This window comes from Juglans microcarpa x Juglans regia, chromosome 4D (assembly GCF_004785595.1).
Source record: "Juglans microcarpa x Juglans regia isolate MS1-56 chromosome 4D, Jm3101_v1.0, whole genome shotgun sequence".
In the NCBI taxonomy this organism is placed as follows: Eukaryota; Viridiplantae; Streptophyta; class Magnoliopsida; order Fagales; family Juglandaceae; genus Juglans; species Juglans microcarpa x Juglans regia.
Genome location: NC_054600.1, coordinates 9,069,019 through 9,141,107, shown reverse-complemented (window position 1 = coordinate 9,141,107; position 72,089 = coordinate 9,069,019). Strand labels below are relative to the sequence as shown.

General features: G+C 36.6%; 3 protein-coding genes, 1 long non-coding RNA gene, 1 other non-coding gene and 1 pseudogene across 5 annotated transcripts; 2 read left to right on the top strand and 4 right to left on the bottom strand.

The window, feature by feature from the left end:
• The first annotated feature begins 11,901 nt into the window (after positions 1–11,901).
• On the top strand, positions 11,902–16,728 carry LOC121259346 (annotated as a pseudogene).
• A 309-nt stretch (positions 16,729–17,037) lies between these two features.
• On the bottom strand, positions 17,038–29,754 carry LOC121259349. The gene is made up of 3 exons (XR_005939573.1): positions 29,574–29,754; positions 27,252–27,257; positions 17,038–17,047 (listed from the first exon to the last, which is right to left on the bottom strand). It is a non-coding gene; the product is annotated as an uncharacterized LOC121259349 (long non-coding RNA).
• A 1,235-nt stretch (positions 29,755–30,989) lies between these two features.
• LOC121259775 (pre-rRNA-processing protein esf1) lies at positions 30,990–43,710 on the bottom strand. The gene is made up of 7 exons (XM_041161515.1): positions 43,035–43,710; positions 42,792–42,863; positions 40,559–40,770; positions 39,254–39,416; positions 36,283–36,411; positions 31,935–32,635; positions 30,990–31,589 (listed from the first exon to the last, which is right to left on the bottom strand). The coding sequence occupies exons 1-7, from the start codon at positions 43,590–43,592 to the stop codon at positions 31,220–31,222; spliced, it is 2,205 nt and encodes a 734-aa protein (XP_041017449.1). The 5' UTR covers positions 43,593–43,710; the 3' UTR covers positions 30,990–31,219.
• Positions 37,881–38,008, bottom strand: LOC121261791. The gene has a single exon (XR_005940011.1). It is a non-coding gene; the product is annotated as a U6atac minor spliceosomal RNA (small nuclear RNA).
• Positions 43,711–57,938: 14,228 nt separating the features above from the next.
• LOC121260813 (peroxidase 64-like) lies at positions 57,939–59,634 on the top strand. Its single transcript, XM_041162845.1, has 4 exons — positions 57,939–58,188; positions 58,263–58,451; positions 58,789–58,951; positions 59,044–59,634. Exons 1-4 carry the CDS (start codon positions 57,973–57,975, stop codon positions 59,436–59,438), a joined length of 963 nt encoding a protein of 320 aa, XP_041018779.1. The 5' UTR covers positions 57,939–57,972; the 3' UTR covers positions 59,439–59,634.
• A 311-nt stretch (positions 59,635–59,945) lies between these two features.
• On the bottom strand, positions 59,946–62,586 carry LOC121260814 (methyltransferase-like protein 23). Its single transcript, XM_041162846.1, has 7 exons — positions 62,306–62,586; positions 62,095–62,199; positions 61,879–61,965; positions 61,020–61,070; positions 60,674–60,767; positions 60,501–60,585; positions 59,946–60,393 (listed from the first exon to the last, which is right to left on the bottom strand). The coding sequence occupies exons 1-7, from the start codon at positions 62,576–62,578 to the stop codon at positions 60,240–60,242; spliced, it is 849 nt and encodes a 282-aa protein (XP_041018780.1). The 5' UTR covers positions 62,579–62,586; the 3' UTR covers positions 59,946–60,239.
• Between the last annotated feature and the right edge of the window lie 9,503 nt (positions 62,587–72,089).

Genomic DNA, 72,089 nt, shown 5'->3' with positions numbered 1-72,089 from the left:
CAAGAACTTGTTTTCAGAATCAACTTGTCTGGCTGATCTAACTTCTCCATTTGTGCAAAGTTGTGCACTAACTTCCCCTGCTGCAGTAAAGGAAGCTGATTGTATGGTACTCTGGCGTACTACGATGGACCATGCTTGAGTCTGTGACTTGCACGCCCACCTTGAAATTGCATTGGTACCATGCCTCTGAATGACCATTTGATGAGCTGTTATGAGCTTATCTTACACTTGATCTTATAAAAACTTATGTGTCTTATGCAACGTGAGATGCATAAAATGCATAATGCATACATAACTATGATATGCAGAATGAAACATGATGAATGTCGTGTATGCAAATATCATGACATGCATGGTACATAAACACTAGCTTCCAAAGAACTGTCTTTAATAATAATATATATATTTGTCTAACGTATGTTAATCCTAATTTATGACAAAGCTACTTATCTTGTAGTGTTGCTTCTTATAATTTTCAACACAAAATCGATTATGGTTCTAGAGGAGATTTATGGTTTTTTTCCAAATAATACGCGGAAATGAGATATTTATAGAGAGATTTAAGATAAGGTGACGACCAGTTTGAGTTGGATTCGGTTAATACATTTAGTGACACTAATCTACTGAACACTCAGTCGTGATCATTTAAGAAACAAATTTGAATTTAAAAACACGATTTAGTAGTTCATTCAATATAAGATTGGCAATGAATGAGACTGCGTAGGATACTTCAACCAATAATGATTTTAAATTGAAATAAATTTCTAATAATCGATCTTTAAATTCTAAAAGTAGTCTAACTCATTCAATAAATAATAAATGGGATGTAACCTAGTTATTGAGCCTAATTAAAACTCCTAATCAACCACAATGATTTATCGCTCGTGGGCTTATCCAATATGACCAATTAAATACAATTTAGGTCCAATAAAATTATTAATATCTCAACATTAGAATTATTGGGCCGGGTCGTTACACTGCCCTTGTCTCCCCCAACCCTTGAACCACAAACTTCACATAGACTAAATTCGAACCCATAGCCAAAAAGCCACACAGCAAGAAATATCCCAACAAGAGCAATTGCGACACTAAACTGGAAGAAAAAAAACAATAACAAATCACATAAGGTCAGTAAAGAGCAATAAATAATATAATTCCTTCCTCCATTTCTTTCTCTATTTTGGGACAAGTGTAAATCATCGAAGACCACAAACTGGGTGCAGTAAGGGATCTGAGACCACAATGTTATTTGTGTAATCGAGGCATCAGATAAGGATTTCGACGAATAATTTAAATCTCTTATTGGTGACATGGGTGATCGAGGACACATAATGATGAAGTGTCTTTTTGGAATTTTGAAAAAAAAAAAAAGAGAGAAAATTTTAAGGATTTGAGATAAACTGTAGTACTCACGAGGCTTGAATGTATGGCTCTGAGGAGATTTTGTTTACTATTGTGCAGGGAATAACTATAGTCAATTAAGCAGATTTCAAAGACGAAATCTTTACTTAAAGGGGAGGATGTAACACTCGATTGAAATTACTAACGATTTAGTGAGGTTAATTTAATTGGACCTAAATTAGGTTTAATAAGCAATGTTGAGTGAGCCTAGGATTAATATTTATTGAGAAAGGCTTGGAATTTTAGTTAGGCCCATAGACCCAAAATTTTGTATTCAACCTGTTAAGATGAAACGTCACTAACGATTTTAGAAGACGTGTCGTAATATTCTACTTAATTAATTACCTATCATGAAGAATAATTAAATTAATATTCTATTACATAAAATTCAATAAATACTAATTAATTAAATAGTAATAACATATTTTCATTTTCAAATTATAATTTAGTAAAATAATTAGGTATTTATTCTACTCTGTTAAAATAAGTCATGAAAATTTTAATTCTTAAAATATGTTTACTTTTCTTATGATTAATATAATTATTCAATTTTACAAAAATCTAATAAATACTAATATTATTTAAATATTCTTAACATATTGGGTTAATTACACTTTACCCTCTCGAACTTTTACTCAATTCACAATGTGCCTCCGAAACTAATAATTGCATCAAAGTGGACCTTCAAACTTTCAAAACTTCCCAATCTCCTCTTCCTTTTTTACCAGCAACGTTAAATCTAACGAAAATTCAATGCACATGCTACTCATGTACATAACATTCACTGTAAAGATGTAATTTTCATCTGATATATTATCATTGACCATATAAAATATAAAATAATATATGCTATCAATTAATAATAAATCAAAATTTATTAAATAAATTTTTTTTATTAATTTATATATGGTTAATGAAAATCAAATAATTTCATTGTATATATAGATTATTCATACTTGTTTGTAACTTAGGTATAAAATAATTGTAGATATGGTTAATGATTAATTATTTATTATTAATTGATAGTATATATTATTTTATATTTTATATGGTCAATGATAATAAATTAGATGAAAATTATATTTTTACAGTGAATTTTCGTTAGATTTGACTCTACACGTAGATGGAAAGGGGGATTAGAAAGTTTTAAAAGTTCGAGGGTCCACTTTGATGCAATTATTAGTTTCGGAGGTACATTGTAAATTGAGTGAAAGTTCGAGAGGCATAGTGTAATTAACCCTAACATATTCCTTTATTTTCAATTTACAACTTTAATAGCATAATTATATCAAAATCTAATACAGTAAGCAATAGAAATTCATTTCATACAATAGACATTGCACTTAAAGTGTTTAAAATAAAAATTAATCACTTCCTATTTACTACTGAAATCTAATTGTAAAATTGATACTAAATAATATAATTTAAATCCTTACTTATTTTTTGTAGGGAAAAATAAAGTTTCTATAAAATAAAGGTTCTAAGCTAAAAAGCTCCAGAGGTTCATCAGAGTCAGAAGAAGTAGTTGGTGTTTGAATCTTAAACTTCCTCTCCAGCTCCGTGATGAGTTCTTCCCATCTCTCTAGTGAATCTAATCCTTCCTGAACTGAGTCTTATAAACTTATCCGATTAGCTTAAAATTTACCATCTTTTCTAGCATTAATTGTTTTACCAACATTAACGCATCCCTTCCATCCTACATTAACTCACCGCCCTAAACCTGTATTAACTCATCGCCATTTTTTTCCTCTTTCCTCAAAAGTTGTCCAAATTTAGAATCCAATGCTCCCGACCCTATTTTCAAATGAAAATACCATGTGTTGATGTCGTGTTGCAGCCCAAGCACTTCCGTGATAACCAAGCTCATGCCATCTGCAAGCAAGGAGAAAGGGCTCTGGTGACGTCCGGGGTCACTCCGATGCCAAAGTCAGTGAACGATCCTACCGCCACAGTGTGTCAGCCCATGGCTCTGGCTGCTCAAGGAGATTGTGGCGTGTCAGCCGTGCTAGGCGTATCCTGTTGGGAGGTCGTGGCGTGTTAGGTGTCACACCTACTACCACTCATTTCCTGCAGCCACAGGGTGTCAGTCAGCGGCTCTGGCGGCTAAAGGAGATCATGGCGTGTCAACTGTGCTAGGCCTGTCCTGCTGCTTTTTGCTAAAGTTGGGTGTCAGGTCATGGGCAAGCCGTCCTTCGTACGTGGGGTGCGCCGTTGTGTGTCAGGTTTCCTGACACATGCATTTGAATGCAGCATCCCTTGAGTCTGATGAGTCTGTGACCGGGCACGTTTAGCCATCTGCGTGCAGCTGGGCGTCTTGCCCAGTGTCCTACGGTAGGTCCCGATAGGCTCCCGAGCCCCAAGACAACCTCATTGGCACATCGAGCTTGGCGTTAAAAAGCCTTCCCGAATAGGTTTGCAGTTACGGGCTTAGCACATGATTCTTCGGCCTGGACTCTTAACTCACAGAAGGGTTTTGTCCTTGGGCCTGGAGTTCCTAGGCTTGGCCTCTTCGAGCCTGGGCCCTTCAGGGATGGGCCCCTCCCTCACACCATGAAACCCTCACTTCTGCTTAAGGAAAACATGGCTAGAGCTTCGACTGAGAGTGTTATCGCTGTAAATTGTAATGATCTTAACCTTTTTCCTGAAACAGATGAAGCATCACAGCTATCAGTGCATGTTCTCATAGGCAGAGTAATGTCATCTCGTCCCCTTAATAAGCATGCTCTCCATGCAACTATTGAAGCAGCATGGGGTTTTTCAGTGGGACTCAAAATAGAGGATCGATGTTAACATGTTTTTGTTCACATTCTCAAATGAGAATGAAAAGTGGAGGGTTCTAGATCAAAGGCCATGGAACATTAAAGGTTTTCATATGGTAATCTGCAGCTGGCCACCTGGGCTAAGTCTTCTGGAAGTTGATATGAAGGTGTCTGTATTTTGGGTGCAGATTCTTGGGCTTCCTTTGGAATTTATGACTAATGTAAATGCTGAGAAGATAGCTGCAAAGCTCGAAAATTTCATCCAAGTTGAAAAAACTGTAGGCCCAGGTATACTCTTACGATGATACATGCGAATACAAGTTGAAATAAACGTAGAAAAACCGTTGCCTGAAGGATTTCCTTTGGTCTGAAAGCGTAAACCAACCACATAGATCAATTTTAAGTATGAACGTCTATCGAAGTTCTTTTATTGTTATGGGTGTTTGGGTCATCTTCAACAAGTTTGTCTGTTGCTCCATACTAAAATTGAGGTATCAATCTACGGGTCATGGATGCATGCAGAAACACAAACCAGTAGAAGGACCTCTTACTATGATTCTCAGTCATTTCCTTTTGACCCAAAACATGTGGATGTTCAGCAGCAATAAGAGGAGTTATTTTCATCAAATGAAACAAGGAATTTTTTTTCCATTGGTGTCGAGTAAAGGAAAGGAAGTTATGTATCAGCAAGAAGATCAATGCAAGGAAGACTCTCAAGTGGTTTAGTTCCTGTCAGGTGGTCATAACAGTAATTCTCTAGATTTTCATGGAAGCTTGGCATGCATGATATTAGGAGGGATGAAGAAAGGGACAGGTGGCAATGTCTCAGCTATGGAGACAAAGCAGACAGGATCAATTAAGGAAAGTACAACTACTCATTTCCTACCTTCATCTATTGGAAAGTCGATCTCAAATGCTGAAGGAATACTGACCGTTGATCAATGTAATCTTGAAATGACGGCAGTCCATACATCCTCTTCATTTATAAGTAGCCAAGACTCTTCATTACACTTCAGCTCAAGTAATAGTGAGGCTTCGCCAGACCTTGACAAAAATCTTTTCCAACAAATACTGGCTTAGTTCAAAAATTTGCAGAGCCCAAATGCAAATCACTTAGTGTCAATTTTAGTGAGCTCATCAGGAAAGTCCATTTTGGCAATCCGTCCCAACTTAAATGAAGCCCAACTCAAGAGTCCAATGATAGGAAGCATACCATCTCAACCATACAGTCCATTTGCTCTATATAATGTTATCAAAGCTAGCCTAACCCACCTGAACAGTAATCCATCGGATACCCTCCCTTCCTTTAGTTTGACTGGCCCTTTCCAAGAAGCTCATCCTTCAACCCAGTTATCTAAGCCTGGCCATTACCCACCCTTATTTACCTCAGGAATCCCAGGAAGTGCATCATTCCCTCCCTCTCACACCATACCTTTTGTTGAAACTGTCCAAACCCTAATCCCTCTTGGCCAAGTTTCGATTAAGTCAGGGAAGACTCAGTTCAGTTTAGATTTTTCTCAAATAGGAGATGGGGGAAGCTCTAAAGCAGGAGAAGATTGTCACCAATTTTCACAAGTTGAAAGTGCCCCTCGTACTACAGTGAATCAGAATCCAAACAAGACGAAAAGGAATGAGGTGGTCTGCAGAAGGTCAAAGAGACTCAGGTTTACTCCAAATTTGAGCTCACAACTAGTAACGATTCTTGTACCCAGCTTTTCAAATCCCTAACTATAGATGATGAGGCTGTCGTGGCAGAGCCGATACTGCCACCAGGGCAGAAATGAAAATAATCTCTTGGAATTACAGGGGTCTAGCCCAACCCCGTGCAATCAGATGCTTAAGGGTTATAAACAGGAACCATAAACCTGATTTAGTCTTATTGATGGAGACTATTTTGCTTAATTCAAATATGTTTAATATTATACATAGGCTAGGTTTTTCTACTATAAATTTTGTGTATGCCCCTTCAAATGACAACTGGGGGGGAGGGGGGTGGGTTTGGTTTTATGGTTAGATGGTCTAGAGGTAGAACTTGTAAATGTTCATTGTAATATAATCACTATGTTTATGTATTCGGATCATGTGCACACCCCTTGGTTGCTTAATTTAGTTTATTGCCCTGCACCAACAAAAAAGAATTTTTTTGGAAAACTTTAATGTAAAGTGGAACCAATTTTGAAGGACCAAGACTTGATATAGAAGACTTTAATTATATCTGTAGCCAGAATGAAAATTTTGGAGGAAGGCCTATGCTAGCTCTTCTAACTCAAATAGTCTGAATTTCTACATGAATAGGAGTGGAATGATCGACCTAGGCTACCATGGACCCAAATACACTTGGACTAACAATCGACATGGTATGGCTCATATTAGAGAGATCCTTGACAGTGGTATAGCAAATCAATCTTGGATGGACTTGTTTCCAAGTTCCTCCCTTCAACATCTTCCCATAAGTGCTTTTGACCATTCACCCATTGTGCTTGATACTGTGGGAAGAAGAAAACATTTTGTTAGTTTCAAATTTGAAGAATTTTAGACTAAAGACCACAATAGTCAAATGGTTGTTCAAAATGTCTGGAATAGTCACTTTATTGGTAATTTGAGCTATATCCTTCAAAGAAAACTTAAAAAGGTTCAGAGTGCACTGGAAAATTGGAATATGTCTCACTTTGGGCATATTCAATCATGCATAAGAGACACCACCAAAGCTCTCTTGAATATTCAAACCAATGACCCCAGTCACGAATCTAGGATCAAGGAGGAAGATCTCAAGTCTGATTTGAAGGAATTGTTAAGGAGAGAGGAGATTCTCTGGAAACAAAGATCAAGAGTTCAATGGTTAACCACAACAGATTTGAACACGAAGTTCTTCCACCTCTCTACCACTGTGAGGAGACGTCAAAATACAATTGATAGTCTTAAAGTGAACAACAATTGGACTGAGGAACAACATGTCATTCAAAACTCTTTCTTGAATCATTTTAGAGAAGTCTATACTTCCTCAAATCCTAGTATAGACCTTGATTTAAAGCCCCTCTTTCCTGAAAATGTTATTGGCTAAGAGAATAACATTCTTTGCGAAATCCCTTCTGAGGAAGAGATTATTCAGACTCTTAGGCAAACCCTCTCTAGAAAAGCTCTAGGGCCAGATGGATTTACTGGGCTCTTCTATAAGCACTATTGGGACATTGTCAAAGATGATTTCATAAAGGCTGTTTGCAATTTTTTCTCAAGTGGTAAACTCCTTAAAGAATTAAATCATACTCACATTGCTCTAATTTCAAAGACTAGTAATCCTAATACTGTTCATTAGTTTAGGCCTATTAGTCTTTCAAATGTCTACTACAAAATGATTTCAAAAATTCTGGCGAACAAACTCAAGAAAATCCTCCCAAAAATCATCTCCCCATACCAAACATCTTTCATTCTTGGTAGAACTATTCAGCAAAATACTATACTGGTCCAAGAACTCTTTCATTTTTTGAAAAGGAAGAAAGGAAATAATGGTATCATGGCAATCAAGATTGATATGGAGAAGGCATTTGATTTCATGGAATGGGGGTTTATTCTGAGAATCATGGAAAGCTTGGGTTTTAATAGAAAATGGGTTAATTGGATCAAATAGTGTATCACAACAGTCTCGTATTCTATTCTTATAATTGATACTCCGAGAGGGTTTGTTAAGCCTAGTAGAGGCCCGAAACAAAGGGATCCCCTTTTACCTTTTCTCTTTATTCTGGTTACAGAAGTTCTCACTAGGCTCATCACTTATGAGGAAAACTTGGGAAACATTCATAGAGTTTCTACTAGTAGAAATAATCTCCCAATCTCGCATCTTCTTTTTGTTGATGATTTTATTCTTTTTGGGAAGGCAAATAGTACCACTACAAACAGCTTCAATAATTGTTTGGAGAAGTATTCCTCATGGTCAGGACAAAAAGTACATGTAAGAAAGTCCTCTATAAAGTTTAGTGAAACCACTCAACTAAGACAAAAGCAAAGAGTCAAGGAAGTTTTTGACTTAAAGAATGCTTCACCCACCATAAAGTACTTAGGCATTTCTTTGTATTTTAATGGTTCATAGAAAATTCAGTTTTAGGAAATTCAGCAAAAAATCTCTCAAAAGTTGGCAGGGTGGAAAGCAAAACTGCTTTCCCAAGCAGGGCGCACTACCCTCATTAGAACGGTTGCTAGTATAATGCCTTCCTATATAATGTCCTTTGTTTCAATTCCAAAAAGTGTTGCTAGTAGCCTTGACTGTACATTCATGAAATTCTAGGGGGTTTCCCGGAAGAAAAATCTCATAATCTAACTCTCAAATCCTAGAATTCTATTTGTAAACCAAAGTATATGGGAGGTTTGGGAGTTAGATTAGTTTCTAACTTTAATCAAGCTTTTCTTTCAAAAATTGGTTGGCAAATGATTATTGGTGTTGATGCCATTTGGAGAAGAGTTCTTGTTGGAAAGTACTTGAAAAGTTCTTCCTTTTTGAATACCAATCAAAAAATTACTGACTCTTGGATATAGAAAGGAATTCTCAAGCAAAAAGAATTTTTGAAGAAGGGATTATGCTTTCAAATCAACAATGGGGTGGACATTAGAGTTTGGATTGATCATTGGATTTCCAATAACCCAAACTTCACACCTATTCCAAAAGACACAAATACTCCAATTGATCCCTTTCTTTGTGTTTTGGAATTGATGATGGAGGAACCTAGGAGATGGAACACCATCCTACTTCAAGCCCTTTTCAATCAAAGTTCTGTGAATGAGAGAAAAAATCCCTCTTACTCAGCAAAGTTTTCATAATCTCATTGATAAACTTGTTTGGACTCACCATAATCTAGTTCCTTTAGTGCTAAATCAACATACGTTGCTTTAACGCTATCTCATGCTCAGTATATGATGGATAATAACAATATTCAAGCTCAAATATGGAAGCAACTTCGGAAGCTTAAGGTACAAGATAGGCTGAAGTTCTTTTGCTGGAAAATTCTCAATAACATCATTCCAACTTGTTCTCGTATTAAGAATTTTGTCCAGATTGATTTTGATAGCTTTAATTGTCCAATCTGTAACACTGGTGAAGAAACTCAATCTCATCTTTTCTTAAATTGCAGCTTCACCAAAATATTGTGGCTTCATTCCCCATGGCCTCTAACCATTTCCTCTTGTGCTCAGAATGATACTAGATTGTGGGTCAAATGCATTCTTGATCTATCCAAAACTTTAGGAATTCCCATAGAGGAAGAGTATCACTTTCAAATTTTTGCAATTGTGACTATGGATAGTATTCGGTTCCTTAGAAATAAAGTCCTTCATGAAGATATTAAACCTGATTTATTTGCTTATATATCTTCCACTAAAAAAAATTTCAAAGATCAGTTGATGCATGGGACAATTTACAAATAAATTCTAGCAAACCTTAGGGAGTCATGCCTTTTGATGTTGTGGTCAGACAAAGTGGAAGTGCAGCAACAATAGTAGGTTGGACATCTTGTGGATCCATCATATTTGTAGTTACAAAGCACATCATCAGCAGTCAAAATCCAAATCAAGGGGAAGCTACAACAATGCTTTTGGAAGTGAAAGAAGCCAAAGAAGTTAACATTGGAAAAATTGTGATTGCATGAGACTCTCTTAATACCTTTTAAGTACTAAAGAACTCAAATTTTATTGCTAATTGGACAGTGCAACCAATTATTCATGATATCAAGCTTGCTCTTAAAGGTTTTGACAGATGGGAACTTTGGAAAATACATCGAGATGAGAATCGATGCGCGCATTCCGTTGCACAGTGAGTTGCCTCCAAAAATATTTTTAGAAATATTCCACTTATTGTCATTCCACCTTCTTTACTAAACTTCCACAGTGGGAAAGACCCACCTACTATTTTGTAATTTGTCTTTTGCCTTTGCCTTTGCCTTTGTCTTTATCTTTGTTTGTCTTAGTTTTGCTTACCTTCTTTTTAATATTAGATGCTTTCTTGGGGAAAAAAAAGAAGTTCTAAGTTGACAAGAAGTAAACTGGGCCCTAACGTAAGATCAAGTTGCTCTAATACATAGAAGCTTTTAAGATCAAGTATAAGATAAGATCTTATCAGTTTAATTAAGATGATCATTCAGATACGTAATACCAATACGATTTATAGGTGGATGTGTAAGCCATAGACCTAATTGTGGTCCACCATGCTAGAATACTATCAACAGCTTCTCTTGGCTACAAGATGTGGGGCCAGGTGCACAACCTTGTACATAGAGTTAAGTGTATTGGCCAGTAAAATAATTTAAGACAAGTCAGCATATTATTAGCATATATATTAATGATCATGGTTTTAAATTCTCAATATGAAATATTTTATGAAAAACTTTATGTTTATTACGTTTACGTTGTAATGTGCTTATTAATGAGTCTTCAACTCATTTTAATTTTATATCATGTTTCTAAACACCCATGTGAGGATGATGAGGAGTATGAGCAAACGGACCATGTTTAGATAAAACAGTTTGATTTAGTTCCATGCTTCTTAAATTAATTAATTTTTATGACAGACATTTTATTCAATTATTTACAGACTTTGATTTAATTTTATTTGATATATGATTTATTTAATACTCTTTTATGAATTCAACATATATTTTATTAAATTATGAAATTTCTTGCTTGACTATATTTATGAAAATATGTGACATCCCAACCTACGGAAATGAGGTGTTACATCTAGATTCGACTCAGATTTAATGGGAGTTCGATTCTGAACTTCGATTAAACCAGAATTCGATCTGACTCCGACTCAGACTAGAAAAGTAAAAAAACTCTAACTCCAACTCCGACACTGCGGAGTCAATATTAGAGTCGAATTTTCAAAATTTTGCACAACTTTATTCAAACCAGTAAGTCTTTTTGCCAAATCACATAAATGTTGGTCTTATTTATTACTATCAATTTATTATTAAGCAAACTACGAATAAATAACTCTAACAATTATGTAAGATAAGAGTCATTCGACCATACCCTTCAAGCCAGAAACTATTTCAGCAAGGACAAAGTTACTACATTTTCTAATTTATATCATTCATTTTGCTCATCAAAGTGGCACCACAACTACAATATGTTGCCAGATGGCATATTAAAAAAATTAAAAACACAAAAATAAATAAGTAAAAGGAATTTAGAATTTTAATCTTCATTTTTACGGCTTCCAATAATATCTCATCGATTTCTCCTTATTTGTCCAAGAATTTCGAAACAATGCATTTTGGTTGTAAAAATGGAGGCACTTTTTCTTACAAATGGATGGGCGACTGTCGTCGGTGGTGCGGTAGAACTAGTTGGCGATCGGAGACTCGGAGTGGGTGGGAATTATACCAAAAAGGACTTTTGTTTGAATGAAATCGTCAATCTAACGAGTTATCTAGCGGAATGACATACATAATCCTTAAAAATATATATATATATTTTTTAAATTAATATATAAAAAATTAATCTTTTGATAATAAATTTCAAAAAATTGTAAGCATTTACGACTGCAATACATAACATTCTTCATATATCTTCGTGCGAGAGAAAAGCAGAGCTTGTGAATGCGAGTCCACAAAAAGTTCTTCGTTTCCCCAACCCAACCCCTACGTCTCTCGCAGCGAGAGACGACTTTTAACTCTTGGAGTGTCAACCACGGTCTTCGTTTTCGCTGCGAGAGACGACTTTTAACTCTTGGAGTGTCAACCACGGTCTTCGTTTTCGCTGCGAGAGACGACTTTTAACTCTTGGAGTGTCAACAACGGTCTTCGTTTTCCCAACCCACCCCCTACGTCTCTCGCTTTCTCTCAGTCTTCTCATGGACGAGTTTTCGTAGTATTCTTCTGGCAACGACTGAGAGAGCGTCAAAGTTCCGCAGTTGCTTCCCAGTTTCCAGCTATTATGGACATTAAAAATGTTCACTTTGGTTCCCCTTCTTCATGCTATATATGTGTACAGATTCGCTTTTCCAGAGAGAGACTTCTGCAGCGGCATCAACTACGAAACCATGGCTTGGGCTCCCTTTACATCTCCTCGTTTATGCTTACTATCCATTTTCTTTTTCGGTTTGGGTTCCCGGATCTGTTATGGGTTCGGCTTCGGCTTCGACATCCACCACCGCTTCTCCGATCCCGTTAAGGGAGTTCTCGGCCTCGATGACCTCCCCGAGAAGGGAAGCTTAGACTACTACGTTGCCATGGCCCACCGTGACCTCTTAATTCGCGCCCGTCACCTCGCCGCCAGCTACGGCCAGTCCTCGCCACTCACTTTCGCCAATGGAAACGACACTTTATTTATCAGCTCTTTGGGATTGTACGATCCTTAATTAACTCCTAGTGTGTGTGTGTATTATTAGTTTAAAAAAAAAAAAACCTTTTGTGGCCTTTTGAAGAATTTGGATACGATTTCTTGGTTACCCTAAGAAACTGGAGGAGAAGAGGAGATAGGGAGTTTTTTCTTCGCTGTTGATGGATTATAACTGGTCTTTTAACATGCTATAATATTCGAACGCCCGCCGGGGGGGGGGGGGGGGGGGGGGGGGGGGGGGGGGTGGGGGGGGGGGGGGGGGGGGGGGGGGGGGGTTTGGGGTTTATGTATTATTAGCTCAAATGGTTATTAGGATGGAAGGACCTATTTGGTAGCACATTTTTTTGTCTCCAATAAATTAAAATTTTTCTTTTGTGGTTTCTCAGGCGATATTTTTTTTTTTTTTCTTATTGATTGATGGATATGGAAGATAAGTTCTTAAAGCGTAACGCTCGTTGAGAAAGTTTCGGATTTGTTTGTTTGGTTTGAAATTTCCATCGATTTTCTTGTTGACCAAACAAGGAATGAAAGTTTTAAGGGATTCTCTTCGTGTCACTTTTCTAATAACTAACCATTGCTTTCTATCTTCGTGGTGTTTCAGTTTGCATTATGCCAATGTTTCTGTGGGGACACCAAGTTTATCCTTTTTGGTGGCATTAGACACAGGCAGTAATTTGTTCTGGCTACCATGCGATTGTAAGAAAGGTGGCTGCGTTACTGGCTTGCAGACATCATCTGGAGAGGTATGTTGTACTACTTTGAATTTTTATTTATTTGCTTGGAATCACGATCTGTTATAAATATTGTTTCAACTGCTATCTGGATATGGTTATTATTTATCATAACAATGATTTTTTCTTCAGCCTGTGTCAATCTCTTGCTGCAGTCATGCTTACAAGTTACAACTATCATCTGGACTTTCCCGCTACTTTGTTGAATTTACTATAATCATGCACCTTTGTAAAATGAGAGCTTTTGAATGAAGGGGAAAGCAACTTAAATTTCCAAATCGTTAACAAATACTTGCGAAACTGTTTTAGTCTTTACTCAATATATGTCAAATTTTCTTTGCCACACCCTGAAAATTCTACCAAATGTATGACTATAGGACAAGCTTTAATTATTCATTAGCTCTGTGGTCTTATGTTTTCCACGTATTTGGTTATTTTGTGAATGGGTGGTGATAGAAGCTTTCTTCGAGTCCTGAATTCTTTTATAATTACTCTTTTATCAAGCAGGAAATAAAACTCAACATCTACAGCCCTAATAATTCATCAACAAGTGAAAAATTATCCAGCAACAGCACCCTGTGCAGACCAAGTGATCAATGCTCTTCAGAAAGTAGTAATTGTTGTTATAAAACTGTGAATTCTAGGAATACTTCATCTACTGGGATCTTGGTAGAGGATATTTTGCGCTTAGTTACAGATGATGATCAATCAAAAGCTGTTGACGCTCGGATTACATTTGGGTACGCTATTTTTCCTTCACTTACTACCAAAAAATTTGGGGAGGAATATTTGATAACTCTTTGTTTTTTTTTGGTATCAAAATAACTCCCTACATACAGATGAGCAGCTTTTCAAATGAATAAATCGTCAGTAATATTTAATTTAGAAACTGGACTATAATCAATTAATTGTCAGTTGAAATGACAAAAAACTGGAGAATGGGAGATTTTTTTTTTTTTTTTTGTCTCTCTATCGGCTGTAGAATGGAGATTTTGAAAATGTAGATCATGTGGGTGATGAATCTAGAGTTTGGTGTGGCTTTGTTCTCCTCAAGTAGGAATGATTATCATGAGGACTCTCAAGTTGTTGTATTGCCATCACTGGGGGCAGTAGGTGATCACCAAATATCCATTTATATAAGAAAATAGTAGGTGAAAAATTTCCTGTGGTGGTCAGATTTCTTCAGCAAAGTTTTGTTTATTTCTGGCCCCCCTTGTCTAATGTGTGCTTTGCTGCAGTTGTGGTCAAATTCAGACTGGTACTTTTTTGATGGGTGCAGCACCAAACGGTCTGTTTGGCTTGGCATGCAAGATATATCTGTACCTAGCATCTTAGCAAAAAATGGGCTAGCTTCAAATTCCTTTGCGTTGTGTTTTGGACTTGATGGGGTTGGGAGAATCAATTTTGGATTTAATGGCAGCTCAGACCAAAGTGAAACACCATTCAATGTTCGGCAGTCACAGTAAGTCTTTTTGTTTTTTTTAGTTAATGGGGATGGTGGGATTCAGACCCCGTATCTCACCCTTGAAATACCTGGGCCGATGCCGATTGGTCCAAAGGTCACTGGCACTTCTTGATATTTCAAATAAATTTATGTTTGATCAGAATCGCATGCTACTTGTAATGATTTTTCCTTTGGGGACTTGTTGTCAGTCCAACTTATAACATCAGCATCACTGGAATAACTGTGGGAAGCAATTCTTCTGAGCTGGAGTTCAGTGCCATCTTTGACACTAGTACAGCTTTCACAGTCCTAAGCGACCCGGCTTATACTTTTATTTCCGAGAGTGTAAGTTCTTTAAATAACGCTATTCCATGTTATCTATTGGGAATTTTTATTTTATAAGATCTGAGTATCTATGATTTATGTTGCCATTCAGTTCAATTCCAAGGTCGTAGAAAAGCGGCATTTACCTGATTCCAAGATCCCCTTTGAATACTGTTATGAATTACGGTAATTTATATTATTTTTTGAATTATTTTCACCCTTTCAACTGATCCGAGGCACTGAATCCACTTTATATGCAGTGCAAACCAAAGCACCTTTAAAATCCCTAGTATGAATCTGACAATGAAAGGTGGAGAGGACTATTTTCTCAAACATCCAACTGCATTGATCCCAACTCCGGTATGATCTCACTTCTACAACTTTTAATTTCCTTTTTCTAGTTGAGTTATTCTAAAGTTTGATATTATGGTCTCCAGGAGGGTGGATATTTGTATTGTCTGGCTCTTCTCAAAAGTGAAGATATAAACATCATAGGACGTGAGTATCTATTTATCGAAAACTTGCTTATTTGTAGATCAAGAAGAGTTTTGTTTGTTTTAAACCTCTGTGTTAATGACTACGCATTTTCATGTTTTTCTGTCATTTTGGAATTTAGAATTTGTGCATATATCTCTTTAGGTGATTTAACTACATTGTTGTGGAAATTCTACATATCCTTCTACTGTCTGAAACTCAAGGATAATGAACTCTGAAGTGATAAAAAAAAGCACAGAAGTATGTGAGCGGTTTATTTTCCTTTAACTGTGTGAGTGTAGTTCCAGCTTTTGGGTGAGTCAGATAGATCTGCAAAGTCAATCATTGTGTCTACTATTACTTTAATGCATAGACAATTAGAATTTTAAAAACCATGACTATATTCACCCTCCTGGTCCAGTTCTCCTTCCTTTTTAGACTTGTATTGCCACTCCATGATGGTTAAAAATCATTATACCTTATACAGCAAGATATTATTAATGTGAGTTTGAATTATGGGAGGCTTGTCGGTGTAGGCTGTTCAGTCTTTAAACCAGTAGTTAATGTTTGCACAAGAAAAATATATATTTTTTTTCATCATTGCCTCCTTGAATAAGCCTCATATATAACGCAAAACCATCATGCATCCTTGTGTGTTTGAATTGACAAGTTGCCACTTACGTTGTGAATTTATTTATTTTCATGCAGAAAACTTCATGAGTGGTTATCGTATAGTTTTTGATCGTGAGAAGATGATATTAGGTTGGAAGGACTCAAACTGTGAGTGTGGTTCCTTTTTTTCTACTGTGCAGATTTCTATTCTCTTGGTGAGTTCTTTTAAGTTGCTATAATGAGACTTGCTGTCCCCAGGTTACAATGATGAGAGTTCTAACCCTCTACCCGTCAGCCCATCACCATCTCCTGCGGTTTCCCCTGTTCGTCCTGTTATCCCAGTAACCACAGAACGCAATGGAAACTATTCTCATACACCTGCAGCAGCACCATCCAGTTATTCACCCAAGTTGAAGTCTTTTACTTGCACAGTCACAGTGCTTCTTGTTTCTTTTTTTGCTATTGTTTGATCACCCAAGTTGGGAAGCATTGTTTTCTTTTTAATTAATTTGAGCATTGGGTTGCAAGTAACATAATAAAGATATTTATAATTAGTATAAGCAGAAACAAATTCAGGCTGAGATATTGGAAATGTCGGCAGTCTATACCCTATGATAAGCAATAAAACTGTGATTCTGCTCATGTACATTATTTTTCTTGTAATGCTGCTCAATCTTTTTAATTAGCCTATATTTTGCTTTTAGCCATTGAATGGCGTTTTTGCGCCCATTAGTTGTCATGCTCAGTTTGCTGGTTGGTTGTTCAGTCATTTTGTTTGGATTTTAAGATCTGAACAGAGTACTTGAAGGATTTCAAGTTACACAGTGGTTACTTTTGGTCATCGAATGACAGGTTTACATTTGGTGTGCCCGTGTGTACTTCAGCTGCTACTCTGCTTTTCTGTCATTTACTTTTTCAGAAATGATGTCTGATGTGGCAATGCCAAGTGGCACTACCATGGCCGTGCCTGACGTGGCCTGCCACATCAGCACTGTCAATGATACGCTAATGTGGCAGTGGCATTGCCATGCTAGCCCGTGCACATTGTCCTTGCATGGATCCATGCCTAAAATCTGAGATATGCAGAGCTTCCATGGAGGCTCTCCTCTGCTGACCGCCCAATCGACTGTTGAGACTGAGTTTTTTTTTTTGTCATTGAAAAAGGAGATGTGCTACGTTTTCAGGGTGTACTGTGAAGCATGCTCCCATTTGCTCTGTGTGGTGGTCATGGACCAAAGTTGACGAAGCAATTGAACAATATTGACTAGAAAAGCAGGAAGGTCAGTGTGTTCTAGATCTATAGGAAATATTCATCTCAGGTGCATAGAGTCTTCTCTGGATTTTTTTTTTTTTTTTTTTATATTTTTTGTGGGTTTGGTTTTTATAGTCTTGGCTCAAATTTGAGATTACTTTTATTTTATGGTTACTTGATTTGTTCGGTTCGTAATTTGGGGTTTTGGTGCTTAACCAGTTGTTCCTCCTGCAGGGATTCTTCCTCAGCATCTCTTTGTTGTTCAATCCTCTTGTAGAATACACAAAAGGTTCTTTCTTGCTTTGACAGAGGACTGAGAGACAGCAAAGAGAGAGGTAGGTTAAAGTTCTGTCTTCGAGTTCTAGTGGTTGAAACCTAAAAGCTAAAATGACTTAGCTCAAGCTTTCTAGCACTCTGGTGAAACTGAAGGTAGTACAAAAATATAACCTCTTTCCATTTCCTTTATAGATAGTTCACACAAGCTTCTCTATGCCAAATTTAGATAAGTTTACTTGAGGTTTGAACTGGGTTTCCTTAAATTCTCTGAAAATGATTTAGGGCTGGTTTAGATAGCCCGACGAGATGAAAATTTTTAATATGCTTTCGTATGGATAAAACGCACTTTGTATCCAAACGTTTTAAATGTTGCATTTGGGTAGTGAGGTGATCTTAGATATTTTGTGAATAGTAGTGAAAAAGTAATGATAGAATATTGAATAGTAGTGAAAAGTAATAATAAAATAATGAATAGTACTTGAGTATTCTCAAACTAGTTAACGTCTTAAGATACTCATCCCAGTTGTTCTCTTCATTTCTCAACACTATTTATTGACCGCACATCATACATAAAGCAGAAAAGACCATGTACTACACATCATCCTGGATGTTTGTAGCCCCATTGGGCTGAACAAAAATCCTAAAATTGGACTCTGACTCTACTCCAATTTCAATAATTCAAAGTCGGATTTTCTTTTAGTCTAAAAGTTGAAGTTGAAGTCGGAGTTGGATGTAGCGTTAGGCCAACTCCGACTTCGTTCTGGTCTGACTTTGACTCCGATATTGTATATATATTATAAAAATCATCCTATACGTTTGTAGTCCATAGGGTTAATTAAAAATCCGGCTCACTCAAAGTCAGAGTCAGATTTCTTTTTAGTTTGAAAGTTGGAGTCGGATGTGGCGTTGGACTGACTCTGATATTGTACATATGTTATAAAAATATGTATTTTTCTAACTTATAAAAAAAATATGTATTTTTCTATATTTTTTTATAGGTAATCAAGTAGTTATATTCATAGAAATAGGCAAAGACCAAGTACATAGAAAGTATACATGAGAAACACCTAGCTAGAGGTTACAATAGAAAGTAGAAGGTCATGGACCCTTAGCCCGTTACAATCTATGGCCCCCACCCATAAAAACAATGATTGAAGAAAGAAAAATTTTAGCTCATCCACAATTCTCTCTTGATCTTCGAAACTTTTGGCATTTCTCTCTCTCCAAATACACCAACACATACATATTGAGACCATTCTCCAAATTGCCGTTACCTTTGAATTGCTATGGAATCCTTTCCAGTTTGCTAGAAAATTCACCAATCTAAGAGGCATGAGATCCAAGACAATCCGATTCTTGAGAAAAAATCATCCCATATGAACCTGGCCACCTTGCAGTATAGAACCAGATGATCTACTGATTTCTCATGCTTCTTACACATACAACACCAATCCAGCACAATTACCCGACGTTTCCTCAGATTATATGTAATAAGGATCTTATTCAAGGATATTGTCCAAACAAAAAAAGCTGCTTTTGAATGAGCTTTCGTCTGCCATATGCTCTTCCCTTGGAACTTAGTCCTTTCAAGGCTCGATAGCGCTTGATAAAATGAACTAATAGAGAAAATATCTTTCTTGGAATGGCTCCAGTGCATCGTGTCTCCTGTACCTCCTGAAATACTTACTGAATACAATGCCGCAAATAACTTTGTAATAGACTCCAATTTCCAATCTTGGGCTACCCTATTGAAATCAATATTCCATTGAGGGGAACCATTTAAAAAGGCTAAAAGATTGGCAATTGCTGCATCATTTTCCCTAACAAGCTCAAAGATAGTAGGGAAGGTGTCTCAGAGACAATGGTTACCACATCGTTTGTCAAACCAAAAACTGACACGAGAGTCATCGCCCACAATAAAATGTTCATGTCCTTGAAAGGTCTCCCAAAGACTCTTAATGTATTTTCACAACCACATTCCATGCGTACCTCGTACCTCATTCGAGCACCATCCTCCCCAAGCCTCCCCGAATTGTGAATCCATAACCAACTTCCATAAGGCCTCCATTTCACGTTGGTACCTCCACAACCATTTACTCAAAAGAGCTTGATTGAATTTCGTCAAGTGGTGAATCCCCAAACTTCCCCCAAAAATTAGGGTACAAACCGTTGACCAATTAACCAGGTGGGGTTTGATCTCTTCCCCCAATCCACTCCATAAGAAATCCCTTTGTAACTTCTCAATGCGATTAGCCACCTTTGTGGGAAGCGGGAACAAGACAAAAAATAGGTGGATAAGTTTGAAAGAGTATTTTTAATCAAAGTCAACCTACCACCTTTCGACAAGCATAGCCTTTTCCAAGCAGCCAATCTACGCTCCACCTTTTCGATCACATCATTCAAAATCCTTTCAGATTTAAAGGAGGTACCCAAAGGTAAGTCAAGATACTTCATAGGTAGAGAAGATATCTTGCACCCTAAGATTGTAGCTAAATTCTCCGCTTCGTGGACAACCCCCACTGACACTAATTTGGACTTTGCAAGGTTGATACTTAGGCCTGAACAGTTGTAAAACCAAGGAGTAGCGCCCTTAAGGCTTGAACATGTCCAAGGTGTGCTCTACAAAAGATGAGAGTGTCATCGGCAAATAACAGATGCGAAATGTTGAGCTCGCCATTCCCCACCGGAAATCCATAGAGTAACCTTTCGTCCACCAGACCCTCAATCATCTTACTGAGAGTTTCCATGAAAAATAAAAAAGAAAGAAAGAGAGAAAGCGGATCTCCCTGCCTCAAGCCGCGAAAGGAGTTGAAGAAACCCACCGGTGAACCATTTACCAAGATAGAGAAACGAACTGAAGAGATGCAAAATTCTACCTATTTATGCCATTTTCCCTCAAAACCACATCTGTCAAGTAAAGTAAGAACTGCCAGTTGACATGGTCATAAGTTTTCTCCATGTCTAGCTTACAAAGTAACTTGGGTACTCTAGACTTCAGTTGACTGTTCAAAACCTCATTTGCAATAAGTATCAAATCAAGGATTTGTTTACCTTTGACAAACACATTTTGCGGCTTCAAGATTAGTTTTTCTACCACCGAGTTCAATCTATTTGCTAGCACTTTGGATAGAATCTTATACACTCTATTCACAAGACTAATGAGGCGATAGCCTTTCACATCCCTAGACCCCAACTTTTGGGAATGAGGGTTAGGAAGGTGGCGTTAATACTCTTTTCAAATCTAGCATCAGTATGAAATTCATGAAAAACTTGCATAAGATCCTCCTTGACCACCTCCCAACAAGCTTGAAAGAAGCCCAAAGTAAAGCCGTTTGGACCGGGAGCCTTATCACTTGCCATTTCTTTGATTACGCTACACACTTCCTCTTCTACAGATGGCCTTTCTAGCCACCCTGCACTTTGCAGGTCTAATGTAGAAAAAGACAAATCATCCACTTTAGATTGCCAATTGTGCTCTTCCAATAGGAGTTGTTGATAATATTATTCAATGTGGTTGTTGATTACCATCTGATCCGAAGAAACTGCCCCATCTACCATTAGTGTATCAATAACATTGTTCCTCCTATGGAAATTAGCCATCCTATGAAGAATTTCATGCACTTATCCCCCTCCTTAAGCCAAAGCGCCCTTGATTTCTGTCTCCATGAAATCTCCCCCATCAAAGTTACTCTTTTAAGTTTCGCTACTACCTGGCTCTTGTGAGTTTTTTCAGGTTCAGAAAGAATTTTGGCCAACTCCAGGCCCTATAATTCCTCCATAAGAGTGCGTCTCTGCTGAAACACATTACCAAAAACTTGTTCATTCCATTACTTCAAATCCTGTTTCAGCACTTTCAACTTCTTTGCCATAATGAAACTTAGGGAGTAGTAGAATCTGTAAGAAGTCCACCATAGTCTGACCCTGTCTACAAAATCTTCAGTTTTGAGCCACATATGCTCAAATTTAAAATACCTTCATCCCCTTGGATGCCTCCACAGTCTAAAATGATAGGGAAATGATCAGAGCATAACCAGGGTAACCTTATTTGAACTACATCCGAGAAGTGAGACTCACGATTAGGAGTTATAAAAAATCTATCAATCCTCGACCAAGATGGAAATTCTCAGTTGTTGGACTAGGTAAACGTGCCTCTTGATGGTGGAATGTCCACAAGCTGCTGTTTTGAGATGAAATCAGAAAAATCTCTCATGGCTGGAGTAATGCGGGATACACCCGACCTTTCGCTTGGAAAGCGAGATGTGTTAAAGTTCCCCAATGCAACTTGGTAGCTCCCACCAACTAAGAACTCCCGCCAATTCTTCCTACAAAAACCTTCTCTCCGAATCAATATTTGGGCCATAAACACCAACAAATGCCCATTTGAAACCATCTTCTAGATTAACAAAAGAGCACGCAACAGTAAAATCAGCCACACTCCTCCACCCTTTCCACCACCCTTTTGTCAAACATAATTAGAACTTCCCTAGATGCTCCTTTTGATGGTAAGTAAGACCACCCAACATGTTGCCCTCTCTATAAACTGTGAACGATTTGTCTAGTAATAGATTCCAACTGAGTCTCTTGTAAACATATGATATCCCCCTTCCATTGGCGAACTTAATTTCTGACTTGGAGCCGCTTATTAAGATCATGCAGCCCCCTCACGTTCCAAGATAATATTTTTGGCTTCATGGGACAACCATTTTACCCCTCCCCTTGCAACGCTCCCGATTGGAGCTCCTCGCCCTCGTCCTCTTTCATTGCCCAAGTTAGCCTTTTGAGTTCTCTTTCCTTCTTTTTGGCCAGATTCAAGGATTGGTCGGATTTGGATTGAGCATTCAGTCTCTACGGTTGTAAGTAAGGCCATAAATTCAGCTTCAAAACCCCTATAAGAAATCCCTACCATGTGCTTAATATCTATCGCTTTCTTGATTACCCAATTTGTATGTCAATTGACTTTGTATGTCAATTGACTCAAAAGGCAAATCAAGCTTTGGCCTCCAATAAGTCAGTTCCGTGAGCAAGTTCTCATAGTAATTCACAATATGATCCTCTAGTTCAATAAGGGAAGAGAGAACTTGATTACCTGTCTTAAGTGTCTCAATAGTGTTGTTGTGCCTATGTGAATTAGACATTCTATGGAAGAACTTCGTACATTTATCCCCTTCTTTTAACCAAGGAGCCCTGGATTTTTGTCGCCACAAGGTCTCCTCCATCAACAACACCCTCTCCAGTTCAGTCTCCACCACATTCTTCCTCAATAGTACCTCTTCAGAAGTATCTCCCATCAATACTTGCCCCTCCAACTCCTGTAACTCCTCTGTAAGGGTTGTCTTCTAGTTGTCAATACTGTCAAAGACTTCTATGCTCCACCTCTTTAAATCTTGCTTTAAAGCCTTAAGCTTACATGCAAGAATGAAGCTAGGAGTACCTGTGAGCTGATAAGAAGACCACCAAGAACGAACTTTCTCAACAAATCCTTCCACTGTTAACCATATATTTTCAAACTTAAAATACTGGTGGCCCCTATGAACTCCACCACAATCTAACAAGATAGGGAAATGATTCGAACAAACCCGAGCCAGCTGCTTCTGCCTCAGCTCCAGAAAGTGGTCTTCCCAAGAATGAGAAATAATAAACCTGTCAAGTCTCGACCATCCCCGCTCTGCCTATGTGGGGGCGAGATCCCCCACCCGCATGGAGAGGGTGGGGATTGCATTGGCCTCCTAGGCCAAGATAATTCAAAATCTAACTCTAATGAGTTTAAGTTCTTTTTATATTTATAAAATTTAATTTATTATTTAAATTATATTATAATTTGGGTCTAAAAAAATTGTTTTGGATCAAAAAAAAATTTTTAGGCGGGGCCGGGGCGGATGGAGTTTTTTCCCCCACCCCCCGGCATTGGGGCGGGGAAAAACCCCAACCCCCGCATGGTGCAAGGCAGGGTGTTGGGGAGGGTACCCCTTGCCTCACACCATGCAGGTATCACCCCTAACCAGCACCTCCATGGCCTTCGGCAAGGTCGTCTAGGTCTTTGCTGGTGACGGTGGCTCGAGTCTGTACTCCGATGGGCCCTCATCATGCTGGGTCTATAATAAAATGTAATACTGATTTATAATAACATGTAACATATAATACTAATGTATGTATAATAACATATAATACTAAGTCTAGTATGTAATTATGTTAGAAATAAGTAAGAAACTAATATAATAACATGTAATTAAATACTATAGTACAGGTCTATAATATGAATAAGTTAAAATATTATAATAAGTTAATAATATGTAATTAGACACGAGTTAAATAGTAATTGTTAATAATCAATACTAACAATTAAACTTAGTGATAAAAAATTATAAAAACCATAAATAAATAAACTTATGGCTAAAAGAAATATTAAAATTGGTTTAGAGTTTCGTTTAGGGTTTGATTTAGGGTTTAGAAAAAATAAAGGTCCAAAACAAGGTTTAAGGAAAAAAAAAAAGGGTTTAGAAGCCTAAAACCCTCACAGCCTAGCCCAAAAGGCCAAAACAGAGTCAAAACGCATACCTCAACAAAGCCACACTTGTATGTAAAACTGCGTTGTTTTTAAAAGGTAAAAACGATGTTGTTTTACATGTTTAGGAACTTAACACCCCACCCCCTGGATCGATCTCATCACTTCAACACTTCGGTAATTTGCTACATACATGTAGAAATAAAATTCTAAAAACATAACTTAATATATGTTTCAGATTTCTAACAATAATGTTTTATGGAATAATATTCATCCATTATTATTTTGTAATGAAATATTTAGAATTTATTTTCTTCATATAAATTATAAATGAATCTTTTAGAATATCATATGTTATTTTAGTATGTAAGCTACTTTATCATATTTCATGCAAAATCTAGATATTTTCGTATCACATTAAACATATAATGCTATAATTGAGTAAACAAATTTTTTTCTTGCTCAATAAAATCTAAAGGATAAAATCTCTCAATTATTTTTCACATAGATCTTCTTAAATGATTTTTCTTGTATTTTTACTTTGTGATTCCATATGAAGAAATCCAATATTGTATAACAAAAAACTTTGGGATCCATATTAATAAGTTTATTATTTCTCCTAAATTTAGTTTTAATTTTAATTTTAGAGAGGCCACATTCTCGAAAATAGATAATATATAGAAATTAAACAAAATTTTGGGACTATAAGAAGAAAAATTGGAGAGAGGCACTTCTAGGTATATTGAAAATTTGAGACTATATGGAGATTATAAATGTTTTGGGTGGTCATTTTTCATATTTATAGAATTATGTATAAAATCTAGGGAGTATTTTGTGTTTTCAAAACGTTTTTTTGGTTAATAAAATTAGGATAAATTTATCATCATTTTTATCATCCTCTCAATATTCATTGATGTGGTATTAAATAATAAGTTCACAAGTAAAATATAATAAATAGTTAATAATTATTTAATATCATATCATGAAATAATAAAAAAAGAATATTAAAAGAATAATGAATAGCATTACTCATAAAATTACATAGTTCTTATGTTTTCTATGTGCCTAAAAAAAAAAAGAGGAAGAAGAAGGAGGAGGAGGATAATAATAAGGTTATTATTCTCTTACTATATATTTATTATTATTTATTATTTAATTTTTTTAATGATTAAAGATGTTAAAAAAATACTTAAAAAATGATAAAAAAAATTTTTAATACATTATAAATAATAAATAAATAGTAAAAAGATAATAACTCTGTCACACCTAGGGGTGTTCATCCGAGTTCCGACCCGGGAATCTGGGTATACCCGGACCGAAACCCAGGTTTCAAACCTGGGTCGGATCCTGGGCCGGATTGGTCCGGGTTAGACTCTGGCCGAAACCCGGATGGACCCGGGTTTTTAATAGCCGGAAATCCGGATTCCGGGTTGAATCCGGAATTTTTTTTTTTTTTTTTTTTTTTTTTGTAAAAGCCTTTATTTTATTAAAAATATTTGTGTTCTAAAAGCTCAATTAGCAAAACACCAAATTTCCAACCATAATTATTTTTTATTCAAAAGCCTTTATTTTTTTTTAAAGAAGTCAAGTTGGAACGCATAATGTGTTCTAAATACTAAATGCGTTCTAAATACTAAATGCATAAATTCATCCATGCATGCATCACAATACAATCTATTACATATTACATTATTTGATATTTATATATTACATTACAATATACAAAATTACAATGTATGAATTGCAAAATCAGTAAAACATGTCCCCATCTATGATTTAATCTCCCCACCAAATAGCAACTTCAAGTAATTTGACTGAGAGATCCTGCAAAACACAATTTTGAACAATGATTATATACAAGGATTAAGACAAATTCCACTTAATAAATTAAAGATTAAGATGAGAATGGATTCTTTTTTTTTTTTTTTTCCAAATACACCTACACTAACAAATATTTTGTAGAGTTTTCATTCAAATACATATCCACAACCACTTCTCTTAGCAAAATTAATAAACAAGTACATAAAACAGAGTAGTACTCAGCTATAAAAAAGCTACACATTCTCTCTGTCCTCACTCGCTTAACAATATGAATATCAAAATGCTTAATAAAGTAGTACTTGTGCTAGTGCTTAACAATATGAATATCAAACTGCTTAATACAGTAGTACTTGTGCTAGTACGTACTCAACTTTTTTTCCCTAAAGCATGCAACAAAACCAGACTAATGCACACCCTCTTTGTTTCATTGAAGTATGCAATTTCAAACCTTTTTTTTCAAGTATTTTTATACAAACTATAGTTCAAATAGTTGGTACAGTACCATGACCCTGAAGAAATTGTTCCTGATCCCCAAAGTTGGCCTCAAAGTGGATATTTAACAAGAAAAATAAATGCATGAGGTTGAAACTTGTAATAGATATTCACAATTAAATATAGAAACGTGATTAGAGGACTACCAGTTCAATGAACTAGAACATGCAATGGGAATGGACCACAAGCGGAAGGCTACAACTTCTGAAGTCTGAAACTAGATTGAACCTTGCTTAATTCTCTAAAATCTTTGCTTTTCCTAAAAATAATTAGGAACCCAAAGACCCAATTCTTTTTCCAAACTCCACCCAGAAACACAACTAATTTAAAAAAAAAAAAATTAGAAAAATCAAAGATACAAAATCCACGGCTCTAGCATTTTGTAGCTAAACAGATCTAAACAGATACTCCTCAAACATTCAAACAGATCAAACCCATAAAAATACTACTCAAATATTCAAACATTCTCATAAAAAAAAAACCCAAAAAACTTCCAACAACCGGAAATACGTTCTAATCTCTAGGCCATTTTACTAGCAAAATAACAAAAAAAATCCAGATCTATCAAACAAACAGCATATACTTTATACCCATATTTAACAAAATAACAAAAAAAAACCCAAATTGCAGAGAACAAACCTTGGGGTCACTGAGGGGTTTCTTCGATCGGCACCGAGGGGAAGGCTAGGGTTTCTTCGTCGGCACTGAGGGAGGTAGGCTAGGGTTTCTTCGTTGACACAGAGGGAGGTAGGTTAGGGTTTCTTCGGATTGAGTGAGTGAGAGAGAGAGAGAGAGAGAGAGAAAGAGAGCAAGCGAGAGAGAGAGAGAGTACCGGAACAATGACCTAAAGGCAAATGTGCGACAGAGATGCGGCGACGGGGTCACGATGGCAGCGGCTAGGGTTTCTGCTTCTGCCGCGGCGTAACGAGAGAGAGAGCGAGAGACTAGAGAGAGAGAGAGAGGTGATAGAAGTGAGTCCAGGGGGGATACAGATACACGCTGTTTTTCTAAAAAGACCCGAGTAACGAGTTTAAACCCGGTACTCGGGTCCCGAACCCATACCCAGACCGTATTGGTCCGGGTTTTGTAATCCGGGTTCCGGATTCGTTTTGATCCGGGCCGGAACTCAGAACCGGAATCCGATTTTCTGGGTTCCGAACCGGTCCGGGAAAAAACCTGACCCGTATGAACAGTGCTAGTCACACCCAAAAAAAAAAATGAGACCTATGTTTAGTATTTACTCCACCGGCAGCTATTCACTGGCAGCTAATGAATAGCCACTTTCATTTGCAGGCTAAGCGTACATTCTGAAAGATGATGTCGGTTTCGCATCTTCTCCAACAAAATTGATTGTTTCTTTTCAGTCATGTAAATGTATTACTTGGAAATATATTTGAATTTTAGATTTTATAAATCCTTGTTTTTATAATTTGGACTACATATAACTTGAATCTCCTAGAGTTGGTAGAAAAAAATAACTACATATATATATATATATATATATATTTTGCATTCTAACCTGTTTCCTTTTATCGGTAGTAACAGAGATTCATGGAGTAGCTATATATTCCTTGAAGTTTGAATTTTGGTAGTTTGGATTAGACCAGCTACCTTCCCTATGTTGGCGGGCAGCCAGGCATCGCGCCCCCGCTTGGGCGGGGTGGTTATTTTGCCACCCAGTCCCATCGATACCCATCGTTCATCTGCCTCATTGCTTGGCAAGACGGTAGATCTGTAGATCTACCAAACCTGATCAAGATTAGAATAGATCTAATCTCAATACCAAATCTCAAACCCATGGCGCACGTGATTTCAAAGATAGTAACTCACAACAGTGTTGTGGGTCTAAAGTATCAGAGACAGAGACCCGTAGTGCTGTCATGGGTTGCTCCGTTAGGGGCGACAGGCCTTGTGTTGGAGGTGACAGTTGTTCTTTTAGACTTTGGAGGTGTAATGAATCATGATCTCGCTCAATAAAAGGTTGAAATATTGATAATTTTTATTATATCTAAATTATATTTAATAGATCATATTGGATAAGTTCACAAGTGAGAAATTATTAAAATTAATTATGTATTTTAATTAGGCTCAATAATTAGGTTAAATCTCATTTATTGTTTATTGATCAAATTAGACTCCTTTTAGAATTTAAAGATCGGTTATTAGAAATTTATTTTAATTTAAAATCATTACTGATTGAAGTCTTCTACGCAGTTCAGTCACTGTCAATCTTATATTGAATGAACTATTAGATCATGTTTTTAAATTCAAACTTTTCTTAGATGATCACGACTGAGTATTCAGCAAATTAGTGTCACTACATGTATTAACCGACTCCAACTCAAACTGGTTGTCACTCTCCCAAATCTCTCTATAAATATCTTCATTCTGCGTATTATTTGAAAAAATCTATAAACCTTCTAGTTTAGCACCATGATCGATTTTGTGTCAGAAATTTTATGAAGAAACACTACAAGGTAAGTAGTTTGATCATAAATTAGGATTATCATACGTTAAGTAGTTATATATATTATTATTAAAGTCAGTTCTTTGGAAGACAGTGTTTATGTACCACGCATGTCATGATACTTGCAAGCACGTCATTCATCATATTTCATTCTGCATATTATAATTATGTATGTATTATGCATCTCATGCATCTCACATTGCATAAAACACGTAAGTTTTTATAAGATCAAGTATAAGATAAACTTAGAACAATTAATCAGATGGTCGTTCAGATACATGGTACCAATGTAATTTATGGGTGAATGTGCAAGCCACAGAGCTAAGCGTGATCCACTATAGTATGCTAGAATACTATTAGCGATTCCCCATGTGGATGCAGGATGTGGGCCGGTGTACAACCTTACACACATGGTTAAGTGTATGGGCCAGTAAGATAAGTATGATAAGTTAGATAATTCAAGACAACTCATGCATGGCATCAGCATACGTATGAATGATCATGATTTTAAGTTTTCGGCATAAAATATTTTATGAAAACATTATGTTAAATATGTTTATGTTATGATGAGTTTCTTACTGAGTCATCGATTCAGTTTAGTTTGTTTTTATGTGCTTAAACTACCACAAGTCAGAATATTTATGAAGGTAGAGCTACAGGATGGGACTCAGTCCAGGTAGGCATGGCAGTAACCTAGATCATGTATAGAGATTTTAAGTTATGATTTTTATGGCACAGACCTTGAGAAATTTTAATAAATGCTTCCGTGCACTCTCTTATGATCTCAATATTTTCATAAAGAATGATTTTATTTATTATATAGAATCTTTGTACTTATTACTTCTGTAAGAAAATTAAATATTTTTAAGGTTCAATAGTAACATTTCAACTCCCGTGATTTTTTTAAAAAATGACGTATTTATTTACGATAGGGAGCCAGGTGTTACAGGAGGTGACAAATATATCTTGGAGGTGATGAGAAGAATGAAGAGAGGAGAGGAAAGGAGAAGAAAAAAAAAAAAAAAAAAAAGAGAAAGACAAGAAAGAAGAAGAATGATGAAGAACCAAAGAAAGAAGAAAGAAGAAAAAAAAGGAAGAAACGGAAAAGAGGAACGGGAGGAAGAAGAAGAGAGTGGGCAAAAGGAAGATAAAGAAAAGAAGTAAAAGTGATTAGGGTTTTGTGTTTTAGGTTTATATATGTATAAATATATGTATTATTAAAGCTGGGTACCTACGTAGTTTAGAACACTATGTAACCTCGCTTGTCCCCTAGAGGGGGCGTGCGGATGTGTCGGGCGGGCCGGGTACGAGAGGGCCTGTTGGGAACACCCCTATTCTAGATCAACTTGAATGTCAACTATTCACAAACCTATTATCTAAATAGACTTGAGTCAGCTGCTCCTTGTGTCCTAATTTCACCATGATTCAATTTATAAGAAATTTTAACTCGTTGGAAAATCTCTTTGGGCGACAATGTTGATCTAGAAAAGTTGTTAAAGCTTTCACAATAAGCTTTGGTTTACTCAAATCTTAAGACATTTACGGTCTAACATCTATTATTTTAGTTTTACTGTCAAATAAGATTATTACTCAAGCACCAAATTTTTAGTTTGGATTCAGAGATGAGTTAAGATGATTTGTGAATAGTAGAATAATAGTTAAATTATTTATTATTTTTATATAGGAATTTGGAAAAATTATTATGAGATTTGAAAAAATTGAATTGTTTATTATATTTTATGTGAGAATTTAAAAAAAATTATAACGATGAGATGAAATGAATTTAAGTGGATTTTGGATGCAAACGAGAAATCTCCAAACTTCTAGTTAAGTCTAACTATCTCCAATTTGAAAAAACTATATTAAACCTTTTAATAGTTTGGATCAAATTAATAATATTATTTTGGTGATCATTTTTAAAACTTTTCCTCACGTGGAAGATGGACAAGAAGCCCTTCCTTCTGCATTTAAAATATAGGCTCCACAATCTTTTGTTTGTATTCCTCTGCCCGATGTTTTGTTCTTTATAGATATGTCCGAGTTTCGACCCATTTCATTCAATGCAAATAAAAAATAAATAAATGAAACGAAGAAAGCTCTAATAATGTGAAAGAAGATAAATTTAACAACTTTATAGTCTGAACATGAGTTACCATACCGACTGACGTTATGGGTAATTTTTCTTGCTAAACATAAATAAACAAGTTTTCCTTCCAATATTTCAAAGAAACAAAATCATTGTGCCAAGTGTATGATCTTTTCCTCTCAGTGCTTGTCCCTAAATCGTCTTTGCTAGATTGCTGCTTCCACCCCCAACAAAGAAAAACGGCCTTTCCAATTCATCTTGTTTTCATTCTTCTGAGATTTTTTGATTTCTTTTTAACTGATTGAACTAAGGTTGAAAGATCATGTGGCTGCTCCATTTCCTCCATATCTGCAGATTGCAATTTTGCATCTTTCTTCGACATGGAACTGTTAGAGGGAAATTGAACTTGCTTGGACTTCATCTTTATTGATTTAACCAAGGATGATAACTCAAGCTTATCTTTCCTTGACGGCAAAACTTCAGACGTGACTTGCTCATCCTTGTTCAACCGACGCTCATCAGATGACATCTTTGATGTTGTAGATAACTTCATACGCTCCCTTTCTGCCACTTCTTGCCTGTTTTGCTTCGTCTGTACTAGATGCCGAGATAAAGCTGCCCACCTGTGACATCCAAACTCTAGTTGTTAGCATCACATTAAAGCCGACTTACGAACCGACCAGCAGAACGGCAATAAGTTCGCAATGTTTTAGACGATCTATAAAAAGAATTCAGTAGATTTACAGGCAAGTTCTTAATTTGAAATGTCAGAATCATCAAACAGGTGCAATCATGTCATGTTGCATGGGTTATCCTGCATATTACATACACTTGCCATCTAGAGACGAGTATCCGTAATCATTGGGCTTTATAACCACCCCCCAAGTGTTCCCTTCTTCTGTTCCATTCAGACAAATATATAATGGATATAATAATCACAAGAAAATCACGTTCTGCATAGAAGATACCTTTGGAATTCAGGATTTGTTGGATCCAGTGCAAATTGAGGTGAAGTGAAGAGAGCAGAAAACCGCGGATCATTATAATCAAGATCTGGTATTTTGTCTTCATCTGGAACTTCTTTCCCCTTCCTCCCCTTGGCCTTCTTAGGTTTCAAATTATATCGCTTTTGACCAGTTTCTTCGCCCTTGTCATCAGCAACTAATAACTCAAGCTCTGCTATGCTTGCTTCTGCTTCCTTATCCACATCTTGATGCAGCCTTTCTTCAACAATTTTACCTCGTACCGCCTTTTTACCTCTTTTAACTGAAGGCTCTTCGACAAAGAAGTCATCTGGTTGTTCAGGTGCCTCCTGATCAGTATCACTCCCCTCATCCTCTGATGAATACTTGGACTTATTTTTCCTAGCCTTCTTTTTCTCACTTCTTTTTCTAAGATAGGCCTCCCACACTGTCTCTGACTTCTTACCCTTCTTCTCTAAAATACGCTTGCTAATGTCCTCCAGGCCAGTATTGAAAGTGACCTCCATATCCTGGCCATCCTCCTCACCATCACCCTCTGAGACATCACCAGACTGTATTAAAGCACGATACATATCTCGTTTTTTATGCCTTTTAGCTGATTGATCCTCTATGTCATTCTCATCCTCATCACCATCGCTTTCACTCGCATCGGAAGCCAAAAACTCCTTCAACTCCAGTTCAGCTAGCTATAAGAAAACAGAGCCAGCATAAGCGCAGAAGCAAAAAGCATTTCTATACATGCAAATACCTCTTTTTTATTTTAATATTAATGAGTAGTATTATGTATGGAGGGTGAGGAGGAGGCAAGAACTCTCTCTGAATCTGAGAGAAGTCACTAGAGTCAGGTAGTCAGAAAACCTGAAAAAGAGCAACATTGATGGAGGATACTCTTGGAGACAAAAATCATGGGCACTATGGTTAAAGGAGGGGAACAAGTCCACAAAGTTTTTCCATTGGTGGCAAATTTGCATGGGAGGAACAATGCAATTGAGACGTTAATGGTAGACGGAGCAGTTTCCTCGGACCCGCTAGCCATCAAAAATCACATTGTACAGTATAACAAGCACCTACTTACAAAACAGTCCATGTGGAGACCGAAAGTGGATGGATTAACTTTTTGAATCGTTAGACCAATAGGGTTTAGGCTTGAGAGGCCATTCATAGAAGATGAAGTGTGTAAAGTAATCCATAGCATGGTTAGGGACAATGCTCCAGGTCCTAATGGTTTACCATGGGTTTCTTCCAAGTTTCTTGGGTACCAATCAAGGATATGATCTCATGAGCGTGTTTCAAGCAATGTTTTAAATTCCATTCTGCTGATCATTCCAACGAAAGCACTGGAATGGAATATTTCGGTACCGATGCGTTCCAGTGTACCATTTTGGGATTAGCTACATATATTTATATAAAATTGGTAATTTATAAAATAAACACATGTATATGTATGTATCATGTATGTATTTGTGCATGTATGTGTGTGTGCGCGCCTTGTGGGTGTGGAAGAATTGGAGATTTATAAAAATGAATATACGTTGAAAACATGAAAAAACATATAGAGATATTGGTGTTAAAAGATAATATCAAAAAAACCACAAACTTGAGTTGAGACAAAAAAATAAAATAAAAGAGTCAATGAATTATTAAAAATAATAAGATTTAAAAAAAGAGAGATTAAGGGGACATATTTAAAGTTACAAAAAAAATAAATTATATAATGACTTTTAGATTTACAAAACTGACATCCACACTCAAGAAAATTACAAAATTGCCACTAAAACAGTCCGGAACAGAATGTGGTCTAGAATGCAAATTCTGGCCGGAATGGGCTTGAACTTGAAACGAAACGGAATGAGGATGTATAGTGTACCTAGCACTACACCATAATGGAAAATTCCGGCCCTTTTGGCCAAAACGGAACAAAATTCAAAATTATGGTTTCAAGAGTTTCATTCTAATGAAAGGTTTGAAAGAAGCATTAATGCTACTTTTTTAACCCTTATTCCTCAAAAACATAGAGTCTATAGATGTTAAAGATTATCACCCTATTTCCCTTGTGAATGGAGTGTACAAGATGCTATCTAAAGTTATGGCAAATAGATTGACTACGGTGATGAAGAAGTTAATTTCGAAGCTTCAAAATGCGTTCGTCAAAGGCAAATGAATTCTTGATTCAGTATTAATTGCAATTGAATGCTTGGACGGAAGACTAAAATCTAAAGAGATTGGGATACTTTGCAAACTAGACATGGAAAAAGCTTATGATCATGTCAACATGAACTTCTTACTTTATCTACTTACGAGAAGTGTTTTTGGGGAGAAATGGTATGCTTGGGTAGCGTGTTTTATTTCTACCATTCGCTTTTCTATCTTGGTGAATGGTTCTCTACTGGGCTTCTTTGACACATACCGTGGTTTGAGACAGTGGGATCCACTTTTTTTCATTATCGTCATGGAAGCTTTCAACAAGATGATCTCGAGCCTTGTGGAAAGTGATTATCTCTATGATTTCTTGGTGGGGAATGACGATTACGACTCTATTGATGTATCTCATATGCTATTTGCCCATGATACTCTCATCTTCTATGGAGCAAATTACGGGCACTTCTTTGTTTCGAAGTTGTTTCTGATTTGAGAGTGAGCCTTTCAAAGTCTGAATTTGTGCCGGTGGGGGATGTCCCTAATGCAGCGAATCTAGCTAGTCTCTTGGGATGTAAGGTATCTCCCCTACCCATGAAATACCTTGGCTTATCGTTGGGTGCTTCCTTCAAGTCAGAGGGGATTTGGAAAGTTGTTATTGAAAAGGTGGAGCATAGATTGGCTACTTGGAAGAGGTTATACCAGTCCAAAGGGGATTGCTCTAAGCTAAAGCACCCTCTCTAACATACCCACATATTTCTTGTCTTTGTTCCCACTCCCTACAAAAGTCGACAGTCATATTGAGAAGCTACAAAGGGTTTCTAGTGGAGTGGGATGGGGGGCAAGTTCAACTTTCAACTTGTGAATTGGCCAATTGTTTGCACACCCACCTTGGATTGTGGATCCATAACATGATGAAGTTCAGCCAAACTCTTTTGGGAAAATGGATGTGGCGAAATCAACCAGAAAGGGGGCCCGATGGAAGATAGTTATAAATGTGAAGGCCGGGGAAGCTTGGGAAGGATGGTGCTTGAATGAGATACGTGGACCACATGGGGTGGGTTTGTGGAAACACATTGAGGTGGATGGAAGATATTCCTAAGACATGCATGTATTGAGGTGGATGACAATTCTGGGGTCAAGTTTTGGCATGACAAATGGTATGGTGGTCAAACCCTCAAAGACACATTCCCAACCATATTTGAGCTTGTACGGGTGGAAGATACGTAGTAGCTGATCTCTTGATTTTTCTATTGGCTCCCCTCAATGGAACATAGAGTTCATCAGAGTAGCACAAGATTGGGAGTTGGAGGTTATCACCAAGTTCTTTGCTTTATTGTATTACGCAAGAGTGAATGAGGGAACCATAGACAAGATTAGGATCATTCTAACAACTTCCGACTAGTCAAGGCATGAACACCTTTTCATGGAGGAATATATGGAAGACAAAAATTCCTCTATAAGCAGCTTTTTTAGTCTCGACAGCCTCCTTAGGCAAGATTCTTACTATAGACAATTTGAGGAAAACATCACGTAATGATATTGGATTGGTGTTGCATATATAAGAAGAATAGGCATTGTGAGGTGGCTAGGACCATGTAGGATGATTTTTTTGTGGGAATGGGGATCTCATGGGTCATGCGTTGAAGGCTGGTGATTTCCTAGCAAGCTAGAGAGGCCTGACTCCAAGGCAATCCTCAAGTGGCAGCAATCTCAAAGATAGCTCCTATATGTGTTGGTGCATTTGGAGGGAGAGAGATGATAAAGCTTCGAGGATTGCGAGAGGAAATGGATGAGCTCAAGATTAAAACCTTGTTCTTATGGGCAGGGGGTCATTGATTTTAATGGGCTAAATGTTCATGATTTTCTATTTTTGGTTGGGTACTCCTCATGTATACAGTATACATCCTGTGTACTTAGGCTACACCTTATTTCTTATGAATAAAACTACTTGATTACCTGTAAGAAAAAATGTATTCGCATAAATCAGTACATGTATGAGAATGAATGCATTATTTCAGTTCAGCGGCAGGTAATCCACCATATTTGTGCGGCACAAAAAAGAAGAAGAGTGCAGTTTATGACATCAACTTTGGAATATAAATTTAGAAGGATCGGATAAAAAAGTCGAAAGAAATAATTATTTAAAAAAAAAAAAAAAAAAAAAAGTGGAAAGAAATAGATCAAGGACACCAACCTGGTCAGCATTAAATTTTCGTTTCAAGGTCTTTACACGATCTGGTTCATCCTCATCCCAAGAAAGTTGAATTCTACTATGCTGCAGAGCTCGAGTTTGGAAATCTAAACCTTCATATCCTGCAGGTGCCTAGGAAAAAAGTGAAAATTTATCAACACTTCGTACCAACCAGCGAAATATAAGTGAAAGTTATCATTATTAATCATCACTAATCTTTAGCTCAGGAGAAAAAAAAAGTGGATATAGATCCTCAAAGTTTTAAGCATCTCCACTCTGAGGCAATCTCTTAGCAGCTGAAATTCTAAATGTGAATGTGCATATTACTGGTTGAAATCCACTACCTATATAATTTTCAAACATCTTTGATTTCTATTGAACCACCTCACCATTCCTCTAATTAATTTTATCATTTAACATTGTCTCAAATGCATTTTGATTTTTTTAATTGCACATTGTATTCTTTTTAACTTTTAAAACTCCAAACCTCTTGCTCTTCTCCTCCCTCCCATGCATCTCATCTCTGTCCACATCTGAGCTTTACATCTACCATTCAATTTCTTTTTGGTCTGAGCTTTTCATCTACCATTCAATTTCTACCTATCCATCACCTATAAAATCTCTGAAGTATTTCCTTTGCTCTCACGAGCCACCTCAATATTTTTCTAATTACCTTAAATTTGAATTATTTTATTGGTTCCTTAATTTTTTTCTTATCAGTAAACAAAATTTTATTGATCATAAAAATAGACAAAAGCCCAAGTATACGGGACATATACAAGAGTGTCGCCCTAGTTCAGTGATACAAGAAATTCAGGGAAACTCATTCCATTGAAATCAATTACAACCGACCAATGAAGTAAATTATTGAAAAACAATTTCCTAAGCTCTTCCATTGATCGCTCTCGATCTTCGAAGCTTCAGTCATTCATTTCCCCCCAAATGCACCACCATAAGCATATTGGGACCATCTTCCATATTGCTGCAATATGAGAGTTACCTTGAAGGCCTCTCCAAGAAGCTAAGAGATTGATCAACCCTTCTTGGCATCACCCAAGTTAGCCGAGTGAAGAAGTCATTCCATAATGTTGTGGCAATCTCACAATGAAGTAATAAATGATCAACTGACTCCCCACTCTTTTTGCACATACAACACCACTCCATGACAATGAATCAACATTTCCTTAAGTTGTCAAGTGTGAGTATCTTCCCCAATGAAGCAGTCCATACAAAGAAAAGTGCCTTTAATGGTGTCCTTGTCTTCCAAATGCTCTTCCATGGGAATGGGTTGGTTGTATGTGTGTGTGTGGCTTGATAGAAAGAGCAGAAAGTGAACTTCCCTTTCTTGGAGTGATCAGAAAATTTGTCATCAACTTCCCTCATGTAAGTGGAATATATGAGATCATAAAACTGAGATAGTGTCTACTCCCCAATCATGTGCATTTATGAAAAATGTGTCATTCCATTGAGGAGCACCATTTGATGTAACCAACAGGTCTACAATCAATGCTTCTTTCACTCTTGCTATGCCATATGTCGTGCCAAAATCTGGTTTTGAGTCCATCACCCACCTCAATTTTATTATTTTTTTTTATCGGTAAAAAAAAATTGGGTATAAGATCCACCATAGGTGGAGAGCCTAAACCTTATGTGTGGTAACAGGTAAGCCTGAAGGCTGTTCCCGTCCCTGTCAGGGGAGATGCCAACCGTCTCTCCTTTCTACGAACACTCAATTTTATTATTCAAACTTTCTACTTCACTCATTATGATCATTTACTTACCAAGTTTTTACACTCCTCGACTATTTAAATAACCATTTATTGCATAATATTTTATTTTCAAATTCCAAAAAACCTTTCAATTTCCACTTCTCAAAAGACCCTTCAGGTTCCACTTCATCATAGTTACTACACAAAAATTAAGAGTTTTTTCTTTCTTTTTTTTTTTTCTTTTCCCATGATGAATTAGAGACATTTTCTCGTGCATAGTGCAGACATACAACTACTTATTTATAAAGATATGCACTATAGTGAGAGGTTTAATTTTTTCTTTTTTTTTTTTTTTCCTTGAGTTCTTTCTATGTAGCCGAATGGCTCATTATCCTCAAGTTTATAGCTGCAGAATTATGAGGCTCATTAATTATCTAGAAACATGCAGGCTAAAATCCCAGATCAGAAAGAGAAGAATTAGGTGACAGCAAGATTGAATTACAATAGCAGGGCATGCATTGATCTCAAATGCATCATCGAGGGCAGGGGCACAATACAAAATTCAAACTATTTGTATGGGTGTAACACAGATCATATGATCTGTACTTTTTTTTTTTATAAGTAAATCTCTACAGGTATATAAATCTCTAGAGACAATAAAACCAGCACCGAAGGGTTTCATCTTTCTGTACTACCTTATCTGTTAATTAATTCCCCAGTTTGATGTAGAATGGCCAGAAAGAGGCTCGGGTAAGGATTTAGCCGAGGTCTAGGTTGGATCCTACACCTCAGTCAACCAATGCCCCCAACTTGGAATCCTAGTCCTAGATTTTTAAATAGGAATAGCAATATCCATCCATGCCAAGCTGGCATTTCATCTTGGAGAAGAAACAGCAAATGGTCATATTGCTTGCTCTGTACTAGCAATTGCACTAGCTTTCACTCTAACTGCAGCTTCCACTTTACAAAGGGTGGCACAGAGGATTTTATTGTTCAAGTGCTGGTGTGATTAGATCAAGACTTCACCAAAATTTGTTTTGTAAGTTACACAACAAATTATCTTGGCTTCTAGAACATAGCCTGCAAGCAGGGCCCATAACATATTAAATCAGGTTCATCATACGACTGTATATGCTCCTTGATAGACTAGAAAAATTTTCATCGATTCACTGAAATGGAATACTTGATGGTATATTTTTAAAAAGACTACAGCCCAAACTCTCAAAAATCGAGTACAAAACCTATCATGAGGTTAGAAGTCATACCTCGGTAGCAATATCTCGGGGTGGGTGTTTAAATTCCATGGAGTCAGGAATAAATCTCAGATCAAGTTTATTGGATGATCTTTCAAATTCAACTCCATCACATGCTTTATAAAGGTAATCAGCTGTGGCACTCGAATCACATTCCACCACAGCATAGTAGTACCTGTGGAGGATGATATACCCAAAAAATATGTAATATAATGTATATAATAAGATTTGATATGGTGAACAATGCATGATCCAAAGAAAAGCCTATTATATAGTGAAAGAATAGCCAGAATATAAGCTCAATGACTTAATTTTATGCCCAAACAATACATATCTCAGGGGCATCCTACTCAAAACCTTTTACTTGGCAGCTAGAAACAGAGAAAATGAAATTCAACCCAGAAAATATTTCAAAATGATCAAATGCTTCTGATCAAGTTAGTTAGCAATACTTTTTAGTTTAGCATGCAACATAAATAGTTCTTGGTCCTTTTTTACTCAAGTAAAGTTTGTAAGTTTATCATCACTAGCATAGAAACAAATGAGAGTAAGGGGATAAAAAATTAGTTGCTCAACCAAAATTTTGGAGATCAAAATGCTAACATTGACACTCTTAAAATGGGTCTATTTATTGCTAACCTAGTTATATAGAGTATTTTTCATCCGATAAATTTAGCCATTTGTGCACATCAAGCAAGTTTACGACTATTTTTAACAGATTTTTGAATATGATAAACATCATTAAAGATAGGAACTCCTAAATAGATCTCACAAAAAGAAAAAATATCCAGAAGTACACCTAATTGAATAGGCATGCTATCACTTAAATGCTTACTGATTACAAATAGATGATTCATTAAAACAAAGGCATAATTCTTTAGATGTAATTGTGCCCTCTAAGAAAATGATACTTTTTTGGAACTTAGAGTTTTACTGATAAAAACAAAGGCATTACCCATGTACACAGAGTATACAGAGATCCACCAAACCGTAAGAAAAAATGTGTCAACCTCGTGTACCCCAAAGAAAGAACTAATGGCGCCTTTTCATTTTTCTTTATTACATTCTGCTTTTCATTTCTTTTCCTTTCTTTTTTCAGTGGAAAGGAAGGAGAAAGGGCAACTACTTCGCTCTTTTCCAACAAGCAATGCGTTAACTCAGATTCAAAGTAAATTATATGTTAGATCTCAAGGTAAATTTCACTCTGAACATGTCAACAAAGGGATGCAATATCTTACAGATACCATAGAAGCAGCACAAGCGTAAATAAAGATTGTGAACCTGAAAAAATGCACAAACTGCACTAAATTCAATCACCTTAACTTGCTTGTCTCATATGCACGCAGTTTCTCGTAGTCTATCTCATCTTCATTATCTTCATCATTTTCATCATCAAATAAGCCAACGGGACCATGAACTTCTTCCTCTTTCATACGCTGAAGACCAAACTCAGACGGATAGACAGCCACCGATAAAATTTGTCCGTCTTTTGGGATAAATGAGCTCAAAACTACATACAAGTCAACAGCCTGCATAAAGGTGAAGAAGATCCATCAAGTAAAAAATAAATACAGCACAGAAAATACTGCCATAGTATTGATATAGGGCTCTGGATTAAGTACTGACATCAGGCTAATGATTCAGTAAGAACCCTACAGCTTCATATAAAATTTGACCTTTGAGTTCAGTACTGATATTGGGCTCTGGATCTAGTATTTACTTGTGAAGCAGTTAGGAACATCCCCCAGATGTTAGTATTTGGGGGATTTTGAGGACTCTTCTTTCCAACTTTTGTTGGCTTCGAATATGATCCCCTAATTGGTGGGATAGAATAAGAGCTGAAGATTTCGTGCAAATAAACTGGGCAAGTAAATACAATCAGTAAAACAAATTTTCTGGTTGTCTTCAGATTGGCGACTAATAAGTAAGCTTCAGTTTCAGATTTGATGGGTCTTTCCAATGGAGTGGTGCTTTGGCTCAATTATCTATTAACCTAGCCATGTTAGGCTCTTTAACCATTGTTGTAGCTCACCCTATGTATTCGATGCCCCCTTATCCATATCTAGCGACTGACTATGGTACCCAATTATCGTTGTTCGCACATCACATGTGGATTGGTGGATTTCTCATAGTTGGTGCTGCCGCGCATGCAGCCATTTTTATGGTAAGAGACTATGATCCAATTACTCGATACAACGACCTCTTAGATCGTGTACTTAGGCATCGCGATGCAATCATATCACATCTCAACTGGGTAAAGAGAGGAAGTGTGGGGAGAGAAATGACAAGAAGATATTGGAACATCAATTTGGAAGAGATGATGGAAGCAGGAGTTCATTTTGGTCATGGTACTAGTAAATGGAATCCTAGAATGGCACCTTATATCTCTTCTAAGCGTAAATGTATTCATATTATAAATCTTATTAGAACCGGGATGTAAGTTTCTCCAGATCTGCCCAGGATTGGGAAGTAGAGGAGGTTACTGATTTTTTCAGATTGTTGTATTCAGTGGAGATAAGAAGACAGGGCAGGGACCAACTATGCTGGAGACAAACAGCCTCTAAAAAGTTTACTGTTCGGTCATACTATAAGGTGATACTAAATCAGCATCATATTTGCTTTTCTTGGAAGAGGATTTGGAAGGCTCATGTTCCGACAAGGGTGGCTTTTTTCATATGGACAGCAGCAATAGGGAATATTCAGACCATAGATAACTCGAGGAAGCGCGGAATGATTGTTTTGGATTGGTGCTTTATGTGCAAGAAAGAAGCGGAATCAGTGAACCATCTACTACTTCATTGTGAAATGGCTAAAGTGCTGTGGGATGGAGTGTTTGGAAGGGTTGGGCTGAGCTGGGTTATGCCAGAAGCAGTGGTCAATTTTCTAGCAAGCTGGACCAACTTTCAAATGCATACTTGTTCCCAAGTGGCAGCTGCATGGAAGATAATGCCTCTGTGTATTATGTGGTGTATTTGGTTGGAGAGAAACGAGACGTGCTTTAATGATAGGGAACGCAATAGAGATGCATTTTGGAAGTTTTTTATAAGCACTCTACTTAGCTGGTTCTCTGCTATTGTAGTCAAGGGAGGGGCTGTAAACGAGTTCTTGTCTTCACTTTTCTAGTATTAGAATGTAACTAGGTGTTTCTTCTGTATACTTCCTGTGCACTTAGGCTTCGCCTATTACATTGTGCTTAATAAAACTTTTAACTTATAAAAAAAAAATGAAATTTTTTTAACTGTATATCCTACAGTGGAATCATACGCAGCTAGAGAAATGATATAATGGCATATAAATACTAAATGCGCAGAAGCCATTATTGTGAAAGGCAGGGAGATCAAGTCAAAGTTCAGTGCTTCAGCACGCAGCTCACTCAACAGTTACAAGGGATGGGAAGCGGCCCAAAAACAGAAGTATTAGCATTGGGACTATAACAATTCAAAGTTCAAACATAATCAAAATGATTTGGATAATTAAATGGCCCTAGATACTTTGATGTTGGCTCTGATACGTAAGACTCAAATTCAATTCTGTTCAAGACTTAACATACCTTAACATACCTCCAGTCCATATTAACAACAGCGAGTCTTCGAGTTTCTCTTTCGATTTCTGGTATATTCTCCTGTCAATATGGCAAAAACCATAAAAGAAAGAGTGACGTAAAATTCATTTGAAAAGGCACAATTTGGCTGCTAATTACATTAAACGGAAAATCTACAAAGCACAAACTTGAAAGGTTACATCTTCTCGAGTGCTTTTCTACCATATGACCAAAGTTGAGCTCGAATTGTACCTGCACTTGAGGCTCCTCCTCCTCAACCCCCTCGTCTTCACCTTCATCAGTATCGGTGGATGTGTACGACTCATCGTCCTCCGGTTCCGACACCTCCGACTCACTGCTCGACTCCAGTCCTGACTTGACATGACCGAGTTTCCCCAATTTCCTCCCTTCCTCTACTTCCTCGTCGTCTTCATAGATAACCTCTTTCCCCGCCTCCTCCTCCTCCTGCTCCTCCTCCTCCTCCTCTTCCTCTTCCTCTTGTTTGTGTTTCTCCTCTTCGATTCGATAATAATGTCGCAAAGAAGTCTCAGAATTCCGCTTCTTTGGCTTTCCTCGCTTGTCTAACGGAGCCGAGGACGAGACGAAGAAGCTCTTGTCAGTAAGCACGCGGTTGAAGCGCGAGTCGATCGCGACCATAGAAGTGTTCCTGGGAACTTTCTGGAACCGAGGGTCGGAATGTACAGACGCGAACCGAGCATCAGTGATGATCTTCCTGTCAGTAAATTGGGCTGCAGCTGAAGATTCCGAGTCCTTCGGCTTGTTCTTGGTCTTGCCCTTCTTTGAGGCCATGTTGGATTAGGGTTTAACGAATGAGCGTCCTCTTCTTGTCCTTAGGGTTTAACGAATGAGCCTGGTTGGTTTCTGCTTTTACTTTACAAAAGAAAATGACCGGGACGGGCTGTGCAACATAACATACAACTCAGTCACATATTTAAAAATAAATAAAAATAATTATTTTAATTTCCTTTCCAACTATTAAAAATTATTGTAAATAATATTTAAAAAAAAAAAAGACTTTTTCGATAGAGAAAAAAATGTCTATATAAAATCATTAAAACACATTAGATATGTTGTGGGCTGTAATTAGCTCAAGATATCAAAGTAAATTATAGACAATCATTCTTTGTTGACTATATAATCCTAGCACTTTGTTAGAGTGGTTTAGATTCAGAGATGAGTTGAGATGGTTTGTGAATAGTAAAATAAAAATTAAATTATTTGTTATATTTTGTGTAGAATTTAAAAAAATTGTAATGATGAAATGAGATGAATTGAGGTGTATTGTGAATCCAAACGGTGCCTAACTCTAACTCGAAATTAAGAAGTTACAAGAATTGAGCTATGCACATTGCTACTAGGGATGTAAATCGGTCTGGTTCGGTTCAGTCCAGAGGATGGTGTGAAACTCTATCATTTTTTTGGACTGGACTGGACTGATCACCCCTAGTGAATCGAATTGGACCATTAACTGTTAGTCCGGTCTAGTTCGGCCGGCTTAGTTATTTTGTTTATTTTGTTTCATCTTTTCTTTTTTTTAAAATAAATTAATAAAAAAATTATTAAAATTAAAATTAAGTGAATTATTAATATGAATTATGTAACTAACTTATTAAAAAAATATTAACTATAATTATATTTATGATGTTGATAGTTATTACTTACTAACTTAGATTTTACTCTTTAGTATTCATAATTATTAATAATGTCCTACATTTTATATGATTAATGACTATAAAATAATTTCATTGTACATAGATTATTCATGATTACTTGCAACTTAAGTATTTAAAAAAATTAGCTAATTACTTTAATTAAGTGTAAATAGTAGAATATGTATGATTGTATTATGTATCTACATATATTATTATATAATTTATGATACATTATTAATTGATAGCATATATTATTTAGAATTTTATATGGTCAATGATAATAAATTAGATGAAAATTGCATAATTAGATAAAAAGTTTCAAATGTTTTGGATGAATATGAACCATTCGCTAGAGCGTCACATGGCATCTGGTTCAAATAGCTGTCAAATCACAATTTAAGATGTCAAAATCCATTTAAGATCATTAAAAAAACCTTTTTGGACACATGGCACGATCCTAGCCATTCAAGGTGGTAAGGTGATTTATTTATATCCATGTTTTATCTTACGCTTATTTAATTATTTTATAATATGTCATGCCATGTCATTTTAATCTGTAACATGAATATTTGTTACAAGTAATGAATGCCATGTCATAAGTATACAATTATGTCACAAAAATATTTTTAAGTCATACATGAGTCATTTTTTTTTATCACGACCTCAAGTGTTAGGATGAGTAATTATTCTAGTGGAACTCCCCTGTCTATTTTAGAGTGTTTAAAATGGAGTGAAATCCATTAGATTGATAAAATACAGTCAACAGACTTCGAATGAGAACTAAGTAATTGGTTTCCAAAGCGAAATCAATCACTAAACGCTGGTGGGTGTCGAAACATGCTACAACTACAAGTCATGGGTTTACCTATGGGGTAAAGTCTTCATGAAATACATACTCACAATTGGAGTGAAATCCCCCGAAATGGTAGATGATATGTTAGGGATCAGAGAACCCGCACACCCCCAACTTGACGATGCCGAATAGGTTGAGGAGGAGTCTCGAGGAGCTCATGGAGATGATCATCCAGCTTATGGATGTCATTTGGGACCGATAGCCGAGCTGCTTGAGTGACTTGGTGTTTAGTTTAGTTTTATATTATGTCTATAACTATGGAGACCTATATCTGGTACTAATTCATTTTGATTACAGAATTGTCGGACGGATGATATGTCTTTTGATATGTGAATTTTAGTAAAAGAATTTATGTTTTGGGATTAGTATTCTGGTACATTGCGTATTGCTAAAACAATTATGCACTATGATTACTACATATTGTTAGAAGTATGCTATGTGCATTGCATTCTTAACTATCATGAATGGTTATATGTAATCTCGTGTTGCACGTCCCGATATTTTAAATCCCATGTGGAGTTTAGGGGCATCACAACACACAAGAGGCTCCCTATAGCTAACATATAAAGGATGTTCTCCTTTTGTTTCTTTTCAATATTGTTCTTTGGCTAATGGAGCAAAATTAATTTATTACATTTTGCAATAGTTGTATCCTCAAATGCATAATTTTGCATGCTAGACCTATTGAGTATTCTCTCGATGTATGCCTTCTGTGATAAGCCAACTATACCACGTGATCTATCATGATGAATCTGCATTCCTATCACAAAAGATGTCTCACTAAGATCTTCATTTCAAACAGAGGCGGACCTACGTTGCTTACCCCCCCCCCCCAAAATGTTTTCAAAAATATGCTTTAGTATATGGTTTTTTCAAAGATATCCTAATATAAAGATAATTTGACCCCCAAAATATTTTCAAAAATCTCATTTAGTACTTAGTTATCTGGATTTCTTTTATTTTTTTAATAATTTTTTCATAATTATACCTATTTTTCGTCATTAATAAAATCTCACATTCTCTTTTTTTTTTTTTTTTTACATCTCATAAGAGGCAATAAAATATCTTGGTCTTTTTTTATAAGCTATTTGGTAAATTTACAACCTCATTATTCCTATTTATTTACACTTTTCCTTTTAAGTCTTCCACTAGTTAGCTTATTTGGATTAGTTTTGTTAGTAAGTACATATATACTACCATCAAGTTAACAATTATGAGTGAATGCAACAAATCTTGTATAACTATTTCTATCTATATTATAGAGACTTTACAATATTCAATCTTAGATTCAACAAAAAAAATTTATCTTTGTTTACTTAATTTTTATCATTTGCTTCAAAAAATCTTACATAACTAATTTTATCTTAATTTTTATCTTTCACTTGAGTCCGATGGAGCTCAAGTGAGAGTTTAGATGGGTGGTTTTAATAATTTAGTTTGTCCCTAGATAACAACCTTATATGGTTAATGTTAAATGTCGGTGACACACTTTGTTACCATAAACATCGGTTACTGTTCACCCTTACATACGACACACTTTACTAATCGCCCCCCACGCACCTAATCCTAGTTCCGCCCCTGATTTCAAAGTGTTTCAAAAGAAGTTTCTTAATTTTATGTAACAAGCATATGCCACTACTTACCAATAGGATGTCATCTACATATAGCACCAAAAATATAAATTTACTTCTATTGACCTTATGATAAATACATTGATCCACAACATTTTCTTAAAATCGAAGCGGGAAGCCTACTTTAAACTAAAGATGGATTTCTTTAGTTAAATCAAATGACTTTATCCATCACTCTCAAAGCCCTCTAGTTGCACCATATATATTTTCTCATCCCGCCATTGAGAAAAGTGGTCTTTATATCCATCTGATAAAACTCTAAATCCTAACAAGTTACAAATGACATAATGATCCTAAAAGAGTATTTTGATGAAACTGGAGAAACTCTTTATAAACAATGCATTCCTTTTGAATAAAGTCTTTTATGACTAGGTGTGCTTTATACCTCTCTACATTGCCTTTAGAGTCTTGGTTTTAAAAACTCATTTACAACCAATTAGTTTAATACCCATAAGCAATTTGATAAGGTCTCAAACGTTATTGTTCTTCATAGACTTTAACTTATCTAGCATTACACCCATCCACTTTTTATTTTTAGCACTTTGTTTGGCTTGGTTGAAAGAGATTGGATCATCTTCCAATTCTATATCAAATTCATGCTCTTGGGGATAAACAATATAATCATCCATAATTGCTAATCTCCTCTCTCTATTTGATCTTCTTATTGACACTTCCTATTGAGATTGTTCAGGTTCTTCCATATTGGTAAAAGGCAACTCAGGAATGATTTGGTGATCTACATCCGTTTCCTATACTATGACAGGTGTGACCACCTCTCCACTCTTAGTATTTTTCAGATAAATTTCTATATATTCCTCTTCAAATACAATATCTCTAGGTTGTGTACTCCCATTATCTTGAAGACTCTCACTTAATTTAGCATTATCCATATCAATTATGGTATTACCTGAATGGTATTACTTGAAAGGCAATAAAATTTGAAACCCCTCGATTTCTTTGAGTATACAACAAAGTAGCAACTAATTGTTTCTTAGTCTAGTTTCCTTTTATTACACCTATAGGGCCTAGCTTCAACTAAACACTAGACAACCCCAAAAATAAAAATGCCTAATACTAGGCATTTTTCCAGTCCACAACTTATATGGAGCTCAAGCTACTACTTTACAAGGTACTTGATTAAAGATGTAAACTACAGTCTTTATGGATCTCCCTACAATGACTGTGGTAAAGAAAAATGAGTTATCATACTCCTAACCATGTTCTTTAGGATTTAATATCGTCTCTCAGCTGCACCATTTTGGCATAGAGTCACTTGTATGGTATATTAAGGAACGATGCAACATTCTTCTAAATAACTCGCAAATGGTTTAGGACATTGTACGTTCACCTGATTCGTCATATCTACCATAGCATTCACCACCACAACCAGATCTAACGACTTTAATTTTCTTATAAAGTTGATTTTCAACTTAGTCTTAACGACTTGTAGTGCTTATGATTTTTCATATATTAAATACATATACCCATAATGAAAACAATCATCTATAAAAATGATAAAATATCGTTGACCATTCCAAGATGTCATGGGGAATAGACCACAAATGTCAAGATGTATTACTTCTAAGACACCCAAACGCTTGTCGACACCTGTTTTCCTTATATTTGTTGCTTGCCTTCTATAAATTCAACATAGATTTTAAAATCTAAAAAATCAAGAGGACCAAGAGTTCCAATTAGCACAATCATTTCAATTCTCTCTTTCGGGATATATTTCAAATGCTTATGCCACAATATAGAGGAACCCTCAATAATTAATCTTCACTTTGCACCACAACTACATAAAAAGATTTCATTTGTCTTGTAAGTGAGAGGCATGCAAGTCTAACAAATAAAGAGGATCAATTAAAGAGGCAGTATCAATAACATTTGAATTCGAAAAGACTGAATTTCTCATTTTTAAATGAACAAGAATAATCGTATTTGTCCAAACAAGAAATAGAAATTAAATTATGTTTGAACGATAGGACATGAAAAGTCTCATCCAAATCTAAATAAAAACTAGACTCTAATTCTAATCTATAGACTTTAATTGCCTTCACACTAACTTTATTGTTATCTCCCAAGTAAATGAGTTTTAGCATCACTGGGTTTTTTGCACTTAGGTAACCCTGCATAGTAATACTTATGTAAATGCTCTCAAATATATCCACCAGTGTTAGATGGCACAATAACCAAATTAATTTCAGTGCAAACAAAAATAGAAAAATCACCTTTCTTTGCAAGTCACTTTCGATACTGGAGACAATCATTGTTCACATGACCAGCCTTCTTGCAAACGTAACAAGTAGAAGCCTTATCTTGTCTCTGTTGCACAATTGCTTATGAAGTTCCAGTATCTATAGTTGCCTTAGCTTTATTATCCCTTTTTCTTTTCTTGGTGGCTGGATTTTCACTAAGAAAAGTTACTGAGTGAGAACTTTATGTCATTTTTTGTTTCAACCTTTGTTTCTCATGTACATACTGACCAATGAGCTCATTAAGAGCCCATTTATCCATTTGAGTACTATAATTAATCTTAAAGGGACCAAATTGTGCAAGGAGAGAAATCAGAATAAGATGCACAAGAATTTCATCAGAAAGCTCTAACTTTAGTGCCCTCAATGTAGTAACAAGATTTGATTTTCATAATCCTTTACATTCCATTTGCCATGATACCAGTTTGAGACAAGTTTAGTGCGAAGCGTACTTGTCTCTACTTTTTCTGATACAACAAATTAGTGTGCCATTTGGCTCAGGTACTTCTTGGCATTTTTCTCTTTGGGCATTGCACCTTGAATAAAATCAAGAATAGAATGTTTTATTATCATAAGACTCATGCAATTAGAGCGCTCTCATTTCTCATAAGTTACCCTTTGATCAGTAGGCTTAGGATGCTCATCAATCCGAAGTGTATAGTCCAGATCCATACACAAAAGAACAATAGTAACATGTTCTTTTCATTTTGCAAAACAACATCCATTAAGAACTGGAATATTATTCAAATTGGCAGATGTCGAAAATGCATTCACTATAAGAAAAAAAAAAAAAGGAGGTCATAATAAATAAATATCCCATCAATTTTAAGGCATCAACAATGATAAACAAACTATAATTACCATCATGTAAGTTTTAGTCTAATCAAACACCAAAATCACTAAGACAATATGACATATAATTAAAAGAAAATTATATGGTTTTATAAAAATGAGCCCTTATGAGATACTTAGTGCATCATTGTAATCAAGTCTTTGGATGGTAATTACAACATGCAAAGTGGCATTCTCCCAACAAGGTCAGTTAGCATAAATAATATAAAATCGAGGTTTATCAAACAATAACTTTCCTCTGGGCTAACAATTGAATGGATAGATTGAATCATTGATACCAAAATTATATAATTTATATTTAACTACCTTGTACCATCTATGACCCAACAAATAACAACATTCATTTGGACCACTTATTATTTGCATGGATATAGATGTAATTGAATGCAAATTCATGAAGTTTTTACCTTTTTAGGCCAAAGAGAAAATCACCATGATAGATGTCACTTAGGTGACATATAACTTCAATTTCTCTAAACCATATGTATGAATTGCCAATGAATATCTCAAACAAAATTGTGTATATAAATAAGAAAACATTAAGTAATATATCTATAATAGAGATATTTAGAGAAATAGGTTTTTTCTTAAAAAAATTAAATAACAAATGGGTCAGTCAAACAAGTCAAGGTTGGCCATGAGTATGGGTCTTATGATATGATCTGGCCCAATAACGTTAAACCTAAATGGGTTAAAGGTTGGACCCAAAAATTAGGCCAGACCATAGCTACAAGCATCTATATAAAGACAAGTCCAATTTGAAGTAAAAAGAAACCCTATTAGAATTAGAAAACCCACAACCCAAAAATGATTATATGAGATGCAATTTCTTGTAGCAAAACCTCAACTGCTGTCGCCATTGTTTCGGTCATCCAAACACCATTTTTGGCTCCTCCCGATGCCTCTGGCAACCCTTTTTATTATTAAAAAAAAAGTTGGTTTTGTCCCACCATAGGTAGCAGTTATGGAGAAATAACTACACCTCGAAAACCGAATCAAAAAATAATTTAAACAGTGAAAAACAACACAAATATAAAATCATATTTTACAAATAATAGAAACCGAATTTCGGTGACAAGGAGGCTATGATATCACTTGTTGGATAGGAAAATCTGAATATGCTAAGATCTCATGTCAAAACGTTGTAGCTGTAGCAATTTGGAAAATAGAGCGTACTTGTAGCCATTAGAGCGAAGAGCGCAGCGATTCAGTTTTCCACATCTAATAGTCACTCTTTTAAAAAAACTCATAGCGATGGGATGTGTAGAGTTAAGAATGAATTTGGAGTAGTTACCATAACCTATATATAATACCCTAATTTCAATTTTGCCCATCATGAAATAATAGAATTACATGGGTTTTTTGAGTCTCTACACATAAATTGGTTCTGTACAACTTTAATGCACATCATCTCATGACAAAATTATGGGCTTTTAAAGATGGTCTCAATGGCCCACTAATGTCACTTTATTGATCACATCACACTTAATGGGCCTTATAGACATTACCCAAATCTTATATTTGTCAGTTATACAAAATATGATCTATTATCTATGTAGGTCCACTAAAAGGGCTCATTTAGACACTTAAAAGTATCTTGAAATTTTGTGAATGGTAGTGAAATGATGTATGAATAGTAGTGAAATTGTTTGACTTAAGATATTTTATTAGATTTTGAGAAATAAGACATAAAAAATTGAATAAAATATTATAAAGTTAAAAAATTATTTAGATCTAACAATATCTCCACATTATGGGCGTTTGTTTGTTTGTTTTTTTTTTTTCCCGATAATAGTGGGAAATGAAAGAAATCATTCTAGACATTTAGAACTTGAGGGAAATTGTGGATATAGTCATCCCCTCTTTTTTCCTCCGTCAAAAGGTTGAAAGAAGTCATACCTTATAGAACTTGAGGGAAAAAACAAGTAATACACCAAAGTTTCCAAAATTAATAGACATCAACGATTTGTATATTGGGTACTCAAATAACTTCCTTGTTACATGCACACCGCAAAACCCATTATTGTCAAAGGCTGGAAGATCAAGTCAAAGTTCAGTGCTTCAACATGCAGTAATTACAAGGGCTGAGAAGCGGCCCAAAAACAGTAGTATTTGCATTGGGACTATAAAAATTCAATGTTCAAACATAATCAAGTATATTTGGATAATTAAATGGCACTATATACTTTGACGTTAACTCTAATAGCTTAAGACTTAAGTTCAATTCTGTTCAAGACTTAACACTTAACATGCGTTTACATACCTCCAGTCAATGTTAACAACAGTGAGTCCACTAGTTTTTCTTTTGATTTATGGTATATTCTTCTCTCAATATGGCAAAAACCATAAAAGAAAGAGTGACAAAATTTACATAACGCAAACTTGAAAGGTTACATTTTATTGAATACTTTTCTACCATTAACCAAAGTTGAACTCAATTTGTAACTGCACTTGACACTCTTTCTCCTCCTCCTATATCCCCTCAACTTTATCGATATCGGTGGTAGTGTTTGACCCGTCGTCCTCTGATTCTAACACCTTCGACTCTAGTCCTGACTCCACATGATTGATTTTTTTTCTCAATTTGCTATCTTCCTCTACTTCCTTGTCTTCTTCTTCATCGGTAACCTCTTTACCCACCACTTATTTTTCCTCTTCTTTTTCTGGTTTGTGTATCTCCTCTTCAATTTGATGATAAGTGCATAGAAGTCTTAGGATTCCACTTCTTTGGCTTTTCTCACTTAATTCCATTATTTTATAATAGGCAAGATTAGAATTCAGATACTATAAATGTGGTTATGGTTCCCACTCTATATTCACTTTTGACTCCTAGGTATCCTCGTCACAATGAGATTTGAAAGAGAGTGGATATTAGACATAAAAAAACTGAATCGTTGCACTCTTCTTATCCAATGACTACGAGTGTGCTATCTATCAATTTTTCTACAATATTTTGATATGTTATCTTGTGGAACTCTCTAAATCCAACGAGAGGTACAATGTGTCTATTTTGAAGTTTTGACTTTTTTACTAAAATCCATGGATTAGAATTATGGACGTACTAATGCACAATTATGCTTATGAGAATAATGTACTAAAGGGGGTTAATGAGAATGTATTTCTTTAGGGTTCAATGGTTGTTGGTCTATGTTGTGTCTGTTTGGTTGATTTGTTTTGAATGTTTATCATGTGGTTCAAAAGCTAGTGATATGCATCTGGCAAGACTAATCACCCTTTGGCACTTTCTGTTATCTTTCAATCTAATTTTATGTTCATTAATTAGGTTTCGTTTGTTTCAACATGATTTACATAATACATTCTAGCTTTTAATGTCTAAAATTTGCACAACAGACCAGAAGGGAGAAAAAAATGATTCTTGGCTCACGTTGGTGATTCGGGCTTCGATACTATGCTTTTTGCGTTTATCTATGAAATAAATAGTAAACAAATAAATAAAAATAGATAAAGAGAGACACACAGATTTACGTGATTTGATATAATAGCTATGTCCACGGATTATTTAAGGTGAAATTCATTATGATAGATGATTTTACAATCTCTCATGGCCTCACATATCTCACAATACAATTGAGTAATTTATAGAAGATCTTTTGGAGTCGCTATGTATGGTAGAGTTTGTAAGTATGAAGCTTTTGTGGAGAGTCTTTGGAGAGTCTATGGAGAGTGCTTTATTCGAGATTATTAGTCAGAGAAGAGTAATGGTATATATTGTACTTGCATTATTTCACTATATGTAAAATATGGTATTTTTATCATTCATAAATCATTCTTTTTCTAAAAATATATATATATATATATATCTATATTTATACTTATTATATAAGCGGCTATCGAGCTGCTACAGTAATAAACAGTGAATTCTTGTCCTTCCGTTTTTACTTCTATTTTTTTGTATTTTACCGGTTTTGACCTGCTATTCAATACATAGGTGCTGTGCATTTTTCGTGTATTGTAAGGGTATAATTGTCTTTCGTTAGTCGGCAGGTTCAGTCTTTTTTTTTACTCTCAGTCTTATCTCTTTCGTCGTCTCTTTCCTCTGCAACTTCTCTTTCCTCTTCTCTGTGAAAGCAAACTTCTTCTCGTCTTCTCTCTTCTCTGCTTCTTCTCATCTTCTCTCTTCTTTTGGTCTCCGTTTCTTCGTTTTCTTTGTTTAGGTTTATTTTTCCAATGTTGGGTTTATTTTTTCCTTTCATTTCGTTGTTATTGTGTTTCCGTTTGTTAAAACCCTAAAGTTATATTCTTTATTTCTTCTTTCTCTTCTTTTCTCTACTTCCTCCTTTCTCCTCTGCCATGGATCTCAACCGTCAACCAGCCCCTCAGATTCACTGTCGCACAACGTCTTCTCTCTTCCGGTAGTTTTTCACCCACCACTTTTTGCCTATTTTATCCCTGTTTTTTTAATCTCTGTGGGATGTGAATCTGAATCGTAGTTTGAAATTTTTTTGTTGTTTCGTTCATTCTGGATTCCAAAGATTTTGTGGATTTTTTTTTTTATTTCATCTTTTTTCCGTGACAGCTCCAATGGTGAAGTTTCTGAGGGAGCATTGGGAGAAAGCTGGGTGTGTGGTTGGGGAAAACTTCATCAAGGTTGTCCATTGCGACAAGCAGATGATCAGCGGCGGCTACGTTTGTGGCGAAGGGGTATTTGTAGTATAGAAGAAGTTTTTTGGAACCATTTGCCAAGATTTAATTTTGTTTGAGAAGTTTGCTTGCTTTTGTTTGGGGGTATAGTAGAGATTTGCTTTTAATATAACAAACAAAGCTGAAACTTCGACGGGGAATTTGTAGCTGCATATTAATCATTTTTCTTTTGTAAAAAATAATATAATTTTTGTAAAAAATCTAAACAAGTGTAAGATTTCCCACTTGTGCTCTTGATGATGTACACAGGGTCTGTCTTCTCCCATTTCTTTTTTCCATCTGATTTGATTTCTTTATCTCGGGCCTCTAATTTATTGTCTAGGTTTTGTTTGTGCCATCAGATTTAGTGGGTATTTCCTGTGTTTCCCATATTTTATTGTTGTTTTCCATACACCCATGTGATGAACCGCCCAATATGCTTTCTAAAAACATGAGTTTTAGATGTAGTTTGCCCAGATCTAGGTTTTGTGTGCTCAGATTTGGGTTCTTGATAATCTTTTGGGTTCTAGATGTAGTTTGCCCATATATGGGTTTTGTGTGCCCAGATCTGGGTTCTCGATAAATGTCTATGGGTACTTTTTCTATAAATTTCTTGCACTGAGTTATATTCAAACAATGAAACATGCTAATATTGTACATTCATACGCTGATATTGGACAAAACTTCTTATAATATCTTAAACCATGTTAAGTGATTACAATTGCTTGCTTTGGATGCCTTTCTGTCAGATTGTTGCATAATTTACAGCTCTTAATTGCTCTTTGGACAAGTGAGAGCAAAATAAAGTTCCAGCATAATGTTTTGATATTTAAATAGAATGTTTTATTTTGTTTTCATATTTAATTTGAGTCACTAACCTTAATAAATACTACCTTTCATCTTCAGGAAATATTGAAAGCTCCATTGGTTTTACGGCACTGGATATATATATATATATTTATATATATATATATGCTTTTGATCGAAAGAGGGCATAATCTTGTACTCATTCTAACAGTTTAATTGACCTGATCTTTTTTCAAGGACTTCAGACTTAGGGTGCCATCATGGCCTCCTCTTTCATCACATTTTAGTACTTATGGCATCCAAAAATATTACCATTATCATCTGCATGCACGAGATATTAACAGATGAAATTTTTGGATGTTTCTGTTCATGTTTGCATTTTAGCTGCAGTTGCAAATTTGATTGTATGCCTGAGTGAGTTTGATATGCAGTGTGACTCTTACTGATTCAGTCTAAAACTTCTGTAATGGTTTTACTTCCAGATATCTTTTGGAAAGATTTTACTGCGGTAATGGGTTTGGATTTCTTTCTTTTCTTTTATATACTTTGGTTTTGTGGTGATTCGAGTATGTAGCTTTCAGTAATCGATTTGTTTCTGTTTATGTGATGGCAACTTGAGTTGTGTTTTGGAGATTGTAGAAACCCAAGTCAGTACTAAATGCCGCACAACAAAGTTTGAATTTGCAGTAGAATTTAAAAATATATATTATTTTTTACAAATAACCATTTCATAAAACTAGATAAACGTGCTTTACACGTTGCTTTACACGTTGCTCCCGTCTAGTATATATATAAAGGTTGATGTGCAATGACATTATCGTAGTGGAATGAAATTATGACGGGAGTCGTGAGTGCGCCATATAGAATTTTTCTAAAAAGAAATGTTACTTTTTATCTTGTGTTTTGTCGTCTAAAATTACACTTGAGTGGCGCCCTCTCATTTAAAATGGCTGTCAACATGACTAAATAGTATGTTTTATTCCACGGTTCAATACCAAATTACACATTTTATTCAACCTTTAAAAATATAATATAATATCTCCAAACAATTACCGTATTCACATTTGAACATTAAAAATATGGCCCGTGTTTTTTGTGGCGGCTAGGAGAGTTTTTCCTCTTACAAAAAAACTTTTTGCAAGGGAAATTCAACTTTTTGTGACAGTTTTTCCGTCATAAAAAACCGGTTATTTTGTAGTAATTTAGGTTCGAACGTACTAATTTTATACATTTGAAGTACAGTGAGTTCAAACGTATAAAATCATGCTCACAAATTGTTTAAGTGACGATATCCTACGTTCAATCACTTTTATATATTTTTTATACACTTCATTGATATAATTAATTAAAATAATTATTTTATATTAAAAAAAATAACCAAACCAATCACATTAGTAAAATTTGTAAAAAATACATAAAACAAAATTGCACATAAGATTTTTATTTTTGTTTTCATATACTGCCACTTAAAATATATCACATCATAAATATATATATATATATATATATAATTAAAACTAAGAAGACCATGTACTACAAAAAATAGTCTCGTAATTATTTTGAAAAAAAAAAAAAAGAAAAGGGAGAAAGTGATGAAAATGGTTGTCAAAAGGCACTAATCAGAGCACAATTTCCACAAAGTTCTAGACCTTTAACTTGATTGACAGAAACCACCGACAACATGATGGTTATGGCTTATCTTTGAAAAGTGACAAAGCGTGAGATTTAAGAAACAAGCTTCAACAAAACACAAATAACAACTTTGATGTCTCAACCCTAACCACCACAGTCCAAAGACATGATTCCCTTCTTACAATTGTCGATTAATTTGATCCATTCTGAACAAAAGAAAATATTATCTTAACCATTTTTAAGGTAATTTGACTGCCACCAAACTCAGATTATTACATGAGCAATTCATGCATGGCCAATCCATACAAGCTGGCACTGATTTTCTTTGCCAAGAGCTCTTAATTAAGTCCTGATTTGATTATTCAGTTCAGATGAGATGATATGTTTTGTTGAAAGTTGAATAATATATTTTATAATATTATTTTTATAAAATTGAATTGTTTATTATATTTTGTATGAGAGTTTAAAAAAGTTATGATGATAAGATGAGATAGTTTGATTTTGTGTAACCAAACTAACCCTAAAATAGTAATCATATTGTGCTTTTGAACTTTTTGGAATCAATGAAAAAGAACCTCTCTTTCTTGGCAAAGCTAATGAACTAAAGTGACACAAATTTCCTTGTAGCAGTAATGACTTGCACTGATCAGGATGCTTAATTAGCACTACTTCATTATTATGAACATGAACATGAACATGCTTGTTATTTTTTTTTTTTAACTACTTTCATGATCTGGGTCCACCACCACATTTTGTTAGTTAAAACTGTCTGTTTGTCTCTGTCTTTCTCTGCCTATAAATATCCATGAAATTATTGTTTTGAGCTAAAAGAGTTGACTGTAAATAATGGCTCTCATTGTTGCAGTATTCCTGAGCTTGGTTCTCATGATGTTGTTCTCTGCATTTTCTCAGAGAGCTGATTCACTAAGCTTAAATTACTATGAAAAAACATGTCCGAATGCAGAATCAATCGTTACAAATGCTGTCAAGAGTGCAGTGTCAAAAGACAAGACAGTTCCAGCAGCACTGCTCCGGTTGCATTTTCATGACTGTTTTATCAGGGTAAGTAAAGTTCATATATATATTTTTGGAAAATAACATTATTTATTTATTTTGTTTCACTCGTGTTCTTTTAGGGCTGTGATGCCTCCGTGTTGTTGTACTCAAAAGGGAGCAACAAAGCAGAAAAAGATGGGCCACCCAACGTATCCTTGCATGCATTTTATGTCATTGACAGTGCAAAGAAGGAACTTGAAGCTTGGTGCCCTGGCGTGGTTTCTTGTGCTGATATCTTGGCTCTTGCTGCAAGGGATGCTGTTTCCCTAGTAAGATATATTAACAAAACTGAATTACTAAACATTCTGTCCTATAATCGAGATCTAACCCTTCTAAAAGGAGATTTCTTAAATATTCTTAAGCGAAGAGAAATTTCCACAAAGTCGAAATCTTTACTGTTTTACAACACTTCTAATTCCCGAGATTGTACTTATATGTCACGTAGGAGACTATCAGAGTCTGCTAAAATAATTTCACACTTCAAGATCAAGAACTTAATACAAATGTTCTAAAGAATCTTCTAGGGGGTAGTTATTTAACTTTTTAAGGAAGATATAACTAAATCCTATACTTTATTATGATTGGATATGTGAATTTAATTGATAGTCTGGAGGTCCGAGTTGGGAAGTACCCAAAGGAAGAAAAGATGGGAGAACTTCTAAGGCCAGTGAAACAACACAATTGCCAGCTCCAACTTTCAACATATCTCAACTGCAACAAAGCTTCTCTCAAAGAGGTTTGTCTATGGATGATCTCGTGGCTCTTTCAGGTAAGTAAACCCCATTCATCATTACACACTCTCAAATAACTTCAAGAAAAAGAGGTTAATGTAGTTTCTCACAAAACATGACCCATTTGCAGGAGGGCATACTCTAGGGTTTTCCCACTGTTCTTCCTTCAAAAATAGAATCCACAACTTCAATTCCACGCACGAGATAGACCCCTCTATGCATCCATCCTTTGCAGCAAACCTAAAAAGTGTTTGTCCCAAAAACAACAAGGCAAAGAATGCTGGTACCTCCATGGATCCTTCTTCAACAACCTTCGATAACACTTACTTCAAATTGATCCTCCAAGGGAAGGGTCTGTTCTCTTCGGACCAAGCTCTGCTTGATTTTCCAAAAACTAAGGATTTGGTTTCCAAGTTTGCCAGCTCACAAGAAGCTTTTACAAAGGCCTTCGTGAATTCAATGATCAAGATGAGCAGCATCACAGGTGGACAGGAGATTAGGAAGGATTGTAGAGTGGTAAATTAATATTTTTAGCATAGCCCATGTCAAGCTATGAGCATAGAAATAGAGTATGTCCCACCGTTTCCTTATTTTTATTAAATACTCAATAAATACTGTAAGGGTATTTCATGTGTCTCACTCCCACTTGAGACCCTCAAATTCTTACCCAAACTTAAGGAGATTTTAATTCATTTTCAAGAATTCGAAAAGGATTCAAGCATGCTATCATACCAATTGCTGCCACAGTTTTTTCTCTCCCTTTCCAAACTGCCAATGACTAAGAGCACATAATAGGGGTTTATTATAGAGGCATAGGTGAAAATATAGAATACAACGCAACTTAGATATAGATAAGAACTGTTAAACCAACCTACATTGAATTTGGATAAGAACTTAGGGGATCTGCCCCATCGGTTTAAACGATCCGAATAGCATGGGAAAAATTAACCTTGTAAGATGAGTACATGTTTCTCACAACTGTTTTAAAAGGTAAATCAAATCTAAACTCTGAAAAAATTTAAGCATACCAACTAAGAGAGAGAATTGATGGAATTCATTCCAAAAGTGCAACTAATTTTATTGGTTCCCTACATAATCACATATATTAGACTACCATACTATTGAAGGATTGCAACTCCTTGTATGTCAGTAAACCACTACCTCATCAACCAAGATGAGTGGCAAAAGTCAACAAGCAAAGACTCCTTGCTGAGCAATTAAGATGAACAAGTATCATCTTGCTACACATATTTCGTATGACCGTGGGCAGCATGAACTTTAATCAGAATGACTGTATGAGAAACTTTGAGAAGCTACTCCGGTTACCTAAGGCTGTACATTATTCAGAACAATCTCTGTCAATTGAATGTTGCCACTCAACCCAGATGCCTTGTCAGAAGGCATGAATGAGAAGCCGTCAAGAAGCTTTAGACACTTTAACCCCCATTTTGCCATCAAGAACGAAATAAGATGATGCCCACTTCATTTATGGAGGAAAAAAGTAATAAGAAAACAAGTTAAGTGTACACACAAGTGCCTGTGATCCAGTATAAAATACATTAGAATCCAAAGGAACTACAAAAATACCTTCGATTATGGTAGGTTGTTATGAAGACTGACCCAGGAGAATTTTGCAACAGGAATGTCACCGTGGCAAAGAGATCATCAAAGGCTTAGCACCACAAATATTGGAACACATATTTCAGCCAATTAAGACAGACAACACACACACGCGCACACACACAAGAAACAAAACCTACCGGTAGTGTCATACAATACATCTGCCCCAAGAATAACCTTTGGGTGTAAACTAAATATAGATGCATCCCAAACTCCCCAAGTCAGTCCCAGTACCTACAAAGTAGTACTAAATCTCCTTAAGAAGCAACTCAAAAGGCCAAAGTGGTTTACAGGTAAAATATACTTCGAATCATGCTTGTAGATGGTGAGCAATCAAGCAATGGGATCAAAAAACAAAAAGTGAAAGATAACCATTTTTCTCTAGGTATTTTTATCAATTGAAAGTTTCCAGAGCCTTTGCCCAGAGGAACTACTGTGAACTGGCAGTTTATATATTAACAAAAATAATAGTAGCAATAGCAATACATTGCACTTGAGTTTATTCAGGCCACACACTTTTTTCATGTTGTCCAGCACCTGCAGATCCAAAAAAGAAAAATTGCACAATGTTATCTAAAAAAATATTGAGCAAACAAATTTCATAGGGCATCAAATAACTAGTCATGCTAACAAAACTCCTAACTCCTGTACCACACAGCATGATCATTTCCAGCACAAAACCAATATTGTGAAAGCTCATTTCAGGTTTGTGGTTCTAATGGATACTCCAGAGAAGAAGAAGAAAAGGCCCTTTAATTGCCATTTAGTCATCAGCATTGATGTCTGATTATTATTTAAGAAGGGAGAGTGGTTCTTGTACATAATAACACATATTCTAACCAAAATATGGCAAACTGCCCTCTGGCCCAAAGGATTTCCCAGGAACTTTTTGTTTAGAAGAGAAAGTACTGGGTAAAATTAGACTAAAACGTGAAAACCATGCATATTGGCAGTTACAATAGGGTTGAATTCTACGTCCCATTTGAAGGTCAATATTCCATCAAATTGAGAATCTCAGCCCAAATTCCGGTTGTTGGGTGTGTCAAACTAGTCACCACATTTTCAGGCCAAAAAAGAAAAAGTGGGTCCCCATAATCATCATATGGGTAGTCTTCAAGTTTACGTAATTGAGTCCTGAAATTATTGTGTTTTAAAGAAGAATCCATCAGATAACAAAAAATTATCAATCTTTTAAAGAAGGATTCATCAGAAAGTACATCGAAACATAATTTACTTCTATCGATCACAGTTATATTCTTCTCTAAACTCAACCTTATGGTTATCAAGCACAAAAGATAAGAGTGCAAAAGATAACAGATTAGCAAAACTGGTTGAGAAGTAAAACCTCTGTTCTATCGGACGCGTCGGTAAGAGTGACATTAGCACCCACTTTCGCGGCAACCAAACCAGGCAAGGAAGTTCCGGCGCCTAGCTGCAAACCAGAAATTACAATTAAAATTATATAAATGCAGCTGTAAAAATCGCATGCTAATCTTTTCATGGAAATTGGATCCCGGAAATGACCCCAAACAATTTGGATTAGAGGAATTCAAGTGCCTACCTCAATCACGCTGGCTCCAGAAAAGCGCAATCTCTGTTGCCAAACATACTCGGCCAGGACGATACTGCATGGCCAGACAAACAGGCCATAGTCCTCTTTCATGTTCTGCATCAGGAATCAGTGAAAACACCAAGAAAACGAAATAAGAAAATCCAGGTCTAGTGTGGATTTTTCTGTTTTCAAATCAAGGATTAAAGAAGAGATGGAGGACCTCAATGATCGAGATAGAAAAGGGCGATTCTTCCGAGTCATCTCCGAAACAATGCCGGGATATCGTCGTCATGGGCTTCTCGGCCAGTTCGCTGGAGTGACCGCCTTCCATATCTGTCGGGAATACGCCGATCTTCCGGAATTGGCAGAACCGATGCTCAACAAGAGCAGCTTCGACTTTTGAGACTCCATTGCATAAGGCCCATATCGTATTCGATTTTCGGTGTTTCTTTTCACTTGGGGTTGGCCCAGTCATATGAATTGCGTAGCCCATGTGTTGAATTGAAGTTAAATTAGGGCTTGCAATTGGATTGTCGTGACAGCACGAGTTAATGTCGTACGCGAGTCGATATAACTTTATTTTTTTAAATTAATGTAATTAATGCGTTTCACAGCTTCACACACAATCACTTGCAACAAAAAAAAAAAAAAAACGAGATTTGGGAGTTCAAGAGAACACCTCTTATGTCTAAGTCTGTAAAAATGATGGAGATTTTGCTGGCAATCGACTCAGTTGGGTTTCGTTGCCATACCTAGCTGGTATAAATAAAACCCAAGACGTTTTCTGTTGTTATGTGATAACTGCTTCATCCATTAATTGAAATTGAAGCCAAGAGATACTGAGGCTTAGCTTATTTCGAATAAGCTGATAGCCCTTCTCCCGAAGCTCTCGGGCAGCTATTCTTTTGGTGTTAGCTATTATATGCTCAGACTGGACTAGGCCCTTAATTAGCTAGGTTATTGGGCTATGCTACAGTCTAGGCCCATGATATGACCCAGTAGGCCCCCGGAAGTCTCATAACCCCTTCCAGTTATCCCGCGAAGTCTCATCACGCGTGATGGGACTTGTAATCATGTCATCGCTTTGTTGTTTAGGTTTTCCGTCATTTCATGCCCCCTTGTTAGGATGTCGTTTCACATTCGCGCACTTTCACGTATCCCACTTAACTGTTATGGTTATTTATTGTTTTCAGGCATCCCATTTTTTCCATCTTCTTCTCTTTTGGTACTCTTCTCTCCTTTTTCATGAACTCTGCTTCCTTGTATTTTTCCTCAATCTCCTTTGCGAATCCATGGCTTCCTCTAAAGGTAACCCCTTGTCTTCTTCCTATGGGGCTGGGTCTTCATGACCCAACGACCTTCCTCCTCGCTCTAAGGAGGCGACTGTTAACCCTAATGTTAGAGAGGGTCTACTCCTCATTCGATTTTTGAAGGCCATTCATGGTCCTCAACTATCTCCCGTCCCGAGTTGGATTCCATGAGGGATAGCTTCAACATCCCAGACTTGGTGGTTTTGGATTTGCCTGACCAGCGTCGTGGACCCGTCAACGTGAAAGGTATGGCAGTTTCTGTTGTGTTGTACTTCTCGATGTTCATGATGGGACTATGTTTGCCATTTTATGACCAGTTCACGACATGCTAGACCTCTTGGGTCTTGTTTCGGCTCAACGTGTGCCCAATGCCGGGCAGATTCTTATGGCCTACTACATTCTCTGGCGACGAATGTTGGAGCCCACAGGTGATGTGAGATCCCTATTTTTATGGGTTTTAAATTATTTAAATTATAATATTGGGTTAATTTATTATTTTTAATTATTTTTGGTATGTTGGGATTTTAATTTCTTTATTTATTATTTTATATATGTGTTAGTAATTTTTGTAATTTTATTGTAGTATTATTATTTGGGCTGTGTGTGTGTATGTGTATTTTTGCTGTGGGATGTGGGTGTGTGTATTGGTGAACCGGTTCCAGCCCAGCCCAGTAAGGGCCTAGGCTATGTGCGAAACACGGCCCAGCCATGCAGCCTGTGAGACTCAGCTCTCACTTTCCGAAACGACGCCGTTTTTGGTCAGGAGCTAGGGCTCCATCGTTTCTCCCTTGCGCCGCTCGACTTCTTCCTTCTTCTTCATGCAACTTACTCTCCACACAGCTGCTGCCGACGCCATTTCAGGATTTCAATCCGCAAGTCAGCCATGAGCCGCCACCTCCACCTTGCTTCTTTCACTCCGTGTCTTTCGGTAGTGACTCCAAACCTTGCTGTCGAGCTGCCGATCCCCGCGCCACCACCTCATTCTTCCATAGCATCTCGGTGGCGTTAGGCATGGGCTCCGAATGTGCTGTCGTCGCCGTTGCTCCACACGTCCGCGCGAATGCATCTCAGTCCTCCACGGCTTGATGCCGTTTTCATTTTTCTCTACCCGTGAGACACATAGCTCTTCAAAACCGCCATTGTTGGTCTATTTATAGTCCACGGATTTCCTCAGATTTATTTTGGAGATCCTCATCCTCTTTCAAGCCATTTCACCTCTTTCTAATTGTGTGTTGATTTGTGAATTTTGGGGATGAACCTGAGTGTTGTTTGGATTGAATCCGAGAGCTGCAAATCAGGAATTCGTGAGATTGGGTAATTGAATCCGAGAGTTGCACATCTGAAATTTGTGAGTTTTGGTGATTCGAGTGATTTGTGAGTTTGGGTGATTCATGAGTTTGGGTGATTTAATCCGAAAGCTTCGAATTTTTGTTCTACTTGGTTTTGTTTAATTGAGGGAAAAATTATCTGTTGGGTTGTTGTTGCCGTGTAATAAAAACCCAATTTTTGTGCACTGTTCCGTTGAGCCGCCGCCTTGAGCATCGTCTTTGAGTGATCTTTCATAAATACCCTTCATCATGTGTATGTAATTTTCCATCGAAAATTCTAGTGATTTAAATTGACTTTATAACTGTTGTTCATTGTAAATTATTGAACTGTAGGTTTTGTTGGAAATTGGGCCTTGAGCCATTGAAGTGTTGGGTATATTTAAATTGGAGTTGTTGGATTTGGGCCTTGGGCTGGATTGATGAACGGGAATACGCGTGTATTTGTGAAACTATATAATTGTAAATGGAGGTTTATTTTTGTAAATGAAATATTTAATATTTATTCTAGTAAACTGTTGCAATGCATATTTATCGTTTATAATAAATTGTACTGTGATGTCATGTTGTCTGTTGAAATTGAGACTATTGTTATTAATGGCGTGGGTGCGTGTGTATCACGACCCCAAGCCGAGATGGGGCATTATCTCGGTGGAGCTCCTCTGGTCACTCGAGAGCGTAACAGACTGACGTGACGTCCTCTGAGTTGTCTCAGGGCGACGACGGGAACGAACGAGACGGTAACGCTCTCGTACCGATTCCGTGACCTTTGGCTGGCGAGGTTAGAGGATGCTTGGCTATGTACGCGCTGGGCGGGGAACTGGACATCGCTCGTTACGAAGTCTCATGCACGGACGTTACCCGTGATGTGACGAAGAGAGCCAGGGTGTGCGGACGGTCCATAGGGGAGACCGTGGTGCATGCGTAAATTTCATAATAAATATGATTGGGACAAAAATGAGATTTTTGGTGTAAGTATAAAAATGGTATTTTTTGAGAAAAATGAATGTGGGTTGTTATTCTGTCCATATGGGAACACGTGTTTGTATAAATGTGTTTGAAATCTCTTGGATGTTGTTTGGTTAATTATTTGCTGAGATGTCATAATCTCATAGTGGTGTTTACCCTACGGTTCCGTTTTATGGTGCCGTCGAGTTTGACGCAGAGCCCGAGTATGAACCTGAAGGACCGACTCCGCCAGAAGCTTAAGTCGCTGTTATGTGTTCAGTGTTTTGGGACTTGTTTCCCTTATGTTATTTGCTTTCTTTAAATTATCTGACGGAAGACTGTAAAATTTTTGTGAAGTTATTTTACTATTTTTTGAACAATTCTAGTACTTAGTAAAGAAAGACCCTTTTATGTTTCTCCGCTGCAAATAATTTACTGTACATTTATTGTATGTTGTACACACTTTGAGCATTGGTCGTTGGGGTGCGTGATCCGTGTGGTCATCATCCCGGTGTCACAAATTCCACAAAAATAACACGTGGGGGTCGAGGGCGCCACAGGTGATAACTACCCTAACCTGACAGCTCGTGAATTTCTTTCTCTACACGGTTTCAAACGCTTGGAAGGGAATCTTTGCAACTTTAGGGCTTGCGAAAAATTGGTCCAATTGGAGCGTAAATATCCCCACGCCAAGGAATGGCAGAGGAAGTTTTTCTTCATATCAGGTGATGGTTGGAAGTTTCCTATAGATGAGACTATGAATCAAGAGTTCCTCATTAGGAATTCATGGACCCCGATTCCCGATGAGCCTAATTCTGAGATCATTCTTTCTACCCAAGAGGAGGCTCGCATCTAGTTGGTACAATCTTGGGTAGATCTGAACAACAATTCCACCTGATCTGATCTTATTCTAACCCCCTCTAATATCGATAGGTTTTTTATGGTACCTAGCAGGACACATGCTTTTGGGCATGAATTCGTGGGCGCCCCGTCGTTGGCAGGCAGTTTAAAAAGAGGCCCACAACCAATGGCAGAGGGCAAGACAAAAAAGAAAGCTCGTTTGGGAGTAAAGCCTTCAAATGAGTCCAGTTCCACCAGGGTTGGACCATCACCACAACCTTTGGTAAGTGGCGGAGAGGACCTGAGTTGCCCCAAAGTGCCCACGACCAAATTCTTCAGCGAGCTTATGGCCAACGCTGAGGCTGATCTGGAGTTGGTGATAGAGGCCGAGTCTGCCTTATCGCTCAATGTTCCTTCTAAGGCAGCTCCACGGACTTCCCCATACCTAGCACCCCTAGAAGATGATGTTAACTTGGATGAGGGTGACGTCATTACGATCCTGAACCCAAACTTCCTGAGTGTGCCCCATATCGTGTCAAGCAGTTTTCCTCCCTCTTATTGAAGGCCCGTCGGCGAGGGCTACTATAGTTGTGTCTAGTTCACCAATCGCCTCGACTGTCTCAGGCGGGATCACCCTTGAGATGCCTTTTGTCTTTCCAACCCTATCCCCCGCTAGCGAAATATGGTGTCAATACCTTCTTCGCCCTTTAGCACCTCCCTTGCGAGGGGTATTGAACCATCTTCTACTTTTCTGGTGGACAACTCTCTCGCCGATCCTTCTCGAAAATCACCTACTCAGGAGGATGACACAGTGATCCCTCCTAGTCAAAAAGCGGGAACATCTACTCAAGTGAATACTAGTACTCCACTTCATGTCTTCTTTAATCCTTCCATCATTTCGACTACGCCTATTCAGGACACCACTACTCCGGAGGGCTTTGCTAGCGTGTCTCTTAGAGTCCCTCATTGTCATGGTTCGCTGGGCTCTCACCTAGTTGGTTCCTCTCTGCCTTCATGTGCTCATAGAGAAGAGGCTTTTCATTCCACCATTTGTAACCTTCGGAGCATCCTTTCACTGGTAAGTTCCTTTGTCTTAAAATTTTTATTTTCCTTACCCTACCACTCTAGACTTGGTTGGGTTCTCAAGGAGTTGATCGACTAACGGCTATTTTGTTGAGGACCACATAGAGTTGGAGGAAGAGAACCAATCCATGTGATCTTTTATTGGCACCGCTCATGAGTTGATCGACTAGCGGCTATTTTGTTGAGGACCACATAGAGTTGGAGGAAGAGAACCAATCCATGCGATCTTTTATTGGCACCGCTCATAATGATGTCCTCGCTGCACGAGCTAAGAAGGAAGAGATGGCTGAGGAATTATCCAAAGCTGAGCCCTACTCTCGTAAGCTCAAGGATGAGGTTGCCTTCTTGCATGGTCAGGTTGATTTGCTTAGATTGAAGGTGGCGAGCTCCTTAGAGGAAGTCAGCCAATGCCGATGCGAAGCAGAGGCCAGTGGAGGAAAACAGGACAGACATATCGTATGGTTCGTCTCAGCATCGTTACCTGTTATCATGTACACTCCTACGCCGCCTTCTGTTCTATAAGAACATTCGTCCACGTACACTTGCCACGGCTTCCCAACTGGAGCTTTTGGTACCTCTTCTTGGAAGTTTGTGAATTCTGCTACAAAGTCAGCCAAGACTTGTCCTTGACAATAGTACTAGGAACATAACTGATGTCATATTTGCTTAATTCAATGGACCCCTTAACTAGGCATCCCGAGGTGCCGGGCCTTTGTAATACCCTTTGTAAAGGTGCCTAGGTGACGACTATTATAGGATGCACTTGAAAATAAAGTCGCAAACACTGTGCGACCGTCACAATGGCGAAAGCGATCAATTCTATCTTTGGGTATCTTGTTTCTACTCCCCCTTAGAGCTATGCTTACGTAATACATAGGCTTCAGTTCCTTTCTTTCCTTCCTTACCAACGCGGGCAAATACAATTTTGAGGGTCACGACTAGATATAACGATAAGGGTTCCCCTTGCCTGGTTTGTCTAAGTAATGACAGGTGTGCCAAGTACTCAGTCAATTGTACAAAAGCTTCTTTACATTTAGAGTCCCAGCCTTGGGCCTTCTTCAAGACCTGGAAGAAAGGAAGGCACTTATCTGTTGACCAGGACATAAACTTGTTGATGGCCACAATTTTTCTCGCCAACATCTGTACCTCATTTATATTCGTGGGCTACTTCATCTCAAAGATCGCACATAGCTTCTTAGGACTAGCCTTGATGCCTTTTTCTAACACTATGAATCCCATAAACTTACCTGATTGTACTCTGAATGCACATTTCGTCGGGTTGATCTTCATCCCGTACTGGTATAACACTTCGAGGGCTTCCCTTAGATCCTCCATATGCTGCTCGAACTCCATGCTTTTCACCAGTAAATCATCCACATAAACTTTCATATTTCGGCCTATTTGATGTTTGAACATCATGTTCACTAGTCTCTGGTATGTAGCTCCTGCATTTTTCAAGCCAAAATGCATGGGTTTGAAGCAATATAATCTCAGATCAGTTATAAAGGTTGTCTTCTCTTGGTCGGCTTGCCCCATTCAAATCTAATTGTATCCGGAATAAGCATCCATAAAACTTAACATTTGTGTCCTGTAGTCGCATCGACAATTAGTTCTATCCGCAGGAGAGGAAAACTATCCTATGGACAAACCTTATTAAGGTCTGTAAAGTCCACACACATATGGTTGGCCACATATATAATTGTTCATTTTAAATAGAGTGAGTATTGGTACCAAAACCAGGGAAGGAGTTGGTTACTTAAAGGTACAAAACCTTATTTGGATAACAAATAATTAACTTCGTACTATCATGGGTAATAATAGAAAACAATTTGTACAAAAAAATCTTGAAAAGTGTTGGCTGCCAAAGTACAAATCTTGTTTTGGATAATTTGATTCATATTATAATTAGTGATGTGGAGAGAACAATATGTGTGTCATAGTCCTAAAGGAGGAATTCTAATAACATTGCTAGTTTATCCACTAAAGCTAATACTGGAGGAAAAAATTTGTATATCAGACTTTCTCTCAAATGAGAAATTTGGTGATACAACTAGTTCATCTACAAAATTAAAAATTGAATGGGAATCACTCCTAAAGGAGGAATCTCGATAACACTATTAATTCATACATAATGGTTTAAATTATGTTATTAGAGGTGAGTGTCGAACTTAAAACATCAATGTGATCAAAATATTTTTCATTGTAGTAAGTATACAAGTATCATAACAAGGTTTCCTATAGAGAATAACTCTAGTTTTAGAGCAAAATGAGCATATCAGGTTTACCCTAAGAATCCGAGACCTAGTTTGTAATTTCTTCAATCTAAAATCAATTATGATTGAAAATAGTGGTAAAGATCATAAAGATACGAGATTTAAGAATATGGAAATAGTTACTAGCTTACTACTTCTCAAACTTTGAACCTTATGGGTCTATTTGGGAACCCAAATTATCTCAGTAATTCTCATACTACTTCACTATTATTCATAAATTATTTACTATTATTCATAAACTGTTTACTACTATTTCACAACTATTCTCCTTATTATCTGCAGATCATCTGAGATACTTTTAGTATCTTAACAGAGTTGAACAAAAATTGTGAAATTCTCTTATTTTTGTAGATCATGATGGTCTACTCTACAGGTATTATTATTTCATCAAAATATGAATGGCTTGGTAGCATGGTTATTAGACTGAGATAAATTTATTTTGCTAATGAGGCCACCAAAGTGTAAGAATGGTGTCAATAGCATATTTTAAAGAAATAATATGTAGCTCATCGTCCCTCTTGAAAGACTAGGTGAGGTATTGTGGTGCCAAGGATACTGGCCTACTGGTCAACACCCAGAAGAATGGCCAAGTGTGTAGTGATCCAGAGGGAAGTACCCGTGTATGGAATTGGTTCAATTGCAGCAGAAATATAAAGGGACACACTGAAATATCAACGTGATCAAGTATATATATATCGGAAACTAGATTTCATAAAAATGGGCTTCTCTTCCTACATTTTCTCAAAGCATTACATTGTTTAAGAATACACAGGGTCAATTGCTAGAGATGGTCGACTAAATTACAAATGAGCGCTTGGTTCAATTATGGACATCCTACGAGGGTACGGAGTAGCTATGGCGAATACTGGTGCTAAGACAGTCCTAGTCTCCTTAGTCTAGACTCAGTCAAAATTGACTCTTCTTCCTCATACATCATACAGGGGTTTGAACCTGCATCAAAGTCTATGGTCTTGAGATGAAACTGTAGGTATGTTAGGTAGTTATGAAAAAACCGTTAATGAAAGAAAACACTATCGAAGATGTAATAAAGATATTTCATGTAAATACTAGAAGAATGCATTAGTGCATGGGGAGGTATCACCCTCTCTCTAGCAAATTCGTGTATCTTCAAAATACCTGGCGATGAATAATCTTCTTAGGAAAAAAATATCTATATATAGGCAAAACGAGGAATCACCCTCTCGGGCTGTTGCCCACTTTTTATGCAAAATAAATGAATACACAATAATACAATTATGGAGAGGAGTTACCCATCTCCATTTTTTTTTTAATTAAAGAGAAGATAGTCACATGTCCAATAGTGACTCCTGCCCAAGTTTATTAATAAACCCTCACTTGTGGTGGAGGAAAACCGTGGTTACAATCACAGTACTTGACTTTTACAAAACTATTGAATTAAAATCCCAAGTACTCAAATAAAAGTACAAAAGACACAAAAAAAATTAAAATACATTACCAAACATTTCATTTTGAATTAGCACTTCCAAATTTAAGGTAAGCCACATGCATCTGTTCTGGTAATCCCTTTCAACAAATGTGGAAGCTCCGTTTGACCTATCCATACATGGGACACTCCACTACTTCCTAGTCTTGCCAAAAAAATCAGTAGCCTTATTTCCTTCCCGATATATATGACTCACAACAAAATTAATCTCCCCCAACATTCTAACTATTTCTTCCCAAAAATCCTCAAGATACCAAAGAGTACATCTTCCATTCTTAATCCAATTCACTACTATTAAGGAATCCATCTCAATAACAAGATTATCATATCTCCATTGCTTACAATGTTTAAGACCAGCCCATAGAGCCATAACTTCCGCAAGATTATTACTCCCATGCCCATATGACTCTGAGAAAGCATATACCACTTTCCCTAATTCATTCCTGACTATGCCACCTACACCTAACATTCTCGGATTATTACGACTACTACCATCTACATTCATTTTAAGCCATCCTCTATTTGGCTTTCCCCATCTAACTACCTTCAAAACTTCCTTCTTTCTCGCAATAATAGGTAGACTCAAAGAATTTAACACCTTAATATCATTATCCATTAGACGAGAAGCCTTATTAATTTTAATACCAACCCACTGAATCCAAAATTTAACCCATCTCCATAAGACATGGACCTTTTCTTTCTTACCTTCCATTCTTGCTTTACATCTCCACCTCCATAAACTCCAGGAAATTATTACCAG

Bases quoted from the DNA above. Each gene is read 5' to 3' on its own strand.
- LOC121259775 (XM_041161515.1), bottom strand. From the start codon at position 43,592: ATGGCCTCAAAGAAGGGCAAGACCAAGAACAAGCCGAAGGACTCGGAA. The intron at 40,771-42,791 runs GTATGTTAAGTC...ACCTTTATGCAG, and splicing joins TGGACTGGAGGTATGTTAAG to GCTGTTGACTTGTATGTAGT. The intron at 31,590-31,934 runs GTATCTTCTATG...TGGATGTCACAG, and splicing joins ACAAATCCTGAATTCCAAAG to GTGGGCAGCTTTATCTCGGC.
- LOC121260813 (XM_041162845.1), top strand. From the start codon at position 57,973: ATGGCTCTCATTGTTGCAGTATTCCTGAGCTTGGTTCTCATGATGTTG. The intron at 58,452-58,788 runs GTAAGATATATT...TTTAATTGATAG, and splicing joins CAAGGGATGCTGTTTCCCTA to TCTGGAGGTCCGAGTTGGGA. The intron at 58,952-59,043 runs GTAAGTAAACCC...ACCCATTTGCAG, and splicing joins TGATCTCGTGGCTCTTTCAG to GAGGGCATACTCTAGGGTTT.
- LOC121260814 (XM_041162846.1), bottom strand. From the start codon at position 62,578: ATGGGCTACGCAATTCATATGACTGGGCCAACCCCAAGTGAAAAGAAA. The intron at 62,200-62,305 runs GTCCTCCATCTC...TTCCTGATGCAG, and splicing joins TTTCTATCTCGATCATTGAG to AACATGAAAGAGGACTATGG. The intron at 60,768-61,019 runs GTATTGCTATTG...ACTACTTTGTAG, and splicing joins TGAATAAACTCAAGTGCAAT to GTACTGGGACTGACTTGGGG.